This window comes from Neomonachus schauinslandi, chromosome 7 (assembly GCF_002201575.2).
Source record: "Neomonachus schauinslandi chromosome 7, ASM220157v2, whole genome shotgun sequence".
NCBI lineage: Eukaryota > Metazoa > Chordata > Mammalia > Carnivora > Phocidae > Neomonachus > Neomonachus schauinslandi.
In genome coordinates this window covers 112454513-112523145 of record NC_058409.1, presented here as the reverse complement: position 1 = coordinate 112523145, position 68633 = coordinate 112454513, and the positions used below count along the sequence as shown (strand labels likewise).

Genomic DNA, 68633 nt, shown 5'->3' with positions numbered 1-68633 from the left:
GAAAACAATGGATCGTGGATCACCACATCAAAAACTAATTATGTATTGTATGGTGACTAATATAACATAATAAAATTAAAAAAAAAAGAAGAATTCTACTCTTTGCTTGCATTATGCAAAGACCAATAAAGAGAATCTAATTCATAACAAAAAGTTATAATTTTTAAACTCCTGGTTTCTGTTCTCTGATCCTCCCTTATGGAAGCTGCTCTAGAATCTTTTATTCTTTGCTTCTCACTTGCCATTTTGTAGCAAAATATGTTCTCCCTGATAAAAGGCCCATAAAGTGGGGTGCCTGGGGTGGCTCAGTCAGTTAAGCATCTGCCTTCAGCTCAGGTCATGATCCCAGGGTCCTGGGATAGAGCCCCACATCGGGCTCCCTGCTCAGCGGGGAGCCTGCTTTTCCCTCTGCCTGCCACTCCCCCTGCTTGTGCTCTCTCACTCTCTCTCTCTGAAATAAATAAAATCTTAAAAAAAAAAAAAAAGCCCATAAAGGTTTTTGCTCTCCCCTCTGCCACCCCCACTCCCAGCTCTTAGGTAAATCAACTCAGCCTCTTGGATTTCTCTTCAAATTTTTTTCTCCTTTGTCCATTACTAAGATTCTCTACCCCAAAGGAGAGCCCAGAATCTGATGCAGAGGGCAAGAATCTTTTCCTCTGATGAGAGTGAAAGGAAGGAACAGACTGCAAATATACATTTAGCAATGTTTTGTGTCCCGATTACACATTAATAATTTTATTCCTCTTATAAATCAAGGGCCCACTCACTCATATTGATTTCATTTTTCCCCTAGAATAGCTCTTGATGCTGTAGCCTCTCTTAGTTTTTAAACAGTGGCTCTCCCTCTGGGTATGGAAGCAAAAAACATGAGGACCTGCTCCCCTTGGGACACTGAATGAGTCAATCTCAGTCTTCCATTTTCTCTGTAGTGTATATAAACTATGATTTGGGGCAATCCAACACTCTGAGGATCGGACTCCTTCTCAGTTCTGTGAATTAATGGCTAGATTATGTATTAACCGGTAATATTAACTGATCTTAAGAAAATATGTGTCGAGGAAAAGAGGGTGGCTTGCACTGAAAATGTCTCCTTGGAAGAGAATTTGGGATATTCACAGCTGATCAAGATTTTCTGAATTTAGGTAAAATATCTCTAAACAACCCTTCTTCCTATCTTCTTATGATATATTTCTGATTAATAGTTTGACCCCCAAATACATTGATTCCAGGAGGAAGCAAATAGTGCCCAAGGATACAGTACACAAAAATTATGGTCATTGGGGATGGATATGTCCTGTTATAAATTAGAATTTTGGCATTCTGGATTATATATCAGCCTTTTTTGGATTAAGGTAGTGTGAATCTGTTATTGAAATCCTGATCATTTTAGAGTATATGAAATTGAATAGATTATTAACTTGTCAAACTGAGAACACAACTTGAAATGTAGTGGCCCATTGGTCAACATCTCTATCTGAATGTCACTCAATACCTTAGCAATATGTGAAATTAAATGACTAAAAACTACCCACCAAGGGATTGTAAAAATTAAAGAGATTGGGTATGTTAAAGTTTTGAGCACAAAGTCTGACTCAAAGTCGCTTAAAGTTTTTTGTATGAATACATTTTTCTATTTATCCCTTTACATTGAATTGTTTCAGTTTTTTATCATTAAAACTACAAGGAAGGAAAACAAAATATTCTGTGTTGTGCTCTAACCAGGGAGAGGAAATCTTCTCTAAAGTTTTGATCATGTTAAAAGAAAAAAATTACAGAGCTTCTGCTAGCTTCCCCTCACCCCACTTTTTTTTTTTTTTTTTTAGACACCCATGATAGAAAGCCTTTTAGGTTAGCAGAGCTTCTTAAAAGTTTTACGCTGTGAAATGGTAGTCACCCACAGTAGAAAGTCTTTTCTGTTAAAACATACTCAATTACACGTCTAGTTTAGAGTAGAAGGCCAAAAACTAAATCATATTGCCTAAAAAATTAATAGGAATTTGGGGGCTAGAGGCTAGCAGATAGAGAGGACCAGAGACAAAAAGATGAAGGCAACCAAAACTTAAGGAGGTCATATGTATAGCAAAAATTATGTGAAGATAGGAAATTGGTAATGAATGCTAGAACAATGATGATTAATATTCTATTTCTCATTTTGTCTCCATAGTTATAGCATGTAATCACTTTATTACTGTCTAGTTTGGGCTGCTATAACAAATTACCGTAGACTGGGTGGCTTAAATAACAAACATTTATTTCTTATGGTTCTGGAGGCTAGAAGTCCAAGATCAGGATACCAGTATGATTGGGTTCTTGGTGAGGCCACTCTTCCTGGTTATGTCCATATGTGGCCTATCCTCCATGTGCACATGCAAAGAGGAAGCAAACTCCCACCCTCATGACCTCATTACCTCCTAAAGGCCCCATCTCTAAACACCATAATATTAGGGATTAGGGTTTCAAAATGTGAAGTTGGGTAGGATACAAACACTCAGTCCACAGCAAACACCCTCAAAGTCAAAGTCAGCCACATGCTCAGCCTTCTGTTATTGGCAGTTTGGGGAACTGAAATAAGCAGGGCAGCATCCAGGACAGGGAAAAGTGCTATGAAGAAGAGAGAAGTCACGTAAGGTAAGATTCAGAGCAGAGACTAAGAATAATAAGAAAAAACAACCCCAGGAATCCTTAAGAGATTGGGGAGATAAGGAATGTAGTTGAGGATGGTGGTTTCCCAGTTGGCACTGAGGCTGGACTTGTGACCTCAGTAATCTGGGAGAATTGGAAATTTTTAGGCAGTTGATATTTGGATCACACTTGTGGGGCTCAGCACCCCAAAATGTACTGTGTCCTTGTTGCCTAATGATGATGATGGAAATAACAAAAGTCACAGCCACCAACCCAGCTGTGTTCTCCTCCTTCTGGGCACCTTGGTTCTAAAACCACAAACCACAACCTGCACATGCTTATCTATGAAACTGGGACAGATACTCCTGGCCTATTCAAATAAATGCATACTTTAATCAATCATCTTTCCAATATGCACAACTGTAAAAATTATTCATACTGCTTTATTTTCCAAGAATTCACCTGCACAGACACACTTCTGTGTTATGTAAAAGCATTCTGTAGGGTTTATCTATGTTGGATTTTTAGGAAATTTTTTATAAATGTGTTCCTTTCCTTTCCTCAAAACTTTTTATCCCTGCAAACATCTCCCTTCTTCTGTTATTTTTTTTAATTTTAATTCTAGTATAGTTACATAGTGTTATGTTAGTTTCAGGTGTACAATATGGTGATTTAACAATTCTGTACATTACTCAGTGCTCATCATGATAAGCATACTCTTAATCCCAGTCACCTATTTCATCCATCCCCCCACCTACCTCTGGTAACCATCAGTTTGTTCTCTATAGTTAAGAGTCTGTTTTTTGGTTTGTCTCTTTTCTTCTTTGTTTGTTTCTTAAATTCCACATGTGAGTGAAATCATCTAGTATTTGTCTTTCTCTGACTGACTTATTTTGCTTAGCATTATACCCTCTAGGTCCATCCATATTATTGCAAATGGCAAGATTTAAGTCTTTTTTATGGCTTAGTAACAGTCCAGTGAATGTGTGTGTAACTTCTTTATCCATTCATCTATCAATGGACACTTGGGTTGTTTCTGTAACTTGGCTATTGTAAATATTCCTACAATAAACATAGGGATGCATATATATTTTCAAATTAGAAAACATTTCCCTTCTTAACTTGCATCTACAAATGTTGCTTTAACTATGAAAGTGCGCATTTTATTATGAGTGTTACCAAAACTGAAGAATCCCATGTACCTAATTTTATCTCCTTTCTCCTGCCTAAGCCTCTAGGTTTATAATCGCCTCCTCATTTTTATCATATCAAATTATGATCAAGGCCTCTACCTTCCCATCTCAGTTGGCTACTTTCTCAACATCCAATATGTCCTCCTTTTACCATGCATGATTCTAGATGTGTACACTACAGCTCAGGTGAAAACCCAATCCTCTTAAATGAAACCAAAAAGCACCATCACTGTTCTCCTCTGAATGACACGGAAATCCTTCCATTTGGCTTTTGGGGGGTAGCTGCCTTTTTTTTTTTTTTTTGAGGGGATGAAGAGTAGGACAGCTCAGTTTTTAAAGAGGGACAATGTTGGGTGAAAGGGAAACTCCTATGATAAAAAAAAAGCTGAGAATTGCTCATGTCATGTAGGAAATTCTTTAAAGACAATTTATATGCCTATAGCTTCAAAAAATGTCTTAGAAGAGAATGGAAATTTTTGGTATTCCATTCTCAACTCTGACATTTAAATTGCTTCCTTAAAAAAAAAACCCACTTGATGAAAAGACAAAGGGTTATTGTTAATTTGCCAAAGACATGAATTAGAATATATAACGGAATTACTATATAACCATATGGTAACACCATTATTTTTAGTTTCTTTTTATCTTCATCCTTGTCTATCCTAAATTTCTGTCTCTAAATACAGATCTTTGTCTGCACTAAATCTCTACCTTCACTTAGCCTTAGCAGTTTCCTCTGAAAATCCAGTCATGTGAGATTACTAAAATGTATTACCAACTTAAAGCAAAACAATTAATAACCAAATGTCTACCTACCTGTCCTCAGCTGAAATGCTTGCATACACATTCACACACACACACACACACACACACACACACACACACACACACAATCCTTTCCATCATATTCTCTGCTCCCTCCCCTCAAGGCTTGCTCCACTATGATATGCAGTGGGAAGTAAGAATAGTCTGTGACAAGTTATAAGTAAGTTATTTAACAAATCATACTCTCTGACTCTTTGTACTACAGGCTTTGCTAGGCTAATTGTAGAAATTAATAGCAACTTTGCACTGTATTGGCAAAATGGAAACAATTATAATATATAAATGTGTATTAAAATTCTCACCAAAATATCACATCCTAAATTAAAACATGGTCTAATACAAGTACATATAAATACACCTGCTTCTAGGATTCACAACACAGCACTGGATATATTCTTGTTGCTTTTTTTTTTTTTTTTAACATTATCACATTGTATGAGATACTGTTGAACTGTAGTTATTTATTTAAATGCGTTTTTCCCTCAAACAAACCTCAGAAGCAGGACCCAGTGCAAATGAAAATGCAGGGCCCCTTGTTCAAAAATCTTTAAAAATTTCATGACAGTGACACCTGAGTATTAAGCCAAGCATTGAGCCTTCTGAAAATGGGGCCCTGTGCCACCATAAAGGTTGCACACTCATGAGGCCAGCCCTGCTCACAACAATCTGTCTTATTTATATTTGTAACACCCAAGCTTATAGCAGTGTCTGAAAGCAAGCACTCAGTAAATGAATGCTGGAAGACTAAATCAATAAGCAGTAAGGCCCTAGAATTATACAGTATTATATAAAGAAAGGCAGACTCATTTGCACTGAAAAATAAAAATTTGCCCTTGTTGTAGAGTTATTTTACCCAGAATTTCTGGTAGATGAAATGAGGTGTTAATCAATCATTTAAAAGGTGCTTGCTACCCTCATATATATAGACCTCTTTTGTACCTATTTCAGAGACTTTTAAAAAGTTAAAAGCCATAAAAGAAGATGTCAATGGATGCCAGTATCCAAGAGACTGGATTCTGATATTTTATTAGGAAATTGGGAGGCTGAGAGCAAGGATGTACTTCTTTCCACACTTGGTCCCCTTCTCACCACCACAACCTTCCCATTCACAGCCCCATCTATATGTACACTTTGCAGTACAACATTGCACCTTCACATTCTTGCCCTGTCTTTTTATTACTGTATGTTCCATACTCTAAGCCCAGTGGTTCCTCGCATTCCAGAAGACAACTTAAATCTTCAGCTGGAATTTTTTTTGGCTATTTGTGTATACATGATTTAAGATTTACAAGTCTAACCTATCTGATGTATCAGTTGAGATTCTTCAATTAGAATAACATTATCCAACATTGTTCACTTGAAACAGTGGCTTCTCAGCAGAGGGATGGCTCAGGCAGAGACCTTCAGCCCAGATGCCCATCAGAACACCACCTGGATGAGAAAACAAGCTTACAAAAATAAGAACTATCCCCTCCCCCCTCCAGCATCTTCTAGATCAGAATCTACACAGAACTTTCTAGGCTCTTCCAAAATGGTCAGTTACTTTTATTTCCTTTTAATATGTCCCCATTCTGAGTTTTTGGCTTTGTGCCAAGACCTAAACTGGCACTGCTCAAACTTAAATATAATAAGAAAAGCTGTTCTCATGACATTTATGACCTGATAGGAAAGATTAAGTACCAGAAATTCCACAGGAAATCATCTTATTCTAAGATTTCCAATCCAAATTTGCTGACTCAAGATCATTCTGGGTTTAGAGAAGTATCCATCTCAGGTGCTTTCACAGACCTGAGCACCAAATCTTTTGATGTCATCTTATCACTTGCCTAGATCAGATCCTGTTCAGGTTCCAAATCTCCAACCCATACTGGATGGCTCCAAGGACAGGGTCTATGCTGAGTAGTCCTGCAATATAAATGGATACCCTGCCTCAGAAATCTTCTTGAGTGATATTTTCTTGGTCAAGTTTGTAAGAAATAGTCTAGCAGGAAGGACAGACGAACTTGGAGGAAATGCTATTAGAGATGGAATTTCAAATATCTGGAAGAAATTCCATAAGGCCCTTAGCGAGTAGAATTTATAAAGACTGCAACCCACAACTCTGTATTTGTGCTGCAGATTTTCACCTGTCCAGAGCAAATGTTCAGACATTGCTCTCTTGGCTCCTTTCTCCATTCCTGTGGAGCCCTCTTTTTTTATGCTCCATATTAGCCCTTTCTCGACATTCTCCTGATTGATTCTCACCCTAAGCAAATTGATGGGTAAATCCCCCAAGGAATTTGAAGCATCTCTGCCTTTATAGAAAAGGGCCTGAGCAACTTTTATTTATTATTAGATAAAATCAATTGTCTAAGTTTTCTTTTGGTATTCTTGGCATATGAAAGACTGCTGACAAGGCCAACTTCATAATTATAACTAAACCAAATGTACTAAAATGTTGGGCCAGAACTACTCTGACATTTATCGAATATTTCAATAACCACACATGTGGCTTCAGTAAGGCTTCTAGCATGCAAATAAAGTGTTTTTTTTTAAATTTTGGACAGTTTTCAGATTCAGCTCTTCTGATCTATCTTGTTTATTCCTGCTGAGATGTTGATTTTTGCAAGTCACTGGGTGTCTTCTCTCATCATCATAACTTTAAAAGTGTACATGCATCTCTGTCTACAGGGCAGATGGATGATCTTATCTCTCCTTTTCATTTCAGCCAATTTAAAAATTATTATATTAATGTAATATCTCTAACTGCAGGCCTAGTTTCAAGGTCCTAATTATTGCCTAATATAAAATCTTCCCAAAGTATATTTGTAAATCAAAACTGCTTCACCTGCTCTAGTCATCAGGCTATGAACCTACTGGTTCTTTTCGAAGACATACGATTGAGTCATAGATTCATCTCAGGCACTCCCAGGCAGGCATACAGCCTACATTCCTTTCCAAGAAGAAGATACATGTGCTCACAAGTGACTGAAATGGGCATGCCCACCACTTAGAATTGCAACCTTCACTTTTCCTGGCTGCTAAACGGTAAAGGGTCCCAAACCATTTTGGGGAGTAGGAGTTTGGCTTCTTTACCTAATCAACCATACACAATATCTATGATTTATGCACACACACACACACACACACCTGTGTACATATATATGTATGCGTGTGTATACGTATGTTTGGGATAGCTCTTGGATCAAACCTTTCCTTACTGAGAAATTCTTTGGTTATAACTGATTATATTCAAAATTAGTAACAGCCAAGATTCTTAGAAATTTGCTTTAGACTTTATCTTAGGTCAGTTTCCCTAGAAAGAGAGCCTGTGATGAAGATTCTTGTGCAACAATTTATTGAGAAAATAATATCAGGAGAAGGAAAATAAGGCATGCAAGGTAGGGCAGATGATCTTATCTCTCCTTTCATTTCAGCTATTTATAAGTCATTGTATCAGTGTAATAGTTCTTGCTGCAAAAGTTGTTGAGAAGGGAGGACGTTAAGGGGAATAAATAAATAAATAAATATATATATATATATATATATATACAGTTTCAGTTAGTGACTAACTTCAACCTGATCCCACAGGGAGCTCTGAAGCAAGAATTGCATCATAGAATTGGTCCCATCTTAAGGCAAGGAAGCCATATTTTTGTACCCTGGGTCAGTCTTTGAAGAGGAGAATCATGTCCCAGGAATGAGGGCTGCCATTTGGCCAAGGCCAAACCTCCAGAGAAGGAGGCAGCTGTGAGGCATTAGGCAGTCAACATTCACAGCAGCTAGGAGTTAAGTACATCCTCCTTTAAAAAGGTTCTACATAGGACACCAGTATCCACTAGTCTACTTCTCACACTGGATTCTCACGTTAAGTTTACTCTTTCCGGGCACAGCTTCTCCGAGATTTAGATCACTTACAAATTCAGGGAAGACTACAAAATGTAGTTTAATTGATCAAATTACAATCGACTGCTACAGTTGATTCCAAGGTTGTAACTAATATTCTTTATCTCCCTCCTCCACCATCCATTGCAGATTTCCTCTATAGCCAGCATCTGTGCCAAACTAGGTGGTTTTCTTGGTGGGCCCACATCCTTGAGAATCTAAGTCCTAGGGACCATCTTCTTGTCAGGCTGAGGTTGCTATGCTTACTTTTACACTTAAAACTGAACATGGTAAAATCAAAAGATACCAAAATGGATCAACTTAGTGACAAAAACATTCTCCATGCCCCCATTATGCAGCAGCAGCCCTACCTCCTCATGATAACTGGGGTCAATTATCTACCATTCTATAACCATAAACTTAGCCTGCTGGTCTACTGGCATGAAAAACCCCAAAATGACCATGCACCAAATGTTTATAGGGATTTTTACCATGATTCTGGAGGAAGAATTCTCCCTCTTAAAACCAGAACCTCCAGGTCCACAGAGCTTACAGTTGCAGGAATGAGAAGCACAAATTCCCCAAATGGATCAATAGAAGTAATGGTGAGTACAGCCACTTCTACTTCCACCCCTTGGTTCTCAGACACATAAAACAGTATATGATAGCCATTAGTTTAATGTGCACATCACATCCTGAAGGATGGTACCCCATCCACACAGGATGTCACCCTCAAGTTGGTACCTCAACTGAGAAGAGCAATTCCACTGCTCTACCAGGCAATCCAGTTTGGGAATGGTGTGGTAGCTGGTAAGACTACTGGATTCCATGGTCATGTGATTACCATCACACCTGCCCTGCCATAAACTTACTTTCTTTGTTCAAGGAAATATTATATGAGATCATATGTCAATAGATTAGATACTTTTTGAACATTTGGGTAGTGATGCTAACCAAGGCAGGAAAGGTCAGTCCACACTGGAATACAAGACAATCCTGTCAGAATGAATCACTGTCCCTTTTAGGGTAAAAGGGAGATCTAAGTAAAAACTTTCCCCCAAATAGCTGCTTGGTCTCCTTGAGAAATGGCACCTTAGTAGGGACTCAGCATTGGTCTTGGTGGCTAATAGATTGGACATTAGTAATAGCAGTAGTTTGATCAGCCTTTGCAAGTGAGAGAGAACTCATGTTGTTGGGCCCATTCAAAGCCTCCCTCTCTATGGCCTCCAACTGTGGACACTCCATTCAGAAGCCCACTGCACAAGCCCTGAAGTGACTGAGGAGAGAGGAAGGCTAACACCTATCTTGTCCACTTAGTTGTTTAGTACCTCCTCTGCATTAAGGTGAAACATAAAGTTACTTACACTTTGTGCCCTTTTCTAAAGTTCCGACCATATGCCTCTTCCCCAGACATCATTATCACTGATCTTCCAATCTTGCTCCTATCAAGCTTCTGACCAATCAACTAAATCATTCACCACTGCCCTGAATTTACATATGTCCAACCAGCTAAACCATTCACCATCACTCATGAGTCGGGATATCTTAGGCCACCTTTCACTCCAACAAAGTGACTAAGCGAAATCACTAAATCACTGAATAACTGCCCATTTGAGGGATTTCCTCTCACCACTGTCATGCATCCTTGCATGTGACTGTAATAGAGCAGTAGTCCATTTTTAGTTTATAGCCACATATCAAGTTGAATGATTTATAAACCAAGCTCAGGCTTTTGCTTCTTATTAACCATTTGTAAGAAAGCCCCAGAGACAGCAGATGTGAGCCGAAGGAGAGGCATTGGTGAAACACTGGTCTGTGACATAAGTGTGTCACGCAGCTTACTTTTGCTCCCTGGAACTGCTCAAGCCTCAGCCTGGATCTACCACTTCCGTGGTAGATGTTGGGCCCAAACTTATTACTTGGTGGGCTGAGAGCATCCAGCTCATAATGAGAAGTTATGTCTGAATGGTCACATGATATCACATGATTAGATGCTCAATTTCTACCAGGGCCTAATAGCATTCCAGGATCTGGAATGGGAAGTTTTTCAAATGGGAAGTAATTCTATTACAGATGGCATGACCTTGCTCCAGAACCTTTGCTGAAATTCCCTTATTGGGACTGTCCAGATGCACCAGATAGTGCTTTTCTCTAGTAGAGGTACCTCTAGCACCAGAGGGTCTGCCAGACCATATCGCTCGAGAGTAGGACTGCTTGTTGAACAGCCTGGACTTGCTGCAGACTCCTTTCTTGCTCTGAGATCCACTCAAAACAGCCTTTCACCTTCTCAAAGAATGGGTCACAGCAATACTCCCAGGTACAGAATATGCTGCCTCCAAAACCCAAACAGGCCTACCAAGGAATGTGCTTCTTTCTTAGTGTTAGGAAGTGTATGGTGCAACAATTCGTCCTTTACATTCAATGGAAATGCTCCAACATGCCTCACAACACTGGAACCTGTAAAAATGTCACTAATGTGACAGGCCCCTGAATCTTTTTAGAATTCATCTCTTTCCCTCAGGAGCACATGTGTCTTACCAAGGCATACATTTACCACTTCTTGCTCATCAGATCTAATTAATAAGATATCATCAATAAAGTGGACCAATGAAGTGTTCTGCAGAATGTCCAAATGATCCAGCTCTCTTTAGTTTACATTACAATGAGAGGAAAATGAACATAGCCCTGGGATAAGATTGCAAATGTATATTGCTGCCCATCCCATGTGAATAGGAACTGCTTCTGATTCTCATTTTTTAATGGATATTAAAAGCATGTATTTGCCAGCTCAATAGTTTTCTACCACATAAAGAGGCTGTATTATTCTGCTCTCATGAAGATACTAGATTTGGCACAGCAGCTGCAATTAGTTAAGTTTGCATTAGTCCACTGTCATCCTCCCATGAGCTATCCAGTTTTTGTAAGAACTAGACTGGTGAATTAATTGGGGATATGATAAAGGTTATCACCCCTGCATCCCTTAAATTTTTAATCTACCAACCTCTTAAAAAATGATACTGTTTTTATTTACTCTGACAGGGTGGAAGCAATTTCAAAAACTACCTGGCTTTTCTGACGACAATAGCTTTTACTCTAAAGGTCAAGGAACTGATGTGAAAGTCCTGCTGACTACAGAGTATGTTCTTTCTGATTATGCATTCAAAAACAGAGGAAATGACCACTAGGTGAGTCTCTAACCCCAGTGAACACAGTGAAATAGACATAGATCAAGACTTCATTTTTTTTTTTTACCTGATCCTGTACGCTGCTACTCTAACAGGGGACAATTGAGGGACTTTGGGTCCTTAGGTATCAGGATCAACAAAGACCCAGATCTATCAGTTCATGAAATGTTAGGATATATCCCTCTCCAAAGTATACTGATACCTAAGTAAGTGGCAGTAGGTATCTTGAGGGAAGGACTGAGTATCCCACTGTTCATATACTCGTGGTGTTGCTAAGTCTTTTTATATGGACTTCTAGCTGCTCCTTCAGTAGATGGGCTCTATGTCTAAGAATTTCCTCAGTATATAAACTGGGCAAGGAATTGTGACTTTCTGGCAGCTGCCTGAGACTTTCTGATCACATATTTATGATCTATTTTGATTGCTATGTATATTAAGCAATATATACCCTTGTTGGATGCCCATCTATCTTGTCCCTAGGAATGTGATACTATATTAGCAATCTCCATACATCCCTGTGGATAATGCCTTCCTGGCTGCCATTCCAAGCTTCTGCCCATTATGTTAACTATGCCCACCTTGCTCTGACAGTTAAGTGCTACTACCTGTCTACTCCCAGATCCTATAATCCCCAAGTCTATAATAGCATCTCCTATTCAGCCCTAGTGTAGAGAACAGCCACCTCAATGCTTCTTAAAAATACTGGTTCTCCCTTACTGGCACCCTCCTTATTGTTGTAATAAGTAAAGTCTCCTCCAGGACCTCCCAAAGAATATAGTCAGAGATGGTGGCTTTTCCAGTCTGAAGTAACAGTCCCATTCTAACATGCCCACTTTCTGAGCCTTTTAATAATTTTCTTCATAGTCTGCCACAGAAATGTTGGCACCTCTATCTCATTAAGTGTGGGGCAGCAATTGGCAAACTACGGCCCTTGAGCCAGATCCAGCCCCTTCCTTTTTTAGTAAGTAAAGTTTTATTGGAACACCCAATTTATTGACCACACCCATTTGTTTATATATTGGTTATATTACTCTCAAGTTCAAAATATTTGCTATCCTGCCCATTACAGAAAAAGTTTGCTAACATTTGATGCATGGCATTGCTTTTTCCCATCTTCTAAGAGCCATCCCAGTAGAGCATTAAAACTGACTCATTGGACTTCTGCCAGTGTTAAATCCTGTGTCACAGAAAAGTGGCCCATATCAATACACTATCCCTAATCCAGCTTTATACTCCTCCCCAGTAGCTTCAAGATCCATTCCTAGGCATCATCTCTTTGATCCTGCCAGTACATGTTAACTAAGTCCAGCAGCTTTTTTGGTGTTTAATACCTCTTCTTCAGCAGGCTAACAATTCCCCAGTCTAATTTTGCTAAGTTTGACCCAAGTTATGGTCTGGTAGGCAGAAAGAGAAATAGAAACAACTCTTGAGGAAGATTTTCCCAAAGATGCCTTCCTCCTCTGAGACCTCTACAATGGTCTTTAAGCAGGAGAGAGGGAACTTTATCTTCCAATAAAGGATAATGGTCAATTCTGAAAACCTAAGAGAGTTCAGGGAAATCTAGGATTTCAAGGTACTCAAGTGCATCTACTTAGATATTCCCATCTCAGTCTCCCACTTCTTTCCTATCAGATCTCTGACTTTGGATTAGGAGACCTTCTTAGGCTGAGAATTCAATCTTCTCTAAAGTTTCCTGCCACTTGCAATTAAGTCCTGTTCCAGGCTATTGGCTTTGTCTGCCCTCAATCTACAGAATTTAGAGGATTTCTGACTCATATTTTGTCTTAAACTACTGATTAATAGTTTGGAGATTATCATTATCTCTCTTCAACATATAAATGCTATTTAGCAAAAGCAAACCATTCCCCTGTCCATAGAGTTACTCTTTTCCTTGTACTTTTCAAATGCCAGAAACACTGAATCAGTTAGTATACCTCCTTCCATCTGTAGCCTATGCCAATTCACCATAGGTGAGCATCTTAGCAAGTGCACTTCTGCAGCATGTCAGGAACTATCAGGGCTCCACCTACCCAGGAGCCACCTAGCCAGTGACTAACCCACATCCAGAATCCCATCTGCAGAGATCACTTCTTAGTACTATTCCTAGTACCAAATGCCCTAGGAGCAGAGCCTGAGATGGAAATTCTTGTATGGATAATTTATTCAGAGATTACTTTCAGGAGAAGAGGAGCAAAGAAAACAGAATATGCCATGATAAAACTAAACAAGGATGAGGTCTCAGCTAGAGATCAACCTTGCCTGATACATTTAGGAATTCTGAAGCATGAATGTATCACAGATTTGTTCCTACCTTGAGGCTAGGGGTCTCTGCACTGCTTTCTTCAACTTCTCTCCTACCCTCACAGGCATAGCAGCCAAGATGAAGTACCTCCCATTAGGTTGTGAGAAATTATCTAGAGAGGGAGGCTACTGTGAGTCTTTAGGAGCTGACACTCATAGATGAGGGATGGGTATACTAGCATGGTAAAAGGGATCTAGGTGGGTACCAACAGCCTACTACATACTAAATACACTGGAAAAATACTGCTGCTTAAACTGAGCAGCAATCTCCTTGGGGAGATTGCCTTCCAGATTCTCTATCCTACTGAACACTGGCTGTCCTTAATTGCCATTTGGGACAAGGGCCATCCTTAGATGTAGCAGGAATGGAGGTTTGGTGTGAATTTCAGGACTGCTAACCAGTCTTTTGACTATGCTAACATAAGTATTCATTTGTTTTGGCTAAATGAAAGAACCCTGAAATATAAACTTTCTCAACAGGATCAAAGTCATCAACATTTTATTGTGAATTCTGTTATCAAGTCTTTCTAACTGGACCAGTATTAGAACAAATATTCAGAGAGAAATGGGGAGGAAAGAGGGAGGTTTGAACCAGGGCAATAACTTTAGGATGTCAGATCCTTGAGGAATAACTAGAAAAGCAAAAGGTAACATGAGGAAACCACATCTTTGATAAAGGTTCATCATTAGGCATATCCCTATGAGAAGGCGGAAGGAAGTCAAAAACAAACTCCAATAGATTTTCTACAATAATTTACTTGGATTTGACTTTTGGTAGACAAGACTCAGGAGGGACTTCAGTTCACTCTGGAAAGTAAGAATTATCCCTGATCTCTGATAACTATTCTTAGTTTTCCTATAATATTGTTACCAGGAGAGAAAAAAGGTTATTCCAGGTTACAGCACCACCAAGAAAAGGAAAAAAAAAAATCTTTATTTAGCATTTGTTTCATATCCAGGCAACTAATGCACCACCCACTCTCTTCCAATAAATGTAACTAAAATAGCAGTGCTGATAAAACAGCACAGACAAGAGTAAAGTGTTATAGGTACTCAAGGGAAAGAGTTTTAAGAAAATGGCAAGATGAGCAAAATCATTGTTCTCTAAGTTACAAAAATTTGTTGGATTCAATATTGTGTGATCTTGGAAAAGCTGTAGCAGTTCTAGGTGTCCCATCAGGTCCCAAAGTAAATAATCCTAAGGGCTCTTAGTGAACTGGGAAATTCTGTACTCCTATGATTGATCACAAAAGAGACTGAGAAAGGGGATACAATCCAGAGGAAGAGAAGCAAAGTCTCCAACAACATTAGTGCTGGAACTAGTACTAGATTCTGAGCTTTTTCACTGTGCAGCCAGTGCTGCTTCTACTCACACCCCTTCCCTAATCCCACATCCCCTGACATATGATTGCCCTCTATACAGAGCTAGAACAGTTCTGCCTGGAACCTAGTCTTACTTGTTACCTTGTATCCAAACAAGGCTAAAGCCATTCACCCAAATGTTCTCCCTGGCCACTTATCATTATTTCTATGAATAATTTACTGAAGTAACTTCAGAGAAAGGGGCTAAAGGGAAGTTGTCTCTCTACATAAGGATGTTTTAGGCTAATGGTATGACCCTCTACTTAAAAATGAAATGGAGATATCAATATCAATAATCACTAACCTCATTTTTCTCAAAGATTGTCAATATTCAGGGCTAATGTATTTAAATCCCCTAGCAAATTTATTTTTAAATTAGGATACTTTACAACCACCTATAACTGAAATGGTCTATTTGCTATTTTTAACTCCCACTATATCTGGTACTTTTCTGTCAAGAAGTCATGCTATACACAGGATGAGGAAAAATTAGAAATGCATTCTGGAATCTTCTATCAGCTGTTTCTTTCTGTAAGTTCTTAGAAAGCAAAATGAATATCTGAATTGAATTCAAGAATATGGATGATTTCAGGAGTCAGAGAAAGGGTTAGAGGATGATATTCCAGATTGAAAAAACAGCATGGTTATAAAAGTAGAGAAAGAGAAACATAGAACATGTGTAATGTTCAAAAAGATTTCTGTAAACCCAGATGTCAACTAGATCCTCCCAGCCCTTTCAAGATAGATATATATATACACACATACAAAATATCACTTCTTACCACCATTTACCCTTAGGGGTTCTCAAACTTCAGTGTACATATAAATCAAATTCTAATTCTGTAGGCTTGAGTAGAAGCCTAGGATTCTGCATTTTTAACAAACTCCCAGGCAAGGCTGATTCTGTTGGTCTGTGGGTCACACTTCACATAGCAAGGACCTAACAAATACATGTGTGCATATGAACATACACAAAGGTTTTATGTGTTTGTTGTTTCTTTGGTAGAATTAATGAGAAGGAGCTAAGCACCACATCTGGATGACATCATGTGGACTAGGGAGTAACCTGCACAGGCTGGAGAAAGAAATCCCTAAACTCAGCTAATTTAAAGGAAACAGGAGCTCAAATTCTGAGTCTCCATGATACTGTAGCTCTCCCAAAAATTCACAGACTTATTGGAATAGGTTGTTGGACTTCTATATGATGTGGACTAGGGTGTTGAATCCATTTTATCAAAAGGGCTGGGAAGATCTAGGTAACATCTGAGTTACAGAAATTTTTTTGAATGTTACACATGTTCTATGATTCTCCTCCTCAACTTTTATGACCATGCTATTTCCTCAATCTGGAATACCATCCTTTTTTTTAAAGATTTTATTTATTTATTTATTTATTTATTTATTTATTTATTTATTTATTTATTAGAGAGAGAGCACAAGCAGGGAGAGTTGCAGGCAGAGCAGGCAGAGGGAGAAGCAGGCTCCCCACTGAGCAAGGAGCCTGGGATCATGACCTGAGCCGAAGGCAGATGCTTAACCAACTGAGCCACCCAGGCGCCCCTGTAATACCACCCTTTAACCCTTTCTCTGACCCCTAGAATCATCTATATGCTTGGAGACTCAATTCAAATGTTCACTTTGCTCTCTAACAACTTACAGAAAGAAATGCAGATATAAGACTTCAGAAAGCATCTCTAATTCTTCCTCATCTCTGTATAGCATGACTTCCTGAAAAAAAAACATCAAATGTAGTGGGAATTGAAATAGTAAGTAGACAGACCCTTTCAGTTACAGGTAACTGGGGGGAAATGTGCAACAGCATACCTTTATATAGTATTTCTGCTGTACAGACATAGTAAGCATAAATAACCTCAAGAGCATAAGTAATGGTAAAATGTAGTAAAACCATTAGAAAACATGATTCTTGATTATTTTTTACCTTTGTTTTTAATATAATTTATTTAATTATAAGTTTACATAATTTAACTTTTAATAATAGCTGTATTTAACAACCAGTTTGCAGAATTCCTGAAATTTTAACAATGGGCTCTTGTGAGCCAGTACAAGTCAGTTCCAGTAATGTCATGCCTCAATTTCTAATGAAGTCAGTTATTCTGTTACCAAGGGTTGAGCTAATTAGTTTTTCTTAGTGTCTGAATGTCCTCATTCAAGTTTAAAAATGTAAAACCATCTCCTACATTTCCATGTTTCTATATTAAATAACTTGTGGAATTCTATAGTCACTACAAGTCTACTGAAGGTAATGAAGTGAATAAGCTCTCAGTTCCAAGGACAATTTGAAAAGAAAATGAAATAAGCACTCTTCTATTTTAGGATGTAACAAAGAACACTTGCACAGTGTATTGAAAGGTTTTCCAGAGGCCCATTTGGGATTGTCTTCACTTGTGATGCTTATCCCCATTGTGTCTGGCACCTGGATTCTCCACAGATTAAGTGGTCTAGGCTGTCAGCTTTCATTCTACCTGAGCCACTCACTAACTTTGTGAGGATAATGGGACAAGTCCTGTGACTTCTTGGTGTTTCCTGAAGTGTAAAATAAGATAAATAATGCAGAGTAAAATTCACACGATTGTGTAAGGATTTCTTATTGATTGTCTAGAAGTCTAGAATTTTTGCAATGGGACCCACTTCCCTTGCCTTAGAGATCTTAAAAACACAATGTTATAATGTGGGTTTTTTTTCATTTTATAAAAAAGTAAAAAGTGTGATAATCGTATATGCTTTAGAATAGCACTGTCCAATAAACGCTTCCATGATGATGCAAATGTTCTATATTACCCTAACATGATAGTCACTAGATGCATGAAGCTATTGCCAGCTTGAAAGGTGGCTAGTGTGACCAGTGAACTAAATTTTTAATTTTAAATTATATTTAATACATTTCATGTAACTAGTGGCTACTGCATTAAACAGAGCAACTCTGCACAGCAACAGATACAGATAGGCTCCATCCTTAGTAGCCTGATATTTATATTTTGGAATCTATAATAGTAGCACAAGGATATATTTGATTAATATAAATGTGTATAAAGAAAGTGTTTTTCAAACCAAATCTACTCACAAATATATTTAAAGGACCTACAGTGAATCTTTAAACAATTCTACACTAATAAGTAACCAAATTATGATATGTAAGACATGATCTACCTCCTTTGGCATATGAAACATTGCATGAAGGTTGTTCTTCATAGTTTTCTAAGAGATCTAGAGAATGATCTAATGCTCTGAATGTTTACTGGTTAAACCGGAAGTTCTGAAAGTACAAACAAGAAAAATAAAAAGTAGAGCAAATGTCCAAAGAGTCACACTAAGTGCTATTGGAAGAAGAAGATTCTAATATCAAATGAACAGATTGGTAAGGAGTGATTCTCTACCCAGCAGAATTTCCACGATATGATCTTTATTGACAAAAAATAGACAAACACTTAGGACAGAAGCTGTTATTTCCCTGCTGTCTTTTGGAAGCTGTCAAAGCTCTCAAGAGTCAGTCTGGAAAACCTCCAGGAATAAAATAAAGGACTTTGAGTGTTGGATTTGCATTCCTGACTTTCAGGTTCATGATAAGCATCTGAATTGGTCTTTAACAAATAAGCAGGATTGCACCTTCCCAAGATCTCTATTATATGAGAAATGACACAATGAACCATTATTATTTGTTGGACCAGAAAACTAGGACAATACTTTAGTGGACATCAAGAGCAATAATTCATGCTATGATCAATTGGAGGGCAAAACCTTGGGGGCCCACAGAGAGTGGAGAGAATAATGTCATCCTAGGGAAATGGGGTGCCTGGAAATATTGCTTTCTTAGCTCTCCTACCCATTTTTCTCCTGGAACATTAATGAATTGAGCTACAGAACTATTCCACCTAGAAAAATCTATTCACACAGCTTCAATATGATATTGTTACGGAACCTGGACTGGATCACCCAACGGAAGAACCAAGCGGCACTCGGAGATCTTGGAGGATAGGTTTATTTAACACCAGCGGGATTAGAGGAGAGTGGTTTTCAAAGGTCTGAGCCCCAAGCACAAACAAAGGGGGCAATTTAAACATTTCTACTTCTGCATACTTGGCACTTTTGGCGCATGTGCGAAGCAGGGCAGGGAGAAAAACCCGAATTGGTGTGTGCAGGAAGCAGAGCAGGGAGAAGGACCCAGAAGAGCCCTGGGGGCAAGGACTGGGACTCTCTGGCTGGCTTGGTCAGCCATCTTAGGACACAGATTTTCCTTATCAATATAATAGAATACTCACTCCACAAAAGCAATATCAAAAAAGGCTTCTGTTTGTTTTCTATTTTTCCCCAATAAGAATGACTTAGAACAAGCACATACCTTTGTATTTTTTATACCTCTAGCAAAAGAGTCTTTAGACACATTTGACAAGCAAATATTCAATGTTTTGCTGAGAATGATGCAATGGATTGATAACTCTAAATTAAGATTTAGTCAGGGCGCCTGGGTGGCTCAGTCGTTAAGTATCTGCCTTCAGCTCAGGTCATGATATCAGGGCCCTGGGATCGAGCCCCGCATCAGGCTCCCTGCTCCGCGGGAAGCCTGCTTCTCCCTCTCCCACTCCCCCTGCTTGTGTTCTCTCTCTCGCTGTGTCTCTCTCTGTCAAATAAATAAACAAAATCTTTAAAAAATTAATTAATTAAGATTTAGTCTCTACTTTTATTTCCAAAATGCTGCCACTCTTTAAAGTAATCTCCACACTGCGTGTTATACGCAAACAGTAAGTCATGGAACACTACATCAAAAACTAATGATGTATGGTGATTAACATACTAAAATAAAATTTAAAAAAATAAATAAATAATTTCCGTTTAAGAAAGGTTCTATAGTTTGTGTCAGCAAGTAGCTATATCCATTCTTTGGCTATTCTTTCAAATCAAGCCTCTCAGATGTCACTCAAGTGTTTTCCTACTTGTGTCCATCTGAATACCAAGGAGTATTTTCCTCTTTGAGATATAGTTTCTCATATCCAGTTGTGGCACTTTACAAATTAGGTGACAACCTTTATATGTAAAATCAGTAGGTTCAAGAAGTTTTAGTTCCCAGGAATTATTTAGATGCTTCTTCCTATATTGGAAATTTGTTCAATTGAACATTTATATAATATCTTCCTCCATTTTATTCCCAGAGATGCTGAAAGTGTCACTAAAATTGGATTCTGATTCAGCATCAGAACCATTACCCATCTAAATCAATCCTCTGAAAACCCTAAGACCAAAGTGATTACCGAGCTACATTCCTTAGATATCACCAGATTATGCTACCCAATCCTGACATGTATTGGAAGGTAATGCTTTATCATCTGGAATAATTCTCAGCAAAGCTCTTAGAGAATTCCTGGCTTGCCTTAAATACTTTTCACCTATTTTGAAAATTTCAATAGAAGCAAAATCCATGGTCTAGTTCAAGAGTCTAGCAGGAATGTGGGGAGGGAATTCAAGGGAATGCAGAAAAGGATCATGAAGAATACAGTTCTAGGATCAATGCACAGGAAAATGTGCACTAGATGTGAATCCTTTGGCAGGAGGTATACGGCAATACAAGCCAAATTTTATTAGTGAATTCCAAAGACAGTGGAAATGTCTGTTTTATATTGAATGTCACTTGAAATAAATGGGCCATTGGCCAGGGGTGTGGACATGCTCTTTTCTATGAACCTTTCCATTCTAGTGACATATTTTGTAATGGGATGTGACATGTAATACAAACATAGTTCCCAAAGCACGTAATGTTCATCTCAGTTACTAATAATACTAAAGTTGGTTTCATTGTTTTTCCCATTTTAAATCACGTACTGCCTTACCAATAGCCGCCCATTGAATTTCTAATGTTAATATTGATTTCTGTTGGGTGACTAGATAAGAATACCAGTTTTCATTTTTAGCACCTGGAAGTGCATTTATTGGAATGTAGGTTGCACAAAAAAATGTAATGGGCTAATAAAAGTAGATATCTATTTATAAGATGTGGCAAGATTTTCTTGAATGCACAAAATAATGTGGATGGAAATAAAAAATATTCTGTCTATCCACTTGAAAGAAACTGTAGTTGAATAGATTTTTTTATTTTTTTTAAGATTTTATCTATTTGTCAGAGAGAGAGAGAGAGCAAAAGCAGGGCAAGTGGCAGGCAGAGGGAGAAGTAGGCTCCCCACTGAGCAAGGAGTCCAATTCAGGACTCGATCCCAGGACTGTCAGATCACAACCTGACCTGAAGGCAGACACTTACCTGACTGAGCCACTCAGGCATCCCAGTAGTTGAATAGATTACACATGAATTTAGTACTTTAATATTCCTTTTTTAAATTTTATTTTATTATGTTATGTTAGTCACCATACAATACTTCAATATTCTGACTTCAGTTATGAATGCTTTGAATTAAGCAATATCCTTATATGCAAATTGCTGAATTCATATGCTAATAATTTTATTCAAGAACATAATTCTTGAATAAGATTGCACTGAAATGTACATACATCTTATTTTTTTTAAAAAAACACAATTTTATGGGGCACCTGGGTGGCTCAGTCATTAAGCATCTGCCTTTGGCTCAGGTCATGGTCCCAGGGTTCTGGGATCTAGACCCACATCGGGCTCCCTGCTCAGCTGGAAGCCTGCTTCTTTCTCTCCCACTCCCCCTGCTTATGTTCTGTCTCTCTCTGTCAAATAAATAAAATCTTTTAAAAAATAAAAACTAAAAAAAACACCATTTTATAGGCAAAGTGGAAAGAAAACTTTTTTCTAAGTGAGCAAACATACAGCTTTACTTTCTCTACACTTGAATTATACCGCTACAAAATGAGCATAGGGCTATGCTGATGCTATGAAAATCTGTTCTTTAGCATAAAGAGAAAAGTCCCAAGAGAGGAATCCATGCCCATGTCCTTTACAGGTACAAACATTCACACAGGAACTCACAGGAAGGGTAATGATGTATTATTCTCATTCACTAAGTTTGTAGTATCCCAAAAGCCAAGAGGGCTATGGCTCACAGCATTCTTGTGGTACATCTACAAACAATGTAATGATATAGCAACTCTGACACCTATCAGGAGATATGCAGCCAAGAAGGTTTATGGCATGGGGGTGAGGGAGAATATCTACTCATCTTACAGTGGAGATGAATCTATGTACCCTGTTAGGACTGAAGGAAGCAAATACATGAATACATAATGCCCCCTCAGACCCCATTAGGCATTCAAAGCCAACTGAGAAATGGACATCAGAGGTCAGACAGAGGAAAAGCAAAATGTAAGCTTAACACAATTAAGGCTGACACTGGAGAATTAGATCACCTTAAAAATCAGATCATGGCATTTTACATGTGTGTCTTTTGCCTACTTAATGCCACACTTAAAAACAAACAGATTCAGGAGAGTTGGCAGATGGTGGCAGAGTAGGAAGACCCTAGGCTTGACCATCCCATGAATACAACTAGATAACTATCAAATCATTCTAAATACACCATAAATTGACCTGAAGAATGACAGAACAAATTCCAAAACTAAAGGTGGAGAATAGGCAACATCAAAGAAGGTAGAATGTGCAGAGACACAGTTTGAGAGAGAAATGGATCATAGCCACTGTGATGGTGATGGAGCTGCAGTCACAGAGAAGAGCAAGAGACAGACTACCACAAAGGGGAATGCAAGGGGAAGACAAATCCCCATAGCAATTGGCTTAGAAAGTGAGAGGGGCCAAATTTTGTGATTTCTGGCAACCAGTGTAGCTTAAAGTCTAGAGTTTTACAATCCTAAAATTTGTATGGAACCACAAAAGACCCCAAATAGCCAAAGCAATCTTGAAAAAGCAAAGCTGGAAGCATCACATTATGGACTTCAAGTTGTATTAAAAGCTGTAGTGATCAAGACAGTATGGTACTAGCACAAAAACAGACACATAGATCAATGTAACAGAATGGAAAACCCAGCAATGAACCCACAACTATATAGTCAACTAATCTTCAACAAAGCAGGAAAGAATACCCAATGGGAAAAAAGACAGTCTCTTCAACAAATGGTGTTAAGAAAACTGGACGGCAACATGCAAAAAAATGAAACTGGACCAGAGGAAGGCAAGATGGTGGAAGGGTAGGGGACCTCATTTCATCTGGTCCCTTGAATTTAGCTAGATAACTATCAAATCATTCTGAACACCTATGAATTCAACCTGAGATTTAAGAAAAGAATTGCTGGAATTCTACAAATTGAAAAGCAACCATTTTTTGCAAAGTAGGAGGTAAAGAGAAGTGACTCTGAGGGGATATTCAGAAGATAAATACCAGGGGGGAGGGAGCCTCTGTAAGCCGGCTACCAGAAAGTGATATAACCCCAGAGTGCAAAACTGGAACTTTTAGAAGTCTGCTCCAGTGAGAGATGTCCCTGCCTGAAAGGTGCTCAGGTTGTGAAGCCAGGCAGAATCCTAGGTGGGACAGTGTGGTCTCAAATCCCCAGGGTCACAGAAAGAACTGGGATGCTTGAGCCAGCAGAGTTTCCAAGCATTGGATTGGGGAAACTGGTTACGGTCAGTGAGTCCAGGAGTGGTCTCTCAGCTCAGTTTGCCATAAATTGCTAACTGCAGCATGATCAGGTGACCAGTCTCTGTGCAGGCGGCCCTACAAAGGGCAGAAAGTCAGTGACCCTCTGCCTTCCTCTGGGGGCATGGTGTGGGCACGGATACTATTAGGCAACTGCTCTCCATGCGGGAGCCCTACAAGTGGCAGGCCCATGATGACCCTCCTCCCTCCACCAGGAGGATCAGGGTTGGTGCACACTGCAGGAGTCTACAGAGATTGATGCATACATAAGTGAAGACTGTTATGCCCTGAGGATTTACTAAAGAGAGGGGGCAGCTCTGGGGCTGGATATCAGGCACAGCCATTTTTATTTTCATCCTCTACAGGGAGGAGGAAAGCCTTCAGAGAACAAAAGCCACATAGAGCAACCCAGAGCTGCTTACACTGAGCCTGGCCCTCTGGCAAGGGGCAGTGCAACTCCACCAGGCAAAGACACCTGAGAATCAGCACAGCAGGCCACCCGCCCCCCCCAAGAGGACCAGCTGGAACATCAGGCGAATACTGACTTTATGGAGCACACAGAACTGAAAAAATCTAGCACTAGAGGAAAATAGTATATAGAATTCGAGTTTTGGGGGCACCTGGGTGGCTCAGTCATTAAGCGTCTGACCTCGGCTCAGGTCATGACCCCGGGGTCCTGGGATCGAGCCCCACATCGGGCTCCCTGCTGCTCCAAGGGAAGCCTTCTTCTCCCTTTCCCACTCCCCCTGCTTGTGTTCACTCTCTCACTGTGTCTGTCTCTGTCAAATAAATAAATAAAATCTTAAAAAAAAAAAAAAAAGAATTTGAGTTTTTTTCTCATGATTCTTTTATCTTTCCATTAAAAATTTTCCTTTTTTTTTCTTTTCTCCTTTTTTCCTTTTCAACTAGTTTCCTATTTTATCAACTATTTTTAAGTCTTTTTTTAATTTTCATTTTTACATTTACATTTTATAGATATATTTTTCATTTTTAATTCCTTTCACTGCATTCAATTTTATTTTTGTATATATATAAGTTTTGCTTTCTTTACAATGTTGGGATTTAGTGTCTTCTAACAAACAGACCAAAATACACCCAGGACAAAGTGGATCAGCCTGTTTTGTCCACCTGGGAGATTATATTCTCTCCCCACCCCCCTTTTTTTTTCTTTTTCTTTTCTTTTTTGGTTTCTGACCTCTTCGGATTTCTCTACCATGTATTTTGCTTGGGTCGTGGTTGATATTTTTGATTTTGTTCTCTCATTCATCCATTCTTCTCTGACAAAATGAGTAGAAGGAGGAATTCACAACAAAAGAAAGAACTAGAGGTAATACTTTCTGCCACAGATCTAATCAATATGGATATAAGTAAAATGTCAGAGCTGGAATTCAAGATAACAATTATAAAGTTACTAGGCTTGAAAAAAGCTTAAAAGACACTAGAGAATCTCATAGTGCAGCAATAAAATCTAATCAGGTCGCAATTTAAAATGCTTTAACTGAGATGCAGTCTTAAATGGATGCTCTAACAGCTAGGGTAAATGAGGCAGAAGAGAGTCAGTGACATAAAAGACAAGATGATGGAAAGGAAAAGCTGAGGACAAGAGAGAGAAACAACTAATGGACCATGATGGGAGGCTTCAAGAAATCAGCAATACCATACAGTGAAACAATATTCAAGTTATTGGGGTCCCAGAGGAAAAATAAAGAGAGAGAGGGATAGAAAGTATATTTGAGCAAATCATAGCTGAGAACTTCCCTAATCTGGGGAAGCATTCAAGGTAGAAAGAACCCCCCTCAAAATCAATAAAAATAGACCAACACCCCGACATATAATAGTGAAGCTTGCAAATTTCACAGATAAAGAGAATATCCTGAAAGCAGCTCGAGACAAGAGGTACTTAACCTACATGGGTAGAAATATTAGACTGGCAGCAGACCTATCCACAGAGACCTGGCAGGCCAGAAAGGGCTGGCATGATATATTCAGGGTACTAAATGAGGAAAACATGAAGCCAAGAATACTTTATCCAGCAAGGCTGTCATTCAGAATGGAAGGACATAAAGAGCTTCCAGGACAAACAGAAACTAAAAGAATTTGTGATCACTAAACCAGCCCTGCAGGAAATATTAAAGGGGATCCTGTAAGTGAAGAGAGAGCCCAACAGTGACATAGACCAGAAAGAACAGAGAAAATAAACAGAAACAGGGACTTAACAGGTAATACAATTCATATCTTTCAATAATTACTCTGAATGTAAATGGACTAAATGATCCAATCAAAAGACACAGCATATCTGATTAGTTAAAAAAAAAAAAAAAAAACAAGAGCCATCCATATGCTGTCTACAAGAGACTCATTTTAGACCTAAAGACACCTCCAGATTGAAAGTGAGGGGGTGGAGAACCATTTATCATACTAATGAACATCAGTTCATCAGAACATCATGGGGTGAATCATACCAGACAAATTAGATTTTAAACCAAAGACTGTAGTAAGGGATAAAGAGGGACCCTATATCATTCTTAAAGGCTCTATCCAACAAGAAAATCTAGCAATTGTAAATATTTATGCTCCTAACTTGGGAGCAGCCAATTATATAAACCAGTTAATAACAAAATTAAAGAAACACATTGATAATACACAATAATAGTAGGGGACTTCAACACCCCACTCACAGCAATGGACAGATAATCTAAGCAGAAGATCAACAAGGAAACAAGGGCTTTGAATGACACACTGGACCAGATGGACTTTACAGATATATACAAAGCATTCCAACCTAAAGCAACAGAAAACACATTCTTCTCAAGTGCACAAGGAACATTCTCCAGAATAGATCACATCCTGGGTCACAAATCAGGACTCAACTGGTACAAAAAGATTAAGATCATACCATACATATTTTTAGACCACAATGCTATGAAAGTTGAAGTCAACCACAAGAAAAAAATTGGAAGGACAGCAAACACATGGAGGTTAAAGAACACCCTACAGGAATGAATGGGTCAACCAGGAAATTAAAGGAGAATTTAAAAAACACATGGAAGCAAATGAAAATGAAAACACGACACTTCAAAACCTCTGGGATAAAGCAAAGGTGGTCCTAAGAGGGAAGTATATAGCAATACAGGCCTTCCTCAAGAAACAAGAAAAGTCTCAAATACACAAGCTAACCTTATACCTAAAGGAGCTGGAAAAAGTACATAAAATAAAGCCTAAATCCAGCAGAAAAAGATAAATAATGAAAATTAGAGCAGAAATCAATGTTATAGAAATTTTTAAAAAAAAGTAGAACAGATAAATGAAACTAGGAGTTGGTTCTTTGAAAGAACTAACAAGATTGACAAACCAGTAGCCAGCCTTATCAAAAAGAAAGAAAAAAGGACCCAAATAAATAAAATCATGAGAAAGAGGAGAGATCACAACCAACACCGAAGAAATAAAAACAATTTTATGTCAATAAATTAGCCAATCTAGGAGAAATGGATAAATTCCTAGAAAAATACAAACTACCAAAACTGAAACAGGAAGAAATAGAAAACCTGAACAGACCCATAACAAGCAAACAAATTGAATCAGTAATCAAAAATCTCCCACAGGGATGCCTGGGTGGGTGGCTCAGTTGGTTTCATCGTTCAACTCTTGCTTTTGGCTCAGGTCATGATTTCAGGGTCCTAGGACTGAGCCTCATGTCAGGCTCCATGCTGAGCACAGAGTCTGCTTGTCCCTTTCCCTCTGTTCCTCCCCAACTCATGTTCTCTCTCAAAGAAATACATAAAATCTTTAAAAAAAAATCTCCCAACAAACAGTTGTCCAGGGTCAGATGGTCATTTAAAGAAAAATACCTGTGCTCACTTCAGCAGCACATATACTAAAATTGGAATGATACAGAGATGAGCATGGCCCCTGCACAAGGATGACACCCAAATTTGTGAAGCGTTCCAATTTTTTTTCCTTACCTACAGAGAGAGGAACATCAGAATAACATCAGACCTATCCACAGACACCTGGCAAGCCAGAAAGGCCTGGCAAGACATGTTCAGGGTACTAAACAAGAAGAACATGCAGCCAAGAATACTTTATCTGGCAAGGCTGTCATTTAGAATGGATGGAAAGATGCAGAGCTTCCAAGACCAGCAGAAACTGAAAGAATATGTGACCACTAAGCCGGCCCTGCAAGAAATATTAAGGGGGGGTTCTATAAAAGGAGAAAGACCCCAAGAGTGATCTACAACAGAAATTTACAGGGACAATCAATAAAAACAACGTCTTTACAGGCAACATAATGACAATTAATTCATATCTTTCAATAATCACTCTCAACGTGAAGGCCTAAATGCTCCCATAAAACGGCACAGGGTTACAGATTGGATAAAAAGACAGGACCCATCCATATGCTGCCTATAAGAGACTCATTTTGAACCTAAAGATACATCCAGACTGAAAGTGAAGGGATGCAGATCCATCTTCCATGCCAGCAGACCTCAAAAGAAAGCTAGGGTAGCAATTCTTATATCAGACAAATTAGATTTTAAACTTAAGTCTGTAGTTAGAGACACAGAAGGACACTTTATCATTCTTAAAGGGTCTATCCAACAAGAAGATCTAACAATTGTAAATATCTATGCCCCCAACATGGGAGCAGCCATCTACATAAGCCAACTGTTAACCAAAATAAAAAGTCATATTGATAACAATACATTAATTGTAAGAGACCTCAATACTCCACTCTCAGCAATGGACAGATCATCTAAGCAGAAAATCAACAAGGAAACAAGAGCTTTGAATGATACACTGGACCAGATGGACCTCATAGACATATACAGAACATTCCACCCTAAAACAACAGAATACTCATTCTTCTCGAGCGCACATGAAACTTTCTCCAGAATAGGCCACATACTGGGTCACAAATCAGGTCTCAACTGATACCAAAAGATTGAGATTATTCCCTGCATATTCTCAGACCACAATGCTCTAAAACTGGAACTCAATCACAAGAAAAACTTTGGCAAAATTCAAACACTTGGAAGCTAAAGACCACTCTGCTCAAGAATGTTTGGGTCAACCAAGAAATCAAAGAATAACTTAAACAATTCATGGAAACCAATGAGAACAAAAACACATCAGTTCAAAACCTATGGGATACTGCAAAGGCGGTCCTAAGGGGGAAATACGTAGCCATCCAAGCCTCACTCAAAAAAACAGAAAAATCCCAAATTCACCAACTAACTCTACACCTTAAAGAACTAGAGAAAAAGCAACAAACGACGCCTAAGCCACGCATTAGAAGAGAAATAATTAAAATTAGAGCAGAGATCAATGAATTAGAAACCAGAAACACAGTAGATCAGATCAATGAAGCTAGAAGTTGGTTCTTTGAAAGAATTAATAAGATCGATAAACCACTGGCCAGACTTATCCAAAAGAAGAGAGAAAGGACCCAAATTAATAAAATTATGAAGGAAAGGGGAGAGATCATGACCAACACCAAGGAAATAGAAACAATTATTAGAAATTATTATCAACAACTATATGCCAATAAACTGAGCAATCTGGATGAAATGGAGGCCTTCCTGGAAACCTATAAGCTGCCAAGACTGAAACAGGAAGAAATTGACAACCTGAATAAGCCAATAACCAGTAACGAGATTGAAGCAGTGATCAAAAACCTCCCAAAAAACAAGAGTCCAGGACCTGATGGATTCCCTGGGGAATTCTACCAAACATTCAAAGAAGAAATAATACCTATTCTCCTGAAGAGGTTCCAAAAAACAGAAACAGAAGGAAAACTTCCAAACTCATTCTCTTTTTTTTTTAAGTTCATGTTTTGTTTTGTTTTGTTTTAAAGATTTTATTTATTTTTTAACAGAGAGAAACAGCGAGAGAGGGAACACAAGCAGGGAGAGTGGGAGAGGAAGAAGCAGGCTACCCGCCGAGCAGGGAGCCCAATGTGGGGCTCAATCCCAGGACCCTGGGATCATGACCTGAGCTGAAGGCAGACGCTTAACAACTGAGGCACACAGGTGCCCCCCAAACTCATTCTATGAGGCCAGCATTACCTTAATCCCCAAACCAGGCAAAGACCCCATCAAAAAGGAGAATTTCAGACCTATATGCCTGATGAATATGGATTCCAAAATCCTCAACAAAATCCTAGTTAATAGGATCCAACAATACATTAAAAGGATCATCCACGATGACCAAGTGCGATTAATCTCCAGGAAGCAAGGGTGGTTCAACATTCGCAAATCAATCAATGTGATAGAACACATTAATAAGAGGAGGGAGAAGAACCATAGGGTCCTCTCAATTGATGCAGAAAAAGCCATTTGACAAAATACAGCATCCTTTCCTGATTAAAACTCTCCAGAGTATAGAGATAGAGGGAACATTCCTCAAGTTCATAAAATCCATCTATGAAAAACCCACAGCGAATATCATCCTCAATGGGGAAAAGCTGAGAGCCTTTCCCTTAAGATCAGGAACACATCAAGGATGCCCACTCTCACCACTATTGTTCAACATAGTACTAGAAGTCCTAGCAACAGCAATCAGACAACAAAAAGAAATAAAAGGTCTTCAAATTGGCAAAGAAGAAGTCAAACTCTCTCTTTTCACAGACGACATGATACTTTATGTGGAAAACCCAAAAGACTCCACCCCCAAGTTACTAGAACTCATCCAGCAATTCAGTAATGTGGCAGGATACAAAATCAATGCACAGAAATCAGTTGCTTTCTTATACACTAACAACGCAACTGTAGAAAGAGAAATTAGAGAAATGATTCCATTTACAATAGCACCAAAAACCATAAGATACCTCAGAATAAACCTAACCAAAGAGGTAAAGGATCTATACTCTAGGAACTACAAAACACTCATGAAAGAAATTGAAGAAGACACAAAAAGATGGAAAAATATTCCATGCTCATGGATCAGAAGACTAAACATTGTTAAAATGTCTATGCTACCCAGAGGAATCTATACCTTCAACGCCATCCCGATCAAAATTCCAATGACATTTTTCAAAGTGCTGGAACAAACAATCCTAAAATTTATATGGAATCAGAAAAGACCCCGAATCGTCAAGGAGATGTTGAAAAAGAAAAACAAAGCTGGGGGCATCACGTTGCCTGATTTCAAGCTATATTGCAAAGCAGTGATGACCAAGACAGCATGGTACTGGCACAAAAACAGACATACAGACCAATGGAACAGAATAGAGAACCCAGATATGGACCCTCAACTCTATGGTCAAATAACCTTTGACAAAGCAGGAAAAAACATGCAATGGAAAAAAGACAGTCTCTTCAATAAATGGTGCTGGGAAAATTGGACAGCCACATGTAGAAGAATGAAACTTGACCATTCTCTAACACCATACACAAAGATAAAGAAAAAGTGGATGAAAGACCTCAATGTGAGACAGGAATCCATCAAAATCCTAGAGGAGAACATAGGCAGTAACCTCTTTGACATCGCCCACAGCAACTTCTTTCAAGATATATCTCCAAAGGCTAGTGAAACAAAAGCAAAAATGAACTTTTGGGACTTCATCAAGATAAAAAGCTTCTGCACAGCAAAGGAAACAGTCAACAAAACAAAGAGGCAACCCACAGAATGGGAGAAGATATTTGCAAATGACTCTACAGATAAAGGGCTGGTATCCAAAATCTATAAAGAACTTCTCAAACTCAACACCCAAAAAACAAATAATCAAGTCAAAAAGTGGGCAGAGGCGATGAACAGACACTTCTCTGAAGAAGACATACAAATGGCTAATAGACACATGAAAAAATGTTCATCATCATTAGCCATCAGGGAAATTCAAATCAAAACCACATTGAGATACCACCTTACACCAGTTAGAATGGCAAAAATGGACAGGGAAAGAAACAACAAATGTTGGAGAGGTTGTGGAGAAAGGGGAACCCTCTTACACTATTGGTGGGAATGCAAGTTGGTACAGCCATTTTGGAAAATAGTGTGGAAGTTCCTCAAAAAGTTAAAAATAGAGCTACCCTATGACCCAGCAATTGCACTCCTGGGTATTTACCCCAAAGACACAGATGTAGTGAAAAGAAGGGCCATATGCACCTCAATGTTCATAGCAGCAATGTCCACAATAGCCAAACTGTGGAAAGAGCTGAGATGCCCTTCAGATGAATGGATAAAGAAGATGGGGTCCATATAGACAATGGAATATTACTCAGCCATCAGAAAGGATGTATACCCACCTTTTACATCAACATGGATGGGACTGGAGGAGATTATGCTAAGTGAAATAAGTCAAGAAGAGAAAGTTAATTATCATATGGTTTCACTTATTTGTGGAACATAAGGAATAGCATGGAGGACATTAGGAGAAGGGAGGGAAAAATGAAGGGGGGAAATCGGAGGGAGAGATGAACCATGAGAGACTATGGACTCTGAGAAATAAACAGGGTTTTAAAGGGGAAGGGGGAGGGGGGAGGGGGGTTAGCCCAGTGATGGGTATTAAGGAGGGCACATACTGCATGGAGCACTGGGTGTTATACGAAAACAATGGATCGTGGATCACCACATCAAAAACTAATTATGTATTGTATGGTGACTAACATAACATAATGAAATTTTAAAAAAAACAAAACTAAATGCTTTAGGAGTAGGGGGAGGGTGGGATAGGTAAAGGTGGCCAAAAGGTACAAATTTCCTGCTATAAAATAAGTAAGTTACAGGTATGTAAAAAAAATAAAGAAAAAATAAAAAATAAAATACCTATTATTCTGAAACTGTTCCAAAAATAGAAATGGAAGGAAAACTTCCAAACTCATCTATGAGGCCAGCATTACCTTGACCCCAAAAACAAACAAAGACCTCCTTAAAAAGAATATTTACAGAACAATATCCCTGAGGAACATCAAAGCTAAAATTCTCAACAAGATACTAGCTAATAGGATCCAAAAGTAAATTAAAAGGATTACCCACCATGACCAAGTAGGATTTAATCCTGGGCTGCAGGGGTGGTTTAACATCTGCAAATCAATGAACGTGAGACACAACATTAATAAAAGAAAGGATAAGAACCATATGATCCTCTCAACAGATGCAGAAAAGCATTTGACAAAATACGACATCCATTCTTGATTAAAAAAAAAAAAAAAAACCCTCCACAATGTAGGGACAGAGGGAACATACCTCCACATCATAAAGGCCATATATGAGAGACCCACAGCTAATATCATTCTCAATGGGGAAAAACTGATAGCTTTTCCCCTAAGGTCAGGAACATGGCAGGGGTGTCCACTCTCCCCACTGTTGTTCAACATAGTACTGGAAGCAGCCTCAGCAATCAGACAACAAAAAGAAATAAAAGGCATCCAAATTAGCAAAGAAGTCAAACTGTCATTCTTTGCAGATGACATGATACTTTATGTAGAAACCCGAAAGACTCCACCAAAAAATTACAAGAACTGATACAGGAATTCCACAAAGTTGTGGGATATAAAATCAATGCACAGATGTCTGTTGCATTTCTATACACTAAGAGTGAAGCAGCAGAAAGAGAAATCAAGGAATTGATCCCATTTACAATTGCACCAAAAACTATAAGACACCTAGGAATAAACCTAACCAAAGAGGTAAAAGATCTGTACTCTGAGAACTATGGAACACTTATAAAAGAAACTGAGGAAGATATAAAGAAATGGAAGAACATTCCATGCTCATGGATTGGAAGAATAATATTGTTAAATACTGTTAAAATGTCTATGCTACCCAAAGCAATCTACACATTCAGTGCAATACCTATAAAAATACGACCAGCATTTTTCACAGAGCTGGAACAAACAACTCTAAAATTTGTATGGACCCAGAAAAGACCCCAAATAGACAAAGGAATGTTGAAAAAGATAACTAAAGCTGGTGGCATCACAATTCCAGACTTAAGCTATATTACAAAGCTGTAGTCATCAAGACAGTATGGCACTGGCACAAAAACAAACACATAGATCTATGGAACAGAATAGAGAACCCAGAAATAGAACCTCAACTCTATGGTGAACTAATCTTCGACAAAGCAGGAAAGAATGTCCAATGGAAAAAGGACAGTCTCTTCAACAAATGATGTTGGGAAAACTGGACAGCTACATGCAGAAGAATGAAACTGGACCACTTTCTTACACCACATACAAAAATAAATTCAAAATGGATGAAAGACATAAATGTGAAACAGGACACCATCAAAATCCTAGAATAGAACACAGACAGCAACCTCTTTGACCTTGGCCACAGCAACTTCTTGCTACACACATCTCCAGAGGCAAGGAAAACAAAAGCAAAAATGAACTATTGGGACTTCATCAGAATAAAAAGCTTCTGCACAGTAAAGGAAACAGTCAACAAAACTAAAAGGCAACCCACAGAATGGAAGAAGATATTTGCAAATCATATATCAGATAAAGGGCTAGAATCCAGAATCTATAAAGAATTAATCAATCTCAAACCCTCCCCCCGCAAAAAAAAAATCCAGCTAAAAAATGGGCAGAAGACGTGAACAGACATTTCTCCAAAGAAGACATACAAATGGCTAACAGACACATGGAAAAATGCTCCACATCACTTGGCATTAGGAAAATACAAATCAAAACCACAATGAGAACCACCTCACAGTGGTCTGAATGGCTAAAATTAACAACTCGGGAACCAAAAGATGTTGGCAAGGATGCAGAGAAGGGGGAATTGTCTTACACTGTTGGTGCAAATGCAAACTGGTTCAGCCACTCTGGGAAATGGTATGGTAGTTCCTCAAAACATTAAAAAAGGAACTACCCTACGATTCAGCAATTGCATTATCATGTATTTATCCAAAGGATACAAAAATAGTGATTCAAAGGGGCACATGTACCCCATTGTTTATAACAGTAATGTACACAATAGCCAAAATATGGAAAGAGCCCAGATGTCCATCAACAGATGAATGGATAAAGAAGATATATATATATGCAATGGAATATTACTCAGCCATCCAAAAGAATGAAATCTTGCCATTTGCAATGGTGTGGATGGAACTAGAGGGTATTACAAATACCATATGATTTCACTCATATGTGGAATTTAAGAAACAAAACAGATGAATAGAGGAAAAAGGAAGGAAAAATAAAATAAGATGAAAACAGAGGGGCAGGCAAACCATAAGAGACACTTTATTATATGGAACACACTGAGGTTACTGGAGGGGAGGTGGGGTGGATGGGATAATTGGGTGAAGGCACTAAGGAGGGCACTTGATGTAACTAGCACTGGGTGTTATATGCAACTGATGAATCACTATATTTTACCCCTGAAACTAATAATATATTTATGTTAACTAAATTGAATTTAAAAAACCATTTTTTTTAAAGCCTGGAGTTTTAAAGGTCAGCAGGCTTGGGTGGGATAGAGCACAAAGAGCATTGCACTGCTCTTGGAGAGAAGGCAGTTGCCTGTCCCCAGAAGACGAGGCCAAACCCCTGCCCACACTGCCTTGCGGAACCCCAATGGTGGTGGGGGCAACAGGTTTCATTTCACAAACAAACCAGAGTACACCTAGTTAAAAAGTGCCACATTCAGGCCAGGGACAAACCACTGCCCACAATGGGCAAAGAGAGCCTCTGTAGATGACTGGCCTGAAGTATAAAGTGGCCAGGATAAAACAGCAGAGCATACACAGCACACATTGGAGACACCACCAGAAATGCCAGGCCCAGGTGAACAGGGGACATTACACAGCATGGCACTACAGGACCTCTTCTTCATAAGGCCCTTACCCTCGAGAACAGGAGATGTAGCTGACTTTCCTAACACAGAGAAACAGGCACAGAGACTTAACAAAATAAAAAGACAGAGAAATGTATTCCAAATGAAAGAAGAGGAAAGGCCACAGCCATAGATCTAAGTAAAAGAGATGTAAGTAACATGCCAGATACAGTATTAAAAGGAATGATCATAAAAATATTCACTGGATTTAAGAAAAGAGTGGAAGAAATTAGTGAGACCCTTAATACAGAAATAATCAAAAAGAACCAATTTGAGATGAAGAGTGCAATAAATGACATTAGAAACATGCTTGGTAGAATGAACAGCAGGTTGAAGAAGCAGAGGAATGAATTAATGACCTGGAAGACAGAGTAATGAAAAGCAATCAAGATGAACAAAAGAGGGGCACCTTGGTGGCTCAGTCATTAAGCATCTGCCTTCAGCTCAGGTCATGATCCCAGGGTCATGGGATGGAGCCCTGCATCGGGCTCCCTGCTCCGCGGGAAGCCTGCTTCTCCGTCTCCCATTGCCCCTGTTTTTGTTCCTTCTCTCGCTGTGTCTCTCTCTGTCAAATAAATAAATAAAATCTTAAAAAAAAAAAAAAGATGAACAAAAGAGAGAAAAAAGAATTATGAAAAACGAGAATAGACAGGGAACTCAGTGACTTTATCAAGCACAGTAAAAATCATATTACAGGAGTCCCAGAATAAGAAGAGAGAAAAGGGGGCAGAAAATTTATTTGAAGAAATAACAGCTGAAAACTCCCCTAATTTGGGGAAGGAAACAGCTATCCAGATCCAGGAGGTACACAGAACCCCCAACAAAATCAACAAAAGCAGATCTACATCAAGACATATTGTAATTAAATTGGCAAAATACAGTGTTAAAGAAAAAAATTTTTAAAGCAGCAAAAAACACACACACACACACACAAAAAACAGTAACATACAAGGGAAACCCCATAAGGCTAGGAGGGGATTTTTCAGTGGAAACTTGTCAAGTCAGAAGGGATGGGCATGATATCGTCCAAGTGCAGAATGGGAAAAATCTGCAGCCAAGAATATTCTATCCAGCAAAGCTATCATTCAGAATAGAAGAAGAAGTAAGAGTTGCCCAGACAAACAAAAACTAAAGGCGTTCATGATCACTAAACCAGCCCTTCAAGAAATATTAAAGGGGACTCTGAAAGGAGAGAAGGGATCAAAAGTGACAGTATGAAGGTAGGAAACACAAAAGCAGTAAAAATGAATATTTCTGTAAAAAATCAGTCAAGGAATCCACAAAATAAAAGGATGTAAAATATGACAACATATACCTAAAATGTGGAGAGGAGAGGAGTAAAGAATTGGTTCAAACTTAAACAACCATCAGGCAGTTGCCTGTCCCCAGAAGACAAGGCCAAACCCCTGCCCACACTTCTTCTGCAAATAGCAGTCTGGCTATTTGCAGAAGAAGTTATATACAAATCTAATCATAACCACATCAAAAAACACTAATAATATGCAAAGAATAAAGAAAAAGAAATCTGAATATATCAGTAAAATCAGCAAACCATGAAAGAAAGACAAGAAAGTATCAGAGAAAATCTTCAGAAACAACCAGAAAATAAATAACAAAATGACAATAAATACATATCTATCAATAATTACTTTGACTGTAAATGGACTAAACTCTCCAATTAAAAGACATAATGGATTAAAAAAAAAAAGACCCATCTATATGCTGCCTACAAGAGACTCATTCTAGACCCAAGACACCTGCAGATTGAAAGTGAAGAGGGAATGGAGAAACATCTACCAAGCAAATGGAAGGCAAAAGAAAGTCAGAGCAGTAATAATCGTATTGGACAAAATAGACTTTAAAACAAAGACTATAACAAGAGACAAAGAAGGACACTATAATAATAAAGGGCAAAATCCAACCAAGAAAGTATAACAATTGTAAATATTTATGTACCCAAGAGAGGAGCACCTAAATACATAAAACAGTTAATAACAAACATAAAGGAACTAATCCTTAATAATGCAATAATAGTAGGGAACTTTAATACCCTACTTACATCAATGGACAGATCATCTAAACAGAAAATCAACAAGAAAATAATGGCTTTGAATGACACACTAGAACAGGTGTATTTAACAGATATATTCAGAACATTCCATCCTAAAACAGGAGAATACACATTCTTTTCAAGGATACATGGAACATTCTCCAGAATAGATCACATATTAAGTCACAAAACAAGCCTCAACAAATTCAAGAAGCCTGGAATCTTCCCATGCATCTTTTCTGACCACAATGCTATGAAACTAAAATCAACCATAAGAAAAAATATGCAAAGACCACAAATACATGGAGACTAAATAAAATCCTACTTAACAACGAATGGGTCAACCAGGAAATAAAGGAAGAAATTAAAAAGTACACAGAAACAAATGAAAATGAAAACACAATTGTCCAAAACCTTTGGGATACAGCAAAAGTGGTTCTAAGAGGGCAGTTTATAACACCACAGGCCTACCTCAAGAAGAAAGAAAAATCTCAAACTAACTTTACACCCAAGGGAGCTAGGAAAACAACAACAAACAAAACCTAAAATCAGCAGAAGGAAGAAAATGATAAAGATTAGAGCAGAAATAAATGATACAGAAACTAAAACACACACACACACACACACAGATCAATGAAACCAGGAGCTGGTTCTTTGGGAAAAAATCAATAACATTTATAAACCTCAGGGCGCCTGGGTGGCTCAGTCGTTAAGCGTCTGCCTTCAGCTCAGGTCATGATCCCAGGGTCCTGGGATAGAACCGTGCATCAGGCTCCCTGCTCCACAGGAAGCCTGCGTCTCCCTCTCCCACTCCCCCTCCTTGTGTTTCTGCTCTCGCTATCTCTCTGTCAAATAAATAAATAAAATCTTAAAAAAAAAATTTATAAACCTCTAGCCAGACTTACCAAGGAAAAAAAAAAGACAAAGGACACAAATAAATAAAATCACAAATGAGAGAGGAGAAATAACAGCCAAAACCACAGAAATACAATTATAAGAGAATATTATGAAAAACTGTATGCCAAAAAAATTGGACCACCTAGAAGAAATGGATAAATTACTATAAACATATAAACTACAAAAACTAAAATGGGAAGAAATAGAAAATTTGACAGACCAATAACCAGTAAAGAAATTGAATCAGTAGTTTTAAATTCCCAACAAACAAAAGTCCAGGACCAGATGGTTTCATAGGCGAATTCTACCAAACATTTAAAAAGTTAGTATCTATTCTTATCAAACTATTCCAAAAAATAGAAAAGGAAGGAAAACTTCCAAATTCATTTAGGAGGCCCGCATCACCCTGATACCAAAATGAGATAAAGACACTACTGAAAAAGAGAACTACTAGAAAAGGAGCAAGATGGCGGAGGAGTAGGAGACCTAAATTTCGTCTGGTCCCAGGAATTCAGCGAGATAGTTATCAAACTATTCAGAACACCTACGAACTCAACAGGAGATCAAAGAAAAGAATAGCAGCAACTCTCTGAACAGAAAAGCGACTAATTTCTGGAAGGTAGGATGTGCAGAGAAATGAATCCGAGGCAATATTTGGGAGGATAGACAGCGGGGGAGAGGGCCTCCGTCCACTGCTACCCGCAAGTGATAGAGCAGCAGAGCCCAAAATCAGAACTTTTAGAAGTCAGCTCTGCTGAGGGACGTCGCTCCAGTGGCTAAGCAGGGGGGTGGAACTTTCACTGGGTCAGTGTGGTCTCAGGACCCTTGGGGTCACAGAAAGACTGGGGATGCCTGAGTGCAGCAGAGCTCCCAGGGATCGGAGCAGGGAAGCTGGCGGAAAAGACGGAGCCAAGGAGTGGGCTCTCAGCTCAGGGTTGCCATAAACCGTGATCCATGACACAGTCGGCCACTGCTCTTCCAGCAGGGACCCAACAAGTGGCAGATCTAGGGAGACTCCCCTTCCTCCCCTGGGAGGAGCGGCACAGGAGTGCACCACAGGAATCTGCTGGGTTTGGAGACTCCACATGGGGTCGTGTGCCAGAGACAGAAACACTCAGTCACAGGCTAGGTGAGCACGGAGTGCGGCCAGAGACTGGGGAGACGGGAGTGATTGACTGCTTTTCTCTGGGGGTGCACTGACAAGTGGGGCCCCGAGTTCTCAGCTCCTCTGGGGCAGAGATTGGGAGGCTGCCATTTTCACTCTTGTCCTCCAAAGCTGTACGGAAAGCTTGCAGGGAACAAAAGCTCCTGAGAGCAAATCCAAGCAGATTACTTAGTCCACCCCCGGCAAGGGCGGGACAATTCTGCCTCCGGCAAAGACATTTGAGAATCACTGCAACAGGCCCCTCCCCCAGAAGATCAGCAAGAACAGCCAGCCAAGACCAAGTTTACTAATCAATGAGAATGGCAGAACTCCAGCACTAGGGGAATACAGCACATAGAATTCATGGCTTTTTTCCCATGATGCTTTAGTCTTTCAAAGTTAATTTTTTAAATTTTCTTTTTCTATTTTTTTAGTTGAATTTTTCTTCTTTCCTTTTCAACCAACATCTTACCAATTCCTTTTTTAAAATCTTTTTTAATTTTTCATTTTTACAGTCATATTCTATCTCTTCATTGTATTTAACCTTATTTTATGTATATATATGTTTTTCTTTCTTTAAAATTTTGGGATACACTTTCTTCTAACAGACCAAAATATACCGTAAATCTAGTGTATGACGTTGTCCTAGTCTTCCGCCTGATCATATTCTCTTTTTTTTTTCATTCTTCTTTCAACCTTCTTATCAATTCCTTTTTTAAAATCTTCTTTAATTTTCATCCTTACAGTCATATTCTATCCCTTCATTGTATTAACCCTTATTTTTGTATATATATACGTTTTCCTTTCTTTAAAATTTTGGGAGGCAATTTCTTCTAACAGACCAAAATACACCCAAAATCTAGTGTGTGGTTCTGTTTTATTCACCAGCCTAATTATATTCTTTTTTTTTTTTCACATCAATTTCCCCCCAACACGGTTTCAGGTCTCTTCTTATTTGTTTAGTGTATATTTTTCTGGAGTAGTTGTTACCCTTTTAGCATTTTTTTAGCATTTTGTTCTCTCATACATCTATTCTCTTCTTGACAAAATGACAAGACGGAAAAACTCACCTCAAAAAAAAAAAAGAACAAGGGGCAGTACTGACTGCCAGGGACCTAATCAATACAGACATTAGTAAGATGTTGGAACTAGAGTTCAGAATGATGATTATAAAGATACTACCTGGGCTTGAAAAAAGCATAGAAGATACTAGAGAATCCCTTTCTGGAGAAATAAGAGAACTAAAATCTAACCAAGTTGAAATCAAAAAGGCTATTAATGGGTGCAGTCAAAAATGGAGGCTTTCACTGCTAGGATAAATGAGGTATAAGAGAGAATTAGTGCTATAGAAGACCAAATGATAGAGAATAAAGAAGCTGAGAAAAAGAGATAAACAACTACTGGATCACAAGGGGAGAATTCAAGAGATAAGTGATAACCATAAAGCAAAACAACATTAGAATAATTGGGATCCCAGATGAAGAAGAAAGAGAGAGAGGTGCAGAAGGTATATTGGAGCAAATTATAGCAGAGAACTTCCCTAATTTGGGGAAGGAAACAGGCATCAAAATCCAGGAGGCACAGAGAACCCTCCTCAAAATCAATAAAAATAGGCCAACACCCTGACATCTAATAGTAAAACTCACAAGTCTCAGAGACAAAGAGAAAATCCTGAAAGCAGCTTGGGACAAGAGTCTGTAACCTACAATGGTAGAAACATTAGATTGGCAACAGACCTATCCACAGAGACCTGGCAGCCCAAGAAGGACTGGCATGATATATTCAGAGCACTAAATGAGAAAAATATGCAGCCAAGAATACTATATTCAGCTAGGCTATCACCGAAAATAGAAGGAGAGATAAAAAGCTTCCAGGACAAACAAAAACTGAAAGAATTCGTGAACACCAAACCAGCCTTACAAGAAATATTGAAAGGTGTCCTCTAAGCAAAGAAAGAGCCTAAAAGTAACATAGACCAGAAAGTAACAGAGGCAATATACAGTAACAGTCACCTTACAGGCAATACAATGGCACTAAATTCATATCTTTCAATAGCTACCCTGAATGTAAATGGGCTAAATGCCCCAATCAAAAGACACAGGCTATCATATTGGATTAAAAAACAAGACCCATTGATATGCTGTCTACAAAAGACTCATTTTAGACTCAAAGATACCTCCAGATTTAAAGTGAGGGGGTGGAGAACCATTAACCATGCTAATGGACATCAAAAGAAAGCTGGGGTAGCAATTCTTATATCAGACAAATTAGATTTTAAACCAAAGCATATAATAAGAGATGAGGAAGGACACTACATCGTACTTAAAGGATCTATCCAACAAGAAGATCTAACGATTGTAAATATCTATGCCCCTAACATGGGAGCAGCCAATTATATAAGCCAATTAATTACAAAATCAAAGAAACACATCGACAATAATACAATAAGGCAAGGGAAACAAAAACAAAAATGAACTTTTGGGACTTCACCAAGATAAAAAGCTTCTGCACAGCAAAGGAAACAGTCAACAAAACAAAGAGGCAACCCATAGAATGGGAGATTTTTGCAAATGACACTATAGATAAAGGGCTGATATCCAAGATCTATAAAGAACTTCTCAAACTCAACACCCAAAAAACAAATAATCAACTCAAAAAATGGACAGAAGACATGAACAGACACTTTTCAAAAGATGACATACAAATGGCTAACAGACATGAAAAAATTATTCATCATCATTAACCATCAGGGAAATTCAAATCAAAACCACACTGAGATACCACCTTACACCAGTTAGAATGGCAAAAATTGATAAGGCAAGAAACAACAAATGTTGGAGAGGTTGTGGAGAAAGGGGAACCCTCTTACACTGTTAGTGGGAATGCAAATTTGTATAGCCACTTTGGAAAACAGTGTGGAGGTGCCTCAAAAAATTAAAAATAGAGCTACCCTATGACCCAGCAATTGCACTCCTGGGTATTTACTCCAAAGACACAGATGTAGTGAAAAGAAGGGCCATATGCACCCCAATGTTCATAGCAGCAATGTCCACAATAGCCAAACTTGGAAAGAGCTGAGATGCCCTTCAACAGATGAATGGATAAAGAAGATGGGGTCCATATAGACAATGGAATATTACTCAGCCATCAGAAAGGATGAATACCCAACTTTTGCATCAACATGGATGGGACTGGAGGAGATTATGCTAAGTGAAATAAGTCAAGCAGAGAAAGTCAATTATCATATGGTTTCACTTATTTGTGGAACATAAGGAATAGCATGGAGGACATTAGGAGAAGGAAGGGGAAAATGAAGGGGGGGAAATCGGAGGGGGAGACGAACCATGACAGACTATGGACTCTGAGAAACAAACAGGGTTTTAGAGGGGAGGGGAATGGGAGGATGGGTTAGCTCAGTGATTGGTATTAAGGAGGGCACATATTGCATGGAGCACTGGGTGTTATACACAAATAATGAATCATGGAATACCTCATCAAAAAGTAATGATGTACTGTATTGTGACTAATATATCATAATAAAAAAATAAAAATAAATATTTAAAAAGAAAAAGAGGCCTTCACTCTTAGGGTCACACTCTTAGGGTCTAAGGTTCTGCAAGGTCAGAACCTTAAATTTTTCACATCTTACTTGCCTCACCCTAGTTCCAATCTTAATACATAAAATCACAAAACAAAGTAGAAATTATGGAAAACATTTATAATATATATGACAAACCAAAGAATGGTACTGTCATATTTAAGACTCTTATAAATATAAAATAAAGATATAAAAATAGCCAAATAGAAGAAAAAAAGAAGTCAAATCACTATTATTTCATCCTGGTCAGAAATAAGTCTGTGTATTTAAATTTTTGATAATTTATGCCAACATAATCTTCAAGAAATATTGTACAAATTTAAAGTCTCATTGGACATATTTGAAAGTTCTCAGTTCTCAACACTTTCACTTTACTGAAGACAAGAGTGTGAGCTGTACTTGAGCGAAATGATAATAATTTGGAATTGCTCCTTTGGTGAGTTAATACAAGAACGGACAAAGGATGTGGAAAAAAAAAACTTGTGGCATTTAAATTGAAAATTGTCAGAGCGCCTGGGTGGCTCAGTCGTTAGATGTCTGCCTTTGGCTCAGGTCATGGTCCCGGGGTCCTGGAATTGAGCCCCACATTGGGCTCCCTGCTCGGCAGGAAGTCTGCTTCTCCCTCTCCCACTCCCCCTGCTTGTGTTCCCTCTCTTGCTGTGTCTCTGTCAAATAAATAAATAAAATCTTTTTAAAAAGTAAATAAATAAACTGAAAATTGTCTACAAATTTTCAGTAGCACCATCCTGTGCAAATGGCAAGTTTTGCTGAGCGAAGCAAGTTTTATAGGCAGCTAAGTTGTAGGAGCATAGGCAAATATTTGAGTTGATTTGAGTTGATTAAAGTTTTGCTGAATTGGGGCGCCTGGTGGCTCAGTCGTTAGGCGTCTGCCTTCAGCTCAGGTCATGATCCCAGGTCCTGGGATTGAACCCCGCATCGGGCTCCCTGCTCTGCGGGAAGCCTGCTTCTCCCTTTCCCACTCCCCCTGCTTGTGTTCCCTCTCTCATTGTGTCTCTCTCTGTCAAATAAATAAATAAGATCTTAAAAAAAAAAAAAAAAGGTTTTGCTGAATAGATGGGTGTCAGCAGGGCAAGATGGCATTCTTATTGAGAATGTTGCCAGGACAGAGTTTTAAGTCAGAAATCACCCTGAATAAGGTCCAGTACATAATAAACTTTTTTCTCAGAGAAATTTAACCGCACAAGTCATATAAACAGAACTCAGTATCAAAGACAACTTATACTAGTGTTTAGAAGTGATAAGACATTGCTGTTCTTTCATACTTGTCTCGTTTCAATGATGTAATGGCAAATGTTATCATATGATCAAATATTTCACCAAATCTTTGCAAAGCAAAACTGGTTCATTGCTATGGAGTCATCACTTGGATTCTGGTTAGGTTACATTTAGTTAATAATGAAATAAATAGCTGAACTCTGTTTGCCTTTTATATCCCATTCTCTTTGCCAAATACTCAAGGCTTAGGGAGGGTCACTTCAGCACAAACTTGCAAATTTCCAGAATAAGTGCTGATTCTGTAATCTCTTATTGTGTAATAAGACTCTGGAGAACTACCTTGTGAGAGTTAAGACTGCTTCTCTCAGCAAAACTTGCCATTTGCTATGGCAAAATATAACAGAAGACAACTCATAATTTTGGGGGTACATAATTAAGGAAACTTTTAAAATGATCTTCCTGAAAATGATGATAGACCCATGATCCACCCTTGCCTACACCTCAGTTCCTTTAAAAAAAGTCAAATCACTTTCTTATGTAGGAAATTATCTCTTTAAGATGCAGCCCAGGTGTTCCTACTCTAATACAAAAACTGATCCTTGAAGGAGTTGCTCTCCGCTCCAATCCATCTAACTTATTCTTTCTTTTGCATCCTTCACCACTTACACCTTAGATGGAACTAGAGATGTTTCTAATGGTTGTTCACAGTCTGGGTCTAATCAACTGCTCTACAGGAAAAAATAAGTCTTGTCTTTTATTACCCTAAGAGAATATGCCTTCTTGTTGGCAATAAACACAATTCTTTTAATGTTTAGGGACATTCCTATTTGCCTGTAGCCCTTCTATTTGGAATACAACAAACTGCATTGAAATAAAACCGAGAGGAAAATTGCAACTTGGATTGGATTCTTCCATACTCCCTGAAGATTTCCCCCTACTCCAGAGTATTTCAGGCTAGGTAGTGTTTGCTAAAACTGTGAAAGGTAGGAAAGCAAGAGGGGATACTAGATAATGACAAAATTTTCTTGTTCCCAAGCAATGAGCTCCCTGAGGATAGTATGTTGACACAGCCTGTGAAAAGGGTTTTCCAAGCAGATGATATGGAAGAGTGGATTTGTGAAGGAACTTGTGCTTAGATCAATAATTAACCCAGGTGTCTGTGTTATATGTTACTATGTAACAAACCACCCCAACACATGGTGATCTAAAATAATAGCCATCTATTTGTTCATGATTCTGCAAACTAGGGCTGATCACAGCAATGCTTTTGTTGTGGTTGTTGGGTTCATCTAGAATCTCTCTGTCTCTCATGCATCTGTGATTTGTCTGGAGGATTGAATGAGACTATAAAATCCCAGACCTCACTCATGCCTCTCGGACTTCTTTTGTCAGTGAATCTCCATAGATTGTAAACATTAAAGTTTCTTGCAATCATAACTTTTCCTCTTTCCTTTCTTCCCTAGTTTAATTTAGTAGAACTATCTCAGCTGGGATATTTTTCTCTCTTGCATACTCTTGAATTAGCCTGTGCATTGCCCCTCCCCACTGCCTGATAACAGCTGCACTAAAACTGCCTTTTAACCTCTCTGCATCCTCACTCCCTACTCACCCTATTCCTACTTCAGACCCCATCCACACCTCCATTGCTAAACAAATAGATTAGACTGTAGGTTGCTGATAAGCAGAGTCTTCTTATTCACGGTTTCATTCCCAGTGTCTGGCACAGTGCCTGGAACAGAATAAGTGGTCAATATGTACTTGTTGAGGATGATTAAATAACAAAATCATGAACTGAAAGTAAAAATAAAAATTGCATTCCACCCCATTAGAATTTCCACAAATAAGTAACATAAGTCATTCAAGGGTATATAAGGTCCAGGGGTTGGAATGATGAGTCATTATAGTGAGGTAATGGCAGCATTTTCGATAAATCCATTGCTTCATAAGCATGACATTCAACTAAAGTAGATTTTTCTCGAGAAAAACAGAATCAATACAGAATAAATCATTTAATAAAGAGATATGAAGCAATAATGTTAGGGTACCATTTTTTCACCAGTTCTAAGTATATGAAACACCTAACAAAATCATTTTAGGCCAAAGAGATATTTTCTTATCTAAGTTTATTTTAACCATTTATGTGATCACAAAAGAGTCTTTAAATTCTTATTTTTGGGGAATCACAAGGTATAAAGCAATGAATGAAAAAATATGCTTAGTAAAACAAGGGAAAATAAGTGGTTACTGTTCAATCTCTTAGTCTCTAAGCCCACAAAGTTCTCACAGAACTCCATGTTTTACACCTGCAACTCTTTAAACCAGCAACATCTTTACCCACCTGGCTAACTTCTTTCTTCAAAATTCAGCTAACTTGTTATCAATTCTAAGAAGCATTCCAGATATCATTCCAAGTGCATTAGGCAACACCCCACATGCTCCCCCAGTATGCACTATCCCCTTCTGTAAAGTGACACATCAAAATTATATGGTTGCTCACCCATTAAGCTACAACTTCCTTGAGTGCGAGGAAAGTAGACACTCAACAAATGTTTGCGTAAGAAAAATGCATGAGAGGAAGAATTAACCACTGTATACTACATGAGGGCGCTGACAATCATCAAACAAAACCAGAAGGATGTCTGAGAGTCACCGCTTTCACTCATCTTATCTGAGGCAGGACATTATCTAAATGTGTCTGAATATTTTTCTGCATTCTTCCATCAGCAATCATGGCCCATGATTCTATATTCTTAATAAGTGACTGCATTAGGGGAGAGGGAGAACAAGGATATAGGGAATGAGAAGAGTGGGGAGCCTAGAAAGGAATCATTTCCTCCAAAGTAAAATCACTTCCAAATCTTAGCAATGATAATAAATTAACATTTATTCATTGAGGATTCCCGTAACATACACTGTGCTAAGGATGTCCTAGTATTACTTCTTTTCTTCCTCACAACATGCCTAAGCGCTAGGCCTGCCTGAGGGAAAAGATGTTCAGTCATATAACTGGGAAGGGGCAGAAGCTTGGATTGACTAGCTGATTCCATAAACTCATATTAAATTTCAACCACTACACTATATGGTTCCAGTGTCACTGAACCATCCCAGCAAGGAAGCTCCCTTGTCTTCATGCTAAAATCTGTCCTCTAACTCTAGTAATAACAACTATAAAAGGACCTTCAAAAGATTAGGGTTATTATTCTATTGTTTCCTAGTAATATTTTTTACAACAAACACATCTTCAGACTTTGAGTTCTATTTGAGAAAGTAAATTTCCTGATGAAATTTTACTCTATTTCCATCTTAGAAAGCAACACTGAAGTCAGATGGCCATCAAACTGTCACTGTGTTATTGGTATAGCTGCACTAGAGAACATGGCCATAGTCAAGAGGCTACTCTCCCACACTGTACTGAACTTACCACCCAGTACCTGGAAAAACAACCAGGCAGTTATGGAACTCTGAACCCTTTCCTGATCAACCCCTACCTCCCCATATCCCCTTTACTCCCCAGAAAGGGCTATGTTATGCATATTTGTTCACCCTTTTCCCAAATAAAGGGAGCATCAGGGTCAGATGCATATAATTTAGAGCCCAGGGCAAAATGCAAATGTAGGGCCCTTTGCTCAAAACCAATAAAAGGATGCTGTTAAAGACAGTAATATATTAAACTCTTCTATGTTCTTCTGAGACCTCACTCTTTACTTGTCATGGGGCTTTTATTTACTACTTAAGGTCATTCTAAGTAAAGAAAAATTAAAATATGAAATTATTAGCAATGCCAAATATCTCATAGTGATCCCTACCAAAAATTTATTTGATCCATCAGCTGGCAACCTGAGTAAGACATTCTGAAATTTTGTTGAAAGCAAAGAATTAGAAATACCTGACTTGCAGGGGCACCTGGGTGGCTCAGTTGTTTAAGCATCTGCCTTTGGCTCAGGTCATGATCCCAGGGCCCTGGGATCAAGCCCTCCATAGGGCTCCCTGCTCAGTGGGGAGCCTGCTTCTCCCTCGCCCTCTGCTGCTCCCCCTGCTTGTGCTCTCTCTCTCTCAAATAAATAAAATAAAATCTAAAAAAAAAAAAACCTGACTTGAAAAATCTATTACATACACATTTGTCATTCATTTTCTCACAACCAAGATTTATCAAATTATTATTAATTATATCTGTTGCTCTTTCAGTTAGTGGTCTCCTGTATAACCTGATATGCTCAGGAAGAATGGAAAATCTGAATTATCATTCATTTCACTACATTTTTCCAATATAATTTTAAAAGTAAAATATTTTTATTTTATATGCTTTAAATACATTTTAATATATGTTTGGAGCTGCAGACTTACCATTCTTATCATATGACTTATGTATAAACTCCCTATCATATAACTTAATTGGCAAAGCCAGTAATGGTTGTCAAGTCATTTAGTTAAGTCAGACTTACCTTCAATTAGAAAAAAAACTAACTTTATTTTTGAGTTAAAATAAACATTTTAATATGTTTTATAAACTATAAAACCATGGAGAAATAAATTCACAGAGATTACATTAAATGGTAGATTACTAAAAGTAATAAAGTCAAGATTATTATGGTATCGGTCTAATGTAATAAATGTATATTATAATGTGTTATAAAAATATTAATCAATATGCTCTTTCTTATTACTTAATTTGTAATAAAGGCAATATTTTGTGTGACTAAATAATGTGTTAGTCATTATTTAAGAAATATTAGAAATTATGTGTTTATGCATCAAACTTCAGTGTTTGGCTTTGAGGAATAATTAAATAAGAATTATTTCTAAAACTAAGAAATAGGGGTGCCTGGGTGGCTCAGTCAGTGAGGTGGCTGGCTCTTGATTTCAGGTCAGGTCATGATCTCAGGGTCCTGGGATTGAGGCCCATGTTGGGCTCCGTGCTCAGCAGGGAGTCTGCTGGAGGTTTCTCCCTCTCCCTCTGCCTCTGCCTCTGCCCTTCTCCCTGCTCTCTCTCTCTCCTTCAGATAAATAAAGAAATCTTTAAAATAAATAAATAAAATAAAAAAGAAATAACTCTAGTAATTTAATTATATAATTATATATATTATATATTATGATCAAAACTTACATATGTGGTAATTAAACAGAAAGGTATATACAGCACAGTTAAAAACCACCGGGCACCTGGGTGGCTCAGTTGGTTAAACGTCTACCTTTGGCCCAGGTCATGATCCCAGGGTCCTGGGATCAAGTTCCGCATCGGGCTCCCTGCTAAGCTGGGAATCGCTTCTCCTCTCCCTCTGCCCTTCTCCCCTGCTTTTACTCTCTCATGCTCTCTCTCTCAAATAAAATCTTTAAAAAATAATAAAATAAAAATAAAATTGCACACCTTATAAAAACTGTTAAGCAGATAGCATATATTTTTTTCTTATTAAAAGACTGAAAATATAGAATGAATATCATTTAAGGTTAATATATTAAATGAATATCAGTTGTTAAGATATTAAAAGATATTCATTATTCCATAAGATGAAATAAGATAATTGACTAAATGGAATAAATATTTTGTGATAAGATTTGACATAAAAGTTTTAACTAACATATTAAATAAAACACACTAAATCTGAAATAAATCATATAAGATTTTATCTCTGGATTTTAGCCAAGGTATCTTAAGCATTTCTTGTAGCCTTTTTTTTTTTTAATTAACTTATAATGCATTTGTTTCAGGGGTACAGGTCTGTGATTTATCAGTCTTTATATAATACCCAGTGCTCATTACGACACAGAGCTTTTAAGTATTTTATTTACATTTAAATGAATCTGCATCATTAACATCTCTAGTTTTGGCTACTTATAGATGCCTTCCTGTCCAAGTAATATCACATCCTACACATGAAAACTGAGAATCGTTCAATAATAATTGCTTAGCTTCCAGGATTCCTCATGGGAATGTATGTTCCACAAAAGTAGGGATCTTTGTTTTGCTTACTGATATATCTCAAGTGCATAGAGTATACCTGACATTTGGTAGGCAGTCAAAAGGAGTGCACTTGTGATGAGCACCAGGTGCATGGAAGTGCTGAATCACTAAATTGAACACCTGAAACTAATATTACACTGTACGTTAACTGGAATTTAAATAAAAACTTTTTAAAAATTTGTTGAAAGGAGAAAGGATGTCTTTAAATAGTCAATTTGTTATTTCTATGGGATTAATTCTTAGCAGTGAGATCCTGGTTCTCCAGGGTTATAATTTATTTACATTTTAGATTAATAGAAATAACCATATTTTTTAAAAGTTTATACCAATCTATCTACAAAGCTCTATCAATCTATAGTCCTTTCAGCAATGAATTAGTTTTCCCACATCCTCATAAACACTTGGTATTTTCACTCATTTTAAAATTTTTTTGCCAACCCAATAAGCAAAAAAAAAACCAATCTCATTGTGGCTTAAATGTTTTTCATTACTTATTAATGATAGTCATTATCTTTAAATATATTAGCTATTTTTATATTTCAGCAAATTATCTTTCATGTCATGTTCCATTTCTTAATGTTTTCAAAAGCAGTCTTATTATTAAGGTTTTATATATTTAGGTGCTACAAATCTTTGTCTGCCTATATTTTTAGTCTTCTTATTTTGTTTACAATTTATTTTGTGATACATGCTGCAGTGTGAATGGTACTTCTCTACTCCCCTTTCCTCTCTCTCTACATTCCCTTCTCTTGGGTTTTCAGGACTGAATCTTTGGTTAGATGGAAAATACAGAGAATGATTGTGTGGGGGTAAATAATTCATAAAAACTATGTTATACAAGATTATCAGTATTATCAAGGAAAGTTTTATCTTAGCTCTTTTCAGAACTTTAAGCACTTAAGACCTCCACCAGCAAAGCAGAACTGAACCTGAAATTACCCCACCCCTAACCCATCTACCCTACTCCATGGAGGAAAAAAGGCAGGTGAAACTGATTGACTGGATGCTGGAGGGTTGCAGAGGATAAAAACAAAGTGAAAGAAGTGAGGGGTATGTGACAAAGAAGAATAGGGAGGTAGAGCAGAAAGAGGGGTGATGTTCTTATTGTCCTACAAGGAGACATATAGATGTTGATCAACTCTAGCTGTTGATTTTCTTTACAAGCTTAAGTGTGCTTGTTTAAAACTTAAGGCTAACCATTAAGAGTTAGGACATATTATTTCCAAACCATTCGGAGGGAAAAAGGAACAAAGAGAACCAAATCACATAAAAAGCAGTGAAGAAAAAGAAACACCAAGAAAGCATACAAAAGAAAACCATAAAATATAATTGCTAGACCATATTCTAATATATCATTAATCATGATAAATTGCCATGGGTTAAATTCATGTATTAAAAGACAAAGATTTTCATACTGGGGAAACATTACAGCCATATATGATCTTTTTCAGAGATCCAAGTATAATGAAACAACTCAGGAAAGTTAAAAATAAAGAAAGGCAAAAGTTATTTAAAACAAATGCTAACAAAAGATAGCAGATACAGTTTTCCATAATGGCTGCACCATTTTGCATTCTCACAAACAATGTACAAGGGTTCCATTTTCTCCATATCCTCACCAACACTTGTTGTCTTTTGTTCTTTGATAATAGCCATCCAGACAGGTGTGAGGTGATCTCACTGTGGTTTTGATTTTCATTTCCCTGATGATTAGTGACATTGAACATTTTTTCATACAATTGTTGGCCATTTGTATGTCTTCTTTGGAGAAATGTCTGTGCAAGTCCTTAGCCCATTTTTTTTTATATCTAAACTATATTTTTTATTAACATATAATGTATTGTTTCAGGGGTACAGCGGTCTGTGATTCATCAGTCTTACACAATTCACAGCACTCACCATAGCACATACCCTCCCCAGTGTCCATCACCCAACCACCCCATCCCCCCATCCCCCTCCACTCCAGCAACCCTCAGTTTGTTTCCTGAGATTAAGAGTCTCTTATGGTTTCTCTCCCTCTCTGGTTTTGTCTTGTTTCATTTTTCCCTCCCTTCCCCTATGATCCTCTGTCTTGTTTCTCAAATTCTTCATATCAGTGAGATCATATGATAATTGTCTTTCTCTGATTGACTTATTTTGCTTAGCATAATACCCTCTAGTTCCATCCACGTCATTGCAAATGGCAAGATTTCATTTTTTTGATGGCTGCATAATATTCCATTGCATATATATATATATATATATACACACCACATCTTCTTTATCCATTCATCTGTTGATGGACATCTAGTCTCTTTCCATAGTTTGGCTATTGTGGACATTGTTCCTTAGCCCATTTTTAAATTGTTATTAGTTTTTCTGTTACTCAGTTGTAAGAGTTCCTTGTATATTTTGGAGATTAATCCCTTATCAAATATGATTTACAAATATTTTCTCCCATTCCATTGGTTGCCCTTTCACTCTGTTGATTATTTCCTTTGCTAAAATATTTGTTAAGAGAGTATATTTCAGGGTGCCTGGGTCGATCAGTCAGTTAAGGGTCTGTCTTCAGCTCAGGTCGTGATCCCAGGGTCCTGGGATCAAGCCCCACATTGAGCCCCACATCAAGCCCCACATCGGGCTCCCTGCTCAGCGGGGAGCCAGCTTCTCCTCCTCCCCACTTGTGCTGCCTGTTGCTATCTCTGTCTCTCTCTCTCTCTCAAATAAATAAATAAAATCTTTAAAAAAGAGAGAGTACATTTCATGTTAAGTAGATCTCATATTAAATAGATCTATTCTTACCACAATAATATAAATTAAAAAAAAAAGAATAGCAGGTGTAGTAACATTAATATGAGATAAAATAAATTCAGCATAAAAATCACTAAAGGGTGACAAAGATGGATATTTCATATTAATGAAATATAAAATCTATTAAAACTTGAAGGTCATGGATATTTGTATTCCTGACAGCCTTTGAAATCAAAATCTTATAAAAAATACAAATAAAAATTGACTCACAACTACATTAAGAAATTTTTAACACATGTATATTTAAAAATTAATTCACAAGGGGCGCCTGGGTGGCTCAGTCATTTAAGCATCCAACTCTTAATTTCGGCTCAGGTCATGATCTCAGGGTCCTGGGATCAAGCCCCTGGTTGGGCTCCATGCATAGCAGGGAGTCTGTTTCTCCCTCTGCCCTCCCCCTGCTTGTACTCTCTCTGTTTCTCTCTCCCTCTCAAATAAATAAATAAAATTTTTAAAAACTAATTCACAAATGAGGATATAGAGAATTTGTGATACACAATTAAATTGCTTAATCTATAAATTGTTATAAAACTTTGTATCCAACAAACAGAACATGTGTTCTTTTCAAATACACGGAGCAGTCACAAAAATTTACCATATATTAAAAAATAAAGGAAATGTTGACAAATTTCCAAGGCAGAGTCATGCAACCATATTAATTGATTGTAATCCAATAACATGCTATTAAAATCCAATAACATAAAATCCAATTAAAATTTAAAAGTTAATATGAAAAGGTCAGCAACCCAAAAGGACAAAAGGTCAGTAGCAGTTCCAAAGTATCAACCAGAAAAACCTAAGTCTTCTAAATAACTTTTGGATTAAAGAAGAAATCAAATGGAAGTTTATTTTTTTTTTTTTTTTGAGAGAGAGAGAGAGTGCAAGCGGGGAGGGAGATAATCTTATGCAGGCTCCATGCCTGATGCGGGGCTCCATCTCACGACCCTGATATCATGACTTGAGCCAAAATCAAAAGTCAGATGCTTAACTGACTAAGCCACCCAAGTGCCCCTCAAATGGAAGTTTAAAAATATTTAGAAAAAAATTAATGTAACAGACCTATATATCTAAGTGCAGGAAAGACTCCTAAGCAAATGCAAGGTCTTAGGAAGTGGGATAGAGGAAAAGGCAGAACAGATGAATATTTAATGAACATGTCTGCTACATAGCCACACTGATACTCAGGGAAAAAATGCACTTATTGGGGAAAAAAATTGCTCATAACAAGTGACTAAGCTTCCATCTCTGGAAGCTAAGCAACAACAAAATAAACCAAAGAAAGAAGACAGAAATTAACAAAATTTAAACAAAAAATAGATGAAGTTGACAATAACAAATATATTAGCAGAATTATCAATAAAATCAAAAGCTGATTCTTTAAAAAGACTAATACAGTATACAAAATAAAGGTTACTAAGTTTAAAAAAGGAAAAAAGGAGAGAGAAAAAATATAAGCAACCTAAGAACTGAAAAAGGAACATAACTACAAATATAGAAATTTTTAAAACTCAAAAAAAAGCTCTGTCCAACTTAATATCAATTAACTTGATAATCTAGCAGAAATTAATTTAGACTTAAATCAGAATGTTAAAATGGGACATTTTCTTTTCAGTTTTGGTGGAGATTCTAAAAGGCAAAAACTAAAAGAACAGAAGCAAATACTCCAAATCGCCAAAGTGAGGTACTAAATGACTTGTGCAGAACCTGCAATAGATGTTTCTTATCTGCAGCCCAATACCAAAGAGAGGCTTTGAAAGGGTTGAAATTGTTAGAAATTAAAGGGTGTTGGCTCACTGGCAGTTCCTCCTCCCACTCCATGGGGAAAAGTGTGTCCCCTGCAATCTAGAACACACAGTGGACTGCTATCTGATCACCCTTGAAAATAGATTTGAGTTGCAAAACTAAGAAGTTACTGCTTTCTTGCCAATGGCAGATTAAAGATGCATAATTCCTGGAGACCAAATGGGAAACCCGAAGTAGGACTGTTGCAGAGGACCATGCTCCCCCTGAGCTTATGGGGAGAGTCTTTCCTGGCCTCTCCCAGCTCCTGGTTGTGGCCGTCAATCCTTGGTGTTTCTTAACTTGTGGTTGCCTCACTGTAATTCCTGCTTCTGCCGTCACATAGTGCTCTCCCTGTGTGTCTCTATCTTCTCCTCTTATGGACACCAGTCATATTGGATTAGGGTCTGCCTTAATGAACTCATCTTCAGTGAATAACATTTGCAAAGATCTTATTTATGAATAAGGTCACATTCACAAGGTTCAAGAGTTGGAACTTCAACATATCTTTTGGGGAGGAACAATTCAGCCCGTACCACCACCTAAAAGAGCATCTGCTGGGGAAAGAAAGAGATTTAACAGATCATGTAACCCAGCTGAGAACAAGATTCTCCCTTAGTCAAGAGAGGTGCACCAGGGGGCCCTGCAGCGACATCTCTAAAATGCCTACAAAGCACCCTGGGACAAAGTTCCTCTAGCAGAGGACATACTTGTCCTGCAAGTATGACTCTCCTACCCCTATCCTTCCTCCACTTTGCAGGAGACAAAACTACACAGAGAAATGGGAGCAGAGGAAAAGAGGAAGAAAGCAGGGGAACTAGAGAAGCGACCAGCCCTCCTTGGTCCTGAAGGCTGGCTGAAGCAGGCCTAAGTTAGGGAGAAACCAAGCTTTAAGTTGGACCGAGGCCCAGCATTTGTTTGTATTTTAATTATTACAACAGTCATGACATATACATTCTGAAATGAAACTGCTCTTGTAACTGAAAGGGAAAAGATTTCTGAGAATGAGTAGAAAAAATATGGGACCAGGGACAATGAAGAACTAGACCCACAGAATGGTTTTGGGTGGGAATATGTTGGTTTTGATTATATGCTGTAAGTTCCAATTTTGAATACTCCAGCAACATATGCTATTTTACAAATTGGCTCAAGAGAAAGTTGAGATCCTGTAGAGCTTTATAATCCCAGAATAAATTGAAAATATTTCCAAAGAATTGGTTTATATTTTACATAATTTTTTAATTAAACGCAAATTTTCAGCTGTGAAAAATTAAAGTGCTGAGATACTAATGGTGAGTCATAACATATAAGATGTAGAGTGTCTTAAAATACAAGGTCGATTCAGTGTGTAACCTCCCCAGTCTGTAGGCAGCACAGTATGATACTTGAGCATAAACGGAGATTATACAGCCTTTGATTTCACAACCAGCAAAACACACACTGTACAACCTTCCAATAATCCAGTTATTCAGTCAGCATATTTCTCACTCATGAAGCCCAAATCTTACTAGTATGTTTATGAAAACAAACATAACCTGTGTTAAGATGGTTAGATAGGGAGATTAAAGACTTCTAGCCTAAGAGGCTCTGACAATCAAGTTTTATGTCTAGAAACAAACCATGGAAGTTCAGCATCTAATGACATGCAAAAGCAGGAAAAGGAAACTTGTTTGATGTCCACTAGAGAGCTGCTCTGTAAAAACTCATTCCCCACTCATATATTATACCCTTTCATTATAAAAAGCATAATGTGGCTGAAATAAGTTTAAACAGCAGTACATTCACACTCATACAATAGTCCCGAGAAACTGCCAGTATTCATAACCACACTTGTGCTTTTTAGTTCCCTCCAGAATACTGAAGATCAACTCCAATGTTTTCCTCTAGATAGACTCAAGTTGGTAGGTTGGAACCTTATCAGAAGAGCCATGTGGCACCAAAATGTTTCCTAGAAGGGCTCTCATTTCCAAGAGGATGAATTTCATTGTAACCCAGGATCCATCAATGATTCAGAGTACTGTGGTTTCAAAATGATTAATATGTAAGAGTTGTAACAATATGAGTCATATAAAGGGGAAAAGGTGTGAGGAAATAAAAACATTATAGGAAAGTACATCACAAATTTGTGAACATGATTAGTCATGAGTAAGAGAGTATATAGGGTGCACAACCCTGGTTATTCACATTTTCTCTTCATCTGGCAAATGCAGATTACTAATCTCAGAGGATACACATAATGAATCACAAATGAAAATCATCATGGGTTTTACTTTGCATTATTCACTCAAAAGACATTTGTTGAACTCCCAATACAAGCCAGGAATTGTGCTAGGTGCATAATTAATAGATAAATGGATAGATGATAGGTAGGTAAGTAGATAGATACACCGACAGATAGACAGATAGACACTCCTGACCCCAAGAACTCCCGAATCAGGAAAGTCATCAAACAAGTAAACATTTTTTACTGACTAAAAATCCAAAGACAAAACCAAGTATTCAGAACATGGAATTTGGGAACTCCCCCGGGGAGATTTTTGTGCCCATTCCATTAAATTGGATTAGATTTTGATATATTTATAGCACTCAGTGTCAATTTTTTCCCCTGAAGCACAAAATAATATTAAGTTCTTCAGTTCCTCAGCGGTAACTTATTGCAAGTTAGTTATGTGAATTTAAAATACTCCCTCATTCTTAATCTCAGGAAACGAACTGAGGATTGCTGGAGTGGTGGGGGGTGGGAGGGATGGGGTGGCTGGGTGATGGACATTAGGGAGGGTATGTGCTATGGTGAGCGCTGTGAATTATGTAAGACTGATGAATCATAGACCTGTACCTCTGAAACAAATAATACATTATATGTTTAAAAAAAAAAAAAGATAGTAGGAAGGGAAAAATGAAGCTGGGGAAATCAGAGGGGGAGATGAACCATGACAGACTATGGACTCTGAGAAACAAACTGAGGGTTTTAGAGGGGAGGGCGTGGGGGGGGATGGGTTAGCCTGGTGATGGGTATTAAGGAGGGCACATATTGAATGGAGCACTGGGTGTTATATGCAAACAATGAATGAAAACAAACATAACCTATGAACACTACATCAAAAACTAATGATGTAATGTATGTTGACTAACATAACATAATAAAATAAAATTTAAAAAAAAATAAAAAATAAAATACTCCCTCATCTTGTTTGCCTCTAAAATGGCAGGATATGGGGGGGGAAAGCACATCTTTTATGAATGTTGTTTGGCAGAGTTAAAATGGCAAATTTCTAGCAAACATATAACTTGTTAAGTGTGCAAAATCCTAGATGGCTAAAAAGCATGATGAATTATGTCTCCCTTTTCAAAGCTGGTACACAGAACACTAATTTATCCCTAACTTAGGTGACCATGGCAGCTAAGGTCATTTAGAGCAAGAACTGTATCTTCATTCAACATGACAGACCCTGCAACACTTAGCACATGCCTTATGTATAATAGGTACTTGGTAGATATTGGTTGCACTGAGTGGTAGAAGCCCAATACTAAGAGATCATGTGATTGTATTGATTAAAGTGGTATTTCCCAGATTAAAAAAAAAAAACTAGTTCTTCAGGGTTTCCATTTATTTTATTCATTCGTTTGTTCCTTTGTTAATATGTTAATTTATTCAATCCACTGAGGGAGTACCTACTACATGCAAAATGAAGTGCTGTGTATTGTGAAGGAAACAAAGACCAATCATACAGGAATCCTGTCCTCAAGAAGTCCATAGTACAATAACACATCTGTAGCATTTACATACATATTTCAAATACAAGACACACCTTAATACCACATGAAAGGTAGACACGTGTACTGACTATATGGTAGCAACTAGCCATATGGGCCACTGAGCACTTGAAATTTGTCTCATACAGTAAGTGTAAAGTACACACTGGATTTTGAGGACAATATGAAAAAAGCAATGTAAACTATTTCATTAAAATGTTTTATATTGATTATATGTTGAAATTATAATATTTGGCATAAATAAAATGTTTAAATAAAATATTAAAACTAAATAAAACATTTAATGTATTTTATTAAGTAAAATACTAAAATTACTCAATCTTGGGGCACCTGGGTGGCTCAGTCATTAAGCGCCTGCCTTTGGCTCAGGTCATGATCCCAGGGTCCTGGGATCCAGCCCCACATTGGGCTCTCTGTTCCGCGGGAAGCCTGCTTCTCCCTCTCCCCCCGCCCCCGGCTTGTGTTCCCTCTCTCATTGTGTCTCTCTGTGTCAAATAAATAAATAAAATCTTTTTAAAATAAATACATAAATAAAATTACTCAATTTTTTTTAACATTTTAATGTGACAACAAAAAATGTAAAATTACACATGTGATTCACATTATATTTCTATTGGACAGTGCTAATATGGATAAGGGATTATAGATGTTTAGAAATCTTAGCAATTGGGGCACCTGGGTGGCTCAGTTGGTTAAATGTCTGCCTTTGGCTCAGGTCATGATCCCAGGGTCCTGGGATCGATAGGGCTCCCTGCTCCGCGGGCAGCCTGCTTCTCCCTCTCCCACTCCCCGTGCTTGTGTTCCCTCGCTCACTGTCTCTCTCTCTGTCAAATAAATAAAATCTTAAAAAAAAAAAAAAAAAAGAAATCTTAGCAATTACTTCCAGCATTGAGGGGGTGGGAGCAGAAGATCAAAGGAGACTTTGGAGGAGTCTAGCATTTGAGCTGAGTTACTTTCTCAAGATTAGACCTATATGAGAAATGCAGGCAGAGGTTTCAGGAGGAATGAATGAATTTGACATCATCCATGACCACTGCAACAACCTGATCAAGATCTAGCTTTGTCCTATTTGAGGGGCTCCAGATTGATTTCAACATATTTACTTCCCACCTTCCATTTATTTATATGCTTTCCCAACTTCAGAGCACTCTCATTAAGTCACCTTTCACATTTGATATTTGTACTATTGCCATAGATACTATGGCATAGACTATTTCCTCCATCTTAGGGAGGAAAAAACAAAATTTAGGATATTATCAGTAAAACACTGAGGTCACAAGGCCAGTAAGTGGTGAAACTAAGATTAAAAAGCAATATTTCTGAGTACTTTTCCTTAGGCTCTTGTTTTGTTTTGTTTTTTAAGATTTTATTTATTTATTTGACAGAGAGAGACACAGCGAGAGAGGGAACACAAGCAGGGGGAATGGGAGAGGGAGAAGCAGGCTTCCCACTGAGGGGCTCGATCCCAGGACCCTGGGATCATGACCTGAGCTGAAGGCAGATGCTTAATGACTGAGCCACCCAGGCACCCAGGCTCTTTCTTGTATATCATACTGCCTCCCTCTTATAGGATCCTTCTCTCTGAAGTCATCTTGTAACCAATCCAATATCCCAGGAGTTCTCCAGGTGGACTCTACCTTGGACCCAAGCACCTGCAGGGAACCCCAGATCCTACAGTGGCCCCAGGCAACCCTGAGACAAACCCAAGCTGCAGGTCCAAGGCAACTACATCCAAGGAATAAAAGAAGGAAAAATATTGGCCTTGAGGGTTTATTACATACCAAGCACTGTGCTTAGCACTTTATTTCCCTTATCTCATTTACATTTCATAGCAATCTTTGGGAATAAATATTATTACACTGTTTCAGGATTGGAGATTTCCCACAACACTTCATAATGCTGACATTAACTAATCATCATTATTCTCAAAATCTCACCCTGTTTTCCTGGGCTCATGGAATCCTCCTGGCAGATAAACCTAAGTATCCCCTTGTTATTAATGCCTATAAAATCTGAACTATAGTTTCATAGTCCAAAATTGTTAACTACCTCATCCACTTGAATGCATAACAATAGCATCACCTTACATTTATTACCATCTCACTATTAGCTAACCAATATCCCAAGGATTTTCTATGATCCACATAACTACACCATGAAGAAGGTTCTATTATTTTTCCCATTTTATAGATGAGCAAACAGTTTTAAAAAGGTTAAGTGACTTGCCCAAGGTCGGGTAATGGTATATGGCAGAACTGAGATTCAAACACTTGACCACCTGTCTCCAAAGCCCAAGTTCTCTACCATTGTATTATATTGATTCCCATTATTCCTCAAAGCCCTGACCAAACTGAGAGCCACTGAAAAAGACGATAAGATCCATACCAACTGGATAAATCTGCAGGAATGCCACTCCATGGTATAAGGATTGCTGACCAACAGGTTTATTGTCATCTTCCCACAACATTTACCAAGCAAAGTGGGACTTGATAGCCTCTGCTCCTTACTGGAATGGTTTGTTGATTTGGCCCTTACTATCTGAGGACTTTGGAATGAGTCTCCCTGGTTTGCTTTAATGCTTGTTCTGAAGACTATTTGCAACCATATAAATGTGCCTCTGAGTGTATGTTCATCTACATACAAAGAAACCAAGTGACTAGCTGCAGATCACACCACAGGTTAGTGACAAAGAAACTATTAGAATTAGGCCCCCAAGTTAATACCTGTTGCCCAGACTATAGGACAATATTGCTTCCACAAAGAGCAGAAGGCAATACCTCTGTCTCTGATCTACCATATGCTAGACAATCCTGACAATCTACTGTGGTTTCATGCCCCAACTGTTCTTATATTACCATCAGCCCTGATGATTGCACAGGGAATGAATTTTGTGATAATGACATGTTCCAGACGTAGGATAAGATAAGTAATTCACACCATCCCTATACATGGGTTACGGCTTCATGGGCTAGCAGGGGAGTTATCACACTTACTATGACTCCACACACATTTCTGCTGACTCAGAAATGGTTGTAAAATATAGACTAGCACACTGGAACATAGCAGTTTTTGAAACTCCCTCAGGGAGTCTTTGTTCCTAAATCAATGCTCACGTGCAAGTGTATGCTTGTATATGTGTGTACAAAATGCACTGGTTTGTGTTATACAATAAGTCACATGGAAATCACTCTAGGATAATCCCATGTAATTGCTAATGTGATATTAAAACAGTGCTGATTTCATAGTGCTGTTTATTTGGCTTAACTTTCTCGTATCATTATGTTTGGTTTTTTTTAAATAAAAAGCTCTAGTGAAATTTATGGCCATATCTGGCTTCTGCATCTGTGATGCATGTAACACTGCAATTTACATTTACCTGATTTTCCATGAAGCTAGACATTTACCAGTACTTCAACAGACCTGACTACTTTTTCAGAGAGTAAATAGGTAATAGCTATTACTTAAGCCCTATCTTGTAGAACTATAATAATAATTGTTTTAACCATAATTACTATAGCTTGTGTTTACTGAGTATTTACCAGGTACCAAGCACTGTGAGAGGCACTTCACACATTTCTCAAAATAAGCTTATTTCGATGTCATTAATAGCCACATATCAGTAATAAGAAAATAGAGACCTTATAAGTAGTAGTCCCAGCTCATAAAGTCAAGATCTCTAACTCCAGAGAACAAATTTTTAATCACTATGCAAAATTTTCAAGAAGGTCAAGGACATGTTATTTAGTCCCTTATAAACAGGTATTAGGGGAAATGAATTTATGGACTTAAAATGTTTTAAAATATAATTGAAAAGAATTTCTATTTGGGCCTGAGCTGTGCTCCATCTTGAAGATCCATAATTGCTACATTAAATACAGTTTGACTTGTTCGCACACAGCAGTAAAATATAACAAACACACACGCATCAAAAGTTAAGGTCATCAAATTAAAACACATACTGTGAAAGTTTCTGAGTTTATGGTTCTAATTATATAGTTCACAAATAACTTCTGAATTTCAGCCACTTGTTGAAAGAAAAAACAAACATGTAAATATCAACCTACCACGTCTAGCTTATGTTAGAACTGTAGCACCATTTACCAGGAGGAGCATGTAAGGGCACTTATGCTTGTGTTTGAACACACATATGTGCATTTACATAGGCTATATTTATAATCATAATAAGTCATGACTATGTTTTCCCAGATCTGTAACTATAAAATGCAACCACTCAACCGACAGCCAAATCTGCAGCACAGATGTGACCCAAGTGGGCAGAATAGTGTTAACTTTGTTGTCCTTTTAACTTGCAAGACTCTTACTTTTTTAAAAAATAAGTTAAGTCTGATTCAGTAGTTTGTAATCCTTACCAAGCTTCTCTCAGTACAAACAGCTCCAAACTAAATTGCACAAAATTTTGAACATCCCTGTTTCCTCCAATAAATGTCTTCCCAGAAGTCCATTGATAATATGCATACAGTAATGTTCTATTTCCTTTTTTTTTTAAATAGTTTCATATACATGAGTCTTATTGTGTTGTTTCTGTGATGTTAACTCTAGAAACTGTGGATGGATATTTGACCAGCTTATAAAATAAACAAATTAAATGTTCTCTGGGCTGCATCAAGAACCAGTGAGCTACTGTTCATTCCTAAGGGTAACTTTCAATGCAACATATTTAGATTGGATAAACTATTAGTCTCTAGGATCCTGCCAAAGCATTCCACTTGGACTCCAGGCAATAAAAAAGAGGAGATAGTAAAGACTCTTTTGCCCTAATTTCCTGACCCCTCTGGCACCAATCTGGAGAGGTCTAAATGAACAGGCCAAATTCTCAAAGGATCTACACCATTGCCATGTTTCCAGTCCCTTTTTGTACATTTTTATGTCATGTCTTGATCTCACATACTAAAGAATTTAACCACTTCAAACCACGTTTCCATCCAGTTCCTATGAGATCTTTCATATTCTTTTAACAGCAAACATCCTCAAAAAGCAACTAAATTTCTTCAAGTGTTTTGATTACATTGAAAAATTTTCCCAGAGATCACAGATTTATTTCACCAATCATACTCCTTGCTGTAATCTTCATATTGACCTCACAAAATAGACTGAGTATACCTATTTAAAAAATCATGCTGATAGTGCTAAAATCAAAACTCTTTGAACAAAACTGACCATCATACAAACTTGATTAATATCAGGATTCAGGCAACAGCACCAAAATAATTACATAGGACTTAATTCATACATTAATTTAACCAACAACTATTTCTTGGAGGATTATGTTTCATGCCTTATGCAATGTTCTGGAAACAGAAATAAATTACATATTTTCTTCTATATCTTCTAAAGATATATATAATAAAAAGTGATGTGTAAATAAACAAATGCAGTGAAGTGTTACAGGTTTTATGATTGATCTTTAGGATAAAATGAGATCCCAAAGGATAGAATAATCAGTTCTATCTTTAAGGGAAGAAGAACAATATTATACAACTGTAACTGAAAGTAAAAAACATACAGCCAAATCTCCTCCAATTAGGAGCAGATTAAGAATCTGAAGTGGCCCAGTATAAGGAAAAACTATTATCTCAAAACTCTCGCCAATTCTTTGTATAAGGAAAAGAAGACATTAGAAGGTAACCCTGTTATCTATTTATACTATTAATCCAATATCTTATGCAAGGCAAAACACAATATGGAATCCAAACATCAGAAAGGGGGAATGGAATGTTCTCTGCATGATGACATAAAGTGTTGCAGGCAGATAGCATTGACTTGAAAAAAAAAATCTTTCTCTGCTTTAAAAAGGAATTAGACTGTGTTATCTCTGAGAATTATGATTTGATCAAGGAAACATGTGTGTGTGTGTGTGTGTGTGTGTGTGTGTGTGTGTTCTATACAAAGCTGCCAGTAGAAAACTAGAAGGATTCAAGAAGAATTGGGGGAGGAAGACATATCTTTATCACACTAGCAGAGAGGCCCTGAAGTGTGCCTGAATTGGGACATGGGATTGCCACATATGGTGATGCAGGCTGTGTAACACAAAACTCCAGGGCTTGCTTTTCATGATATGACATCTTTAAAGTGATGAAAGAAAACAACTGTCAACCTAGAATTCTACATCCAGTGAAAATATTTTTCAAAAATAAAGGCAAAATAAAGATTGTTGGGACAAACAAAAGCTGAGAGAATTTATCACCAACAGAGCTACACTACAGGAAGTTCTTCAGGCAGAAGGAAAATGATACCAGATGGAAATCTGGATTTACACAAAGGAATAAAGAACACTAGAAATAGTAAATGTCTAAGTAAATATAAAGTTTTTTTTAAATCTCTTTTAAAAATTAAATAATTGTTTAAGGCAATAATAATAACATTGTATTGTAAGGCTTATATACAAAATACCATAGAGAATGGGAAGTGAAAATGAACAAATATTGCTGTAAGATTCTGTATTAAATATGAAGTAATATAATATTACCTGAGGGTAAACTATGATAAATTAAAGATGTGTACTATAAATCCTACTTCAACTGCCAAAAATATGAAACAAAGAGTTATTACCATAAACCAGTAGTAAAGAAAATGCAATCAAACAAAATATTCATTTCATCTAAAAGAAGTCAAGAAAAAAGGAGAACAAAGGAGACATATGACAAACAGAAAACAAATAGCAAGATGATAGATTTAAATAGAACTATACAACAATCACATTAAGTGTAAATGGCCTAAACATTCCAATTAAAAGGGGCAGAGATCATCAGATTGGATAATAAGGCAAAAAACAAGGATATGTTGTTTCCAAGAAACTCACTTTAAATAAAAAACTCAGATAGGTTAAGAGTAGAAGGATGGAAATATATATACTATGAAAACATTAAGTCTAAGAAAGCTGCAGTGGTTATACTAATATCAGAGAATGTAAACTTCAGAACAACAAATATTATCAGGGATAAAAAGGCACATTTATGGGCACCTGGGTGGCTCAGTCGTTCAGCATCTGCCTTCAGCGAGGGTCATGATCTCAGAGCCCCAGGATTGAGCCCCACATCGGGCTCCCTGCTCAGCGGGAGGCTTGCTTCTCCCTCTCCCATTCCTTCTGCTTGTGTTCCCTTTCTCGCTGTCTCTGTCAAATAAATCAATAAAATCTTTTTTAAAAAAGGGGGGACATTAATAATGATAGAGGAGTCAAGAGGACATAATAATCATGAATATATAAGCATCTTAAAAACAGTGTTTGAAAATACATGAAGCAAAAATGAATAGAACTTAAAAGGAGAAATGGACAATCCATAATTATACAGTCAGGGATTTCAGCATACTCTTTCTCAATAATTGATAGAGCAACCAGACAAAAAAATCAGTAAGGATAAAAATGAGGGGAAGTGAAATATAAAATTCAAGACTGTGAGCTTGTTTTATAAAATAATGAGGGAAGACAGATCATCTGAATGGGATAGTAATATGTTTAGTTATAAGATAAAAGGCAACCCCTGGAGTTCTGCAGTGCACAGCCCACACTGCCATATGTGACATACCTATTTCCCAGTCTTGGTATACTTCAGGGCCTCTCTGCTAGTGAGTGATAAAGATCTGTCCCTCTCGCAAGATTTTTCTTGAATCCTTTAGTTACTCACTGGTAACTTTGAATAGATACATATTGTGTGCACACACATATACACACACACAGGTTTTCTTGAGCAAACCATAATTCTCAGAGATAGTGCAGTCTCTAACCAGGGAAAACCATACTATATAACAATTCAAAGCAGTGATTTCCCAATGTCTGGGTTTTAGTTTATCATAACACCACAGAGGCTTCAGCAAAAAGGCCCAAAGTGGACATTGGATTTCCAATCACTGCTTGATGTATGAGTAAAAGGCCTAGCCATCGTGCCTTGATTTGGGACAGCTCTGAAGAGCTATTCAAATTCTAGGGCTCTTCTTGGAATCAGTTGTGACCTCTGTAACAATGGAATCTTGCTTCCTTCACTCTATGTTGTTCCAAAGAGCACCCCAATAAACTTCTTACATGTAAACCTCCATCTTATAATGTTTCTTGGGAAATCAAATCTAAGATATAAGAAAATCACAGAGATACAAGAGTATATAGCCAAAATCAGAGAGACTGAACATACCAATGTTTAAGGAGTGGGCAAAAGAGAAAGGGACAGAAAATATATTGAAAGGGAAAAGGACACAGAGGTAAAGAAGAAACAGTGATAAGGAAACAGAATTATAGGAAGACTCTGATATCTGACTGTTCATTAGGCAATTGGATAACAGAAACAGGAGAGGTTAAGACTACATTTGGGAGTTTTACCATAAAGATGAGATAAGATTCCACACCAAATTAAAGTCAGGAAAGAAGAATATTAAAAAGAATGCATTAGGGGCACCTGAGTGGCTCAGCTGGTTAAACATCAAACTCTTGATTTGGGCTCAGATCATGATCTCAGAATCATGGCATCAAGCCCCACATCAGGCTCAATGCTCAGTGTGCAGTCTGCTTGACCCTCTCCCTCTGCTCCTCCCCCGCTCTCTCTCTCAGAAAGAAAGAAAGAAAGCATTAAACTGTAATCAATGATATGCCTGCTGAAGGGCTTAGGAGGAAAATAAACTAATGTATGCAATTTGCTTTGAATTGGATGGATTGATGGACGGATAGAGCAATAGAGAGATAAAGAAAATATAGTAAATTATTAATTATAGAACTTAGGTATTAAGGATAGGGGTATTCACTGTACAGTTGTTTCAACTTTTCTGAATGACTGAAATTTTTATAATAAAATGTTGGTGGGGAGAAGGATCCATTGAATTGACATTGGTAAATTGATGACCTTTCCAGAGTTTTAGTGCAGCCAGGAGATATGTGTAAGAAACAGATTGCAGTAGGTTTAAGAATGAGCAGGATGCCAAAAAAATGGAAACTATAATTGTAGACATTTTTTCCAAGAAACTTGACTGCTAAGAGAAAAAGACAAATAGGACTATGAATAGAGGAGGATGCAGGATTAAGAGAGGTAACTATTGTTCGCTTTCTTATTTTGTTTGTTTTAGATGAGAAACTTGTGTATTTATGGTTTGTGGGTAGTCAGTAGAGAGGCAAGTTAAATACTCTTGAATGTAATTTTCTCAGCCTTTCCTAATCCTTAATTCAGAGCCTTTCCAAAGGCAATACATTGTCAGTAATGTTTATTATTATGAAAAGAAATAGATTTAAATAGCACAGAGAATAACAGTTCTGGGTTAAACTCTAACAAATTTATAGTTCAGTTCTGGACAAATATCCCTAGGTAAGAGTTGACTATGAAATCCACACTCTAATTCATAGGAATGTTAAGAGAAAAAAATACTTATTCCTACATAGAACTTTATACAAATCTTTGAGTGTCTCAGTCTGGTAGGTTTGATTTCAAGCACCAGTTTTGCATTATTTAGTCATGTGATTTGGGGCAAGATATTATCGAAGTCCCAGTTTTCTCAACTATTAAGTGGGAGCAGTAATCATACCTCCTTCACAGGGTTGTTATGAAGATTAAATGACTGGAAGCATATACAGCATTTAATCAGCTCTGGCACATATGAAGTTCTCAGTAAACAATGACAATTATATAGGAGTTTCTAAACTCGGTGTTCCCATTGTCTCATGTGAAACCAGGAAGAAACTTCATGAAGATACATCTGAATGGTT

At 37.8% G+C, this 68633-nt stretch overlaps 1 non-coding gene across 1 annotated transcript; it reads left to right on the top strand.

Annotated features, from left to right (window-relative positions):
- Positions 1–27775: 27775 nt before the first annotated feature.
- On the top strand, positions 27776–27879 carry LOC123325346. The gene has a single exon (XR_006540365.1). It is a non-coding gene; the product is annotated as a U6 spliceosomal RNA (small nuclear RNA).
- The last annotated feature ends 40754 nt before the right edge of the window (positions 27880–68633 follow it).